Source organism: Panthera onca, chromosome C1 (assembly GCF_046562875.1).
Source record: "Panthera onca isolate mPanOnc1 chromosome C1, mPanOnc1 haplotype 2, whole genome shotgun sequence".
Classification (NCBI taxonomy): domain Eukaryota; kingdom Metazoa; phylum Chordata; class Mammalia; order Carnivora; family Felidae; genus Panthera; species Panthera onca.
This window is the reverse complement of record NC_138346.1, coordinates 127,132,467-127,204,555: the sequence shown is the minus strand read 5'-3', so window position 1 is coordinate 127,204,555 and position 72,089 is coordinate 127,132,467. Positions and strand designations below refer to the sequence as shown.

General features: G+C 41.4%; 2 pseudogenes; both read right to left on the bottom strand.

Annotated features, from left to right (window-relative positions):
- Positions 1–28,337: 28,337 nt before the first annotated feature.
- On the bottom strand, positions 28,338–29,388 carry LOC144617031 (ribosome biogenesis protein NSA2 homolog pseudogene; annotated as a pseudogene).
- Positions 29,389–70,416: 41,028 nt separating this feature from the next.
- LOC132673431 (MICOS complex subunit MIC26 pseudogene) lies at positions 70,417–71,023 on the bottom strand (annotated as a pseudogene).
- Between the last annotated feature and the right edge of the window lie 1,066 nt (positions 71,024–72,089).

Here is a 72,089-nt window from a genome sequence, read left to right as displayed (position 1 = left end):
TCTCTGTCTGGTCAAGTCCCAGTGGCCCAGGGCAGGAATAGGCTGAGAACCAGAGAAAACTTTCTCTTGTATTAGTTTGGAGAAAACGAAGCTCCCTGATTCCTCTGGAAACACAGTGAATCAGGAATGGCTTGTCTTCTGTGAACCACCATCTCATAAATAACGAAATGGAGGCCAGAGGTTAATTAACTTTTTAGTTAATTTAGAGGTCACATAGATGGGAAATTTTACCTGGTTTCAAAGACACTGCCTTATTTATTTATTTATTTATTTATTTATTTATTTATTTTTTAAGAGACAGCGTGTGAGCGGGGGAGGGGCAGAGAGAGAGAGAGAGAGAGAGAGAGAGAGGAAGAACGAGATACAGAATCCGAAGCAGGCTCCAGGCTCTGAGCTGTCAGCACAGAGCCTGATGCGGGGCTAGAACCCACCAGCCATGAGATCATGACTTGAGCTAAAGTCAGGCGTGTAACCAACTGAGCCACCCAAGTGCCCCTTTTCCCATTTATTTGAACTCCCCCTTGCCTTGTACACTCATTCTGGGTTGTATAATGATAGTTCTCCACAGAGCTTGCACATAGCTCTGTATTTTACATCTTGTTTTATACTTGCATACTTGCATATACTTTATACTTGCATATACTTTTATACTGGCATCCTTGAGAGTAGGGTCACATCTTAGTCAAGTGAAATAAAAATTATATGGGGCTCTGAGATACATATACATATTAGAACTATTCATTTATTTTATAGTCACTTAACAAATGGCTACCACGTGCCAGGTACTTGAAACACAGTGGTAAAATATTTAGTCCCTGTCCTCAGGAAGCTCATGGTCTATTACAAAACCTCTCATGGAAGAGTGGTCACTGAGCCTGTGTCTTTTCTCATCTTCCTCTGTTGACCTAACTGATTAATCTTTACCTAGTTAGCCCACTTATAATCCAGGTATCTAATCTATTCTTTGGCCTCAGGGATAAATTAAATTCTACTGTGTTGATAGGATTCATCTGCATTAGCCCCCTAGAAATGTGATTTGTAAAGTAGAACAGAAAAAATAAACCATGGCATGGAAAGGCAATTTTTGAGGCAGGCAGATGGATTTTAAACAGCAGGCATAGGGCCAGGAAGCTAGGCTGTAGGTAAGCAAGAATGTCAGTCCTGACATTGGCAATGGTCACTAAGTACATAGTTCCTACAGCTTGGGGTCCAGGTCAGTAGGCCACACAATATAAAAATTATTCAGTGCTTAAGGTACATGACTATTCAGCTTAGTGAGGAAAGAACACCAATACAACAAATTTTAGGTTAAACCTACTGGTGCAATCTTAAATTCAGTCCCCAAATCATGGTCAACTTCTGAAGCTGGAGAAGCCTGTGCTGTGTGCCTCTGTCCTTGGTGCTGAAACAAAATCCAAAAATTGGGGGCCATGCCCTTGAAGGACTGGTTGTCCATAAGATATGTTGCTGGATGGAGGGAGGTGGGGCGGGGGCGGTGAGGAGATGGTGACACATGGCTCTCCACACCATTTTCATTGGGAATAGGATGGTCAATACTAAAATGCTACAGATATGTGCCTGTTTGACGTAGGTGTTGAGAGTAGCTTGGGAAGGCAGCCTTAACTCCTCTAGGCCCCTTTATGCCTCTGAAAAAGTATATGCATATCTCAAGACTGGCATTTATTACATATTCTGGAACTATAAAAATCAGGCCTGACTTTAAAGCCATGCTCTATTTTCTCTTCCTTGCACCTTGCAGCTGCCATTATGTTTTGACTGTAATTTACATTTGGAAAAGTTCGGTTGACATGTTTATGGATCTTTCCTATCACATAATGAATTCTATTAGGGTTAATTCATCTTATCCCAATACTTAGTAAATTATTGGCACTAGTGGACGCTCAATAAATTCCTTTGGAAATAAAAGTGAACAGTTACCACTTGATTATCTGTGGAAACGATCTAGAGATCCCTATTGACTGGGGAGGATTCCATTTTCCTTTACACCGTCTCTTCAGTAAGAAATAATGTACAATGTTAAATCACAATAAAACTTTACCAAATACTCAACGTCATCACTGCTTTATTGCCTAGTTGAGGGCTGTGGGTGGAGTGAGAAGCCAAAACTCAAGAAATTTAGCCAATGGGTCAAGATAATGATGTTAATATTTCACATTTGTGTTTTTCTTTAAAAATTTTTTTTTAACATTTATTCATTCTTGAGACAGAGAGAGACAGAGCATGAACGGGGGAGGGTCAGAGAGAGAGGGAGACAAAGAATGCGAAACGGGCTTCAGGCTCTGAGCTGTAAGCACAGAGTCCGATGTGGGGCTTGAACTCACGAGCCATGAGATCATGAGCTGAGCCGAAGTCGGACGCTCAACCGACTGAGCCACCCAGGTGCCCCATGTTTTTCTTTACATTCTTATGAAGTGCCATCATATCTAACTCCAGTTGATCATCACAACATGAGTACGAAGTAGACAACCTAGGCATTATAATTACTATAAACATGCAAGACTGAGGATTAGGGGCATTAAATGTTTTAGCCAGCAAAACAATGTAAGTTTCACCTTATCTTGAAAAGAAGTATGAAGTCTCTTGACCTCCAACCAGATTTCTTTCCATTGCTTGATAGACGGACAAGGAAAAGTTATGACAAAAGCCTGAGAATCTTAGCTGCTTCACTTGGCAGACCTTATAGGGTCAGTGGAGGTTTGGGAATCTTTGGGAATCCGGTAAGAATCATTCCATTTCAGTTACAGAGATACCCTTCCTCTCATGGGCACTCACAGAAATAGCATCTTTTGTGCCTTTAGTCTATTTGGAAGGCTTAGTTTATTCTAGATAAGTCTTACCTCCGACCTTAAATCCAGGCCATTTTATATATATTTTTAAGTATTAGTTATCTGCCTGGGTCATTCTTAAAATTCAAGCCAATTGCTGTAGACTCTTCCAATACTGGCCAAAAAATAAACAGATCTGATCTATCTTGACTACCTAACACTCTTTTATTTGTTCAACATTTAATGGTATTTTTCCCTGTTAGGTGCACTTGGTTTATTGTAGAGAAGCTGTAAGGGGACCCCAAAATGATTAAGTCCTAAAGGGACTTACAGAATTGTTGGGAGACATGCTATAAACCTGTGAAATGTTGAGTATTAATAAGAATAATTTAAGACAGGAGTAGAGGAGCTATCACAAGGCAGCACCTGATTGATTGCCAAGTAAGTGGTGCAGACAAGAACGCTATGGTTTTGAGATATTATACATTGATTTCGGGAGATTGAATTGGACTGGGTATAGCTCCAGGGGTAAATTGTTATAGAGAAGGCACTAACAAAAATTTTCCACCAAAATGCAATAAGGGAGATTCCCTTGAAAGGCAGGCTTTGGAGAAAAGAGGGAAGAGAAAAGAAAAGATGCTAGTATATCCTGAATCCCATGAAGTAAGAGGAAGCTTTTATTGTTATGAGACAGAAGTAAACTATACTTGTAGTCTCTCCATCATTAAGTAGGAAAAATCAAGAGATACAAACACTTATTTATTTAAAAATATTTATTGAGTCTATTTTGTTCTCTTTTCTAGGGCCAGGGATACAATGGTGACCCCAATAGCCATGGCCCTTACTCTCTTGGAGCTTACAGGATAGAAGTGGGGATCCAGAAAGTGCTATGGGAGCACAAAGGAGAAACAGCCGAGCTGCCTTGAGGCTGGCTTCCTAGAGGAATAATATTTTAGTTGAGACCTAAAGTTCAGGCAGAAAACAGCTAATTAAGGCAGCTTAGGAGCATAAGAAAGATTGTTCCAAGCAGAAAAAACAGCATGCATGATGACCCAAAGTGAAAGAGCATATGTTCTATTTTGCAAAGGAGAAGTGTAGTTTACTGGAGCCCAGGGTTTGAGGCAAGAAGTCCTAAGAGTTGAGTCTGGAGAAATAAGCAGGAGCCAGACTGTGAAGGATCTTGGGCTTTGGAGATAAAATCAAGGCCTGGGGAAAAGAGGAGAAAGGGTTCTATCTGGAGAATAGCATGAGATTTGCCCTTATGAGAGGTCTCTCTGGATGCAACGAAGAGTAGATTGTAAGGAGCCTAATTAGGAGGCTCTGACAGTCATTCAGGCAAGAGATGATGGTGCTGAACCAGAGCAATAGCTGTGGGAATGAAGAGCAGTGGGTAGGTCTGACAGATATTTAGGAGTCAGACTCTGCAAGACTGATGCTGGGTTGAATGTGGAGGGTGAGACAGGGAAGTGTCAAGGATGCTCCTAGATTTCTGGTTCTTGTGGTATTGCAATTGCATTCTCCTTGTTATTGATTCATTGAATGAATGAATCTGGGCATGGACTCCCTAAATGGTTTATTTGGCTAGGGGATCTAAGGTGAGTGCACACCTTTTCACCTCAATCCCCACCACTGCTCTCATCTCTGTGTGCTATATCTCATTTCTCTCCTGAGATCCTACTTAAGTCCCAGGAAAACTCAAATTGGGTGTGTAAGGTGGTAGAGGGGGAAGACCAACTAAAGGATTAAAGATGATCATTTTATTCAACTTGCTTTGTTTGTTTGTTTGTTCCCAGAGGACACATTTCTTTTTCCCTGCCTTTAGTCTGATCCTCAGTATGAATGATCTTTTTTTTTTTAGATGTGTTTGCTGCTCACACTGACAAACCAGTGCTACTTGGAGAAATAAACCGGCAATTCTCTGCTTGATGGATGGGAGGGAGGACCCGACCTCCATTCAACAGCTAACAAAACACTGTTTCTTCCCTTTCTAAGTGCATCCAGGATCATTTTCCTAACAGATTGGAGGAGGGAACCACGGAAAGCTAGAGCTGGCTCTGGGTGGGGGAATCCCCTCCTGTTACTTAGCTGAAAAACCTGTCAGGGGCAAAACAAATATCATAGCAGAAATGTCAGTCCCCAAGCTAATAGTGTTGTGTACATGAGAGGGAAGCCGGGGCTGGGGTGGGGGGGGGGGGGTTGCGGAGAGAGGTATCTGACAGATGGCTCTGCTTCCAGGGGACAGAGAGGGCACCTGGACACCAGCACAGGAGCCAGGGAAATTATGTAGGTAATTAGGCAGAGCTCAGCTCAGGCTCAGGTAGGTAAGAGTGGGAGGGAGCTTTGGCAGACATCTTTTTAGACAGCACCTCCAACCTGCTTCAATTATTTTTAAAAAAAAGCCTGGATGGTTCCTCCAACTCTTTCCTTTCTGCATTAGAAACCAGGAGATAGAGCTTTAAGTGTGCAGTGCAAATGGCAGGACTGCTTGCTGGAGACATCAAGTGTGTGTGTCTCTGAGACCGACTAACATTCATTCCAAGAGAGCTTTCCCCACATGCTGAAGTGAGGTGTGACAAAAGCGTGACAGAGACCCTTGTTTCCATCAGCTTTTCAAAAGATTCCCAAGAAGTTGGATCCTGTTTGGCAGCAGTTTCTTGCCGGCTGTGGTGGTGAAAATAGCGAGGGCTCCCCCTGTGTGAGCTGCTTTTCATCTTGGTGGCACTGTTTGAAGCACCGCATCATTAACCAGGCTGGAAATGATTTGCAAGGATTCCTTTGCTCAAGCAGATGATACACAGACGCTTCTGTAGGTGCTCAGAGGACAGCCCTTGGGGGTTTTGTGTCTTATGGGAAGGCTCAGACCACCCTCCTGTGGTTGCCAGTGTTCCCAGAGGCAAGGGGCGGGGTAGAGGCCCTCGGTATCTCCTGGGTCCCTTCGTATGTCACAAAAGTGATAGGGCAAAGGCACATCATGGCCTAGACTCCGGGGTTCCACCAGGCAGTAGAGCTTCAGGTAGAATAACAAAGATCATTCTCTCTTCCACTTTTGAGTCCCATTTTGGGCTAACTTGATAAGGTTTAAGACTTTACCTTTTTGGATACAAAATTAACATACAGAAATCAGTTGCATTTTTATACACCAATAATGAAGTAACAGTAAGACAAATAAAGAAACTGATCCCATTCACAATTGCACCAAGAATCATAAAATACCTAGGAATAAACCTGACCAAAGATGTAAAAGATCTGTATGCTGAAAACGATAGAAAACTTATGAAGGAAATTGAATAAGATACAAATAAATGGAAAAACATTCGTGCTCATGCATTGGAAGAATAAATATTGTTAAACTGTCAATACTACCCAGAGCAATCTACACATTCAATGCAATCCAAATCACAATTGCACCGGCATTCTTCTTAAGGCTGAAAAAACAATTCTAAAATTTGTATGGAGCCACAAAAGGCCCCGGATAGCCAAAGTAATGTTGAAAAAGAAAACCAAAGCAGCAGGTATCACAATCCCAGACTTTAGCCTCTACTACAAAGCTGTAATCATCAAGAGAGTATGGTACTGGCACAAAAACAGACACATAGACCAACAGAATAGAATAGAGACTCCAGAATTGGACCCACAATTGTATGGCCAACTAATCTTTGACAAAGCAGGAAAGAATATCCAATGGAAAAAAGACAGTCTCTTTAACAAATGGTGCTGGGAGAACTGGACAGCAACATGCAGAAGAATGAAACTAGACCCCTTTCTTACACCATTCACAAAAATAAACTCAAAATGGATAAAGGACCTGAATGTGAGATAGGAAACCATCAAAACCCTAGAGAGGAAAGCAGGAAAAATCCTCTCTGACCTCAGCTGCAGCAATTTCTTACTTGACACATCTGCAAAGGCAAGGGAATTAAAAGCAAAAATGAACGATTGGGACCTCATGAAGATAAAAACCTTCTGCACTGCAAAGGAAACAATCAACAGAACTAAAAGGCAACCGATGCAGTGGGAAAAGATATTTGCAAATGACATATCGGATAAAGGGATAGTATCAAAATCTATAAAGACCTCACCAGACTCCACACCGAAAAAAGATAATCCAGTGCAGAAATGGGCAGAAGGCATGAATAGACACTTTTCTAAAGAAGACATCCAGATGGCCAACAGACACGTGAAAAGATGCTCAACGTCACTCCTCATCAGGGAAATACAAATCAAAACCATACTGAGATACCACCTCATGCTGGTCAGAGTGGCTAAAATGAACAATTCAGGAGACTATAGATGCTGGTGAGGATGTGGACAAACGGGAACCCTCTTACACTGTTGGTGGGAATCCAAACTGGTGCAGCTGCTCTTGAAAACAGTGTGGAGGTTCCTCATAAAATTAAAAATAGATCTACCCTATGACCCAGCAATAGCACTGCTAGGAATTTACCCAAGGGATACAGGAGGGCTGATGCATAGGGGCACCTGTACCCCAATGTTTATAGCAGCACTTTCAGCAATAGCCAAATTATGGAAAGAGCCTAAATGTCCATCAACTGATGATGGATAAAGAAGATGTGGTTTATATACACAAAGGAATACTACCTGGCCACGAGAAAGAATGAAATCTGGCCATTTGCAGCAATGTGGATGGAACTGGAGGGTACTATGCTAAGTGAAATAAAGTCAGCCAGAGAAGGACAGATACCATATGCTTTCACTCATATGTGGATCCTGAGAAACTTAACAGAAGACCATGGAGGGGGGGAAGGGAGAAAAATGTTACAGAGAGGGAGGGAAGGAAACCATAAGAGACTCTTAAATACTGAGAACAAACTGAGGGTTGATGGGGGTGGGGGAGAGGGGAAAGTGGGTGATGGACATTGAGGAGGGCACTTTTGGGATGAGCACTTGGTGGTGTATGGAAACCAATTTGACAATAAATTATATAAAAAAAACCCAGGACAACTTTACTTTTTTCTCACATCAGAAACTGAGCCCAGGTCTGTGTGAAGGGAACCTCATTAAGTACAGACAGAGTCTAGATGTTCTTATTATACAGATTTCCAAACCCCAACACCAATATTCTCAAACTTTGGTTTATATCCCAGTCATTTGGAACATTTGCTTTTATTTATTTTTAAAATATTTTTTTAATGTTTATTTATTTGAGAGAGAGAGAGAGAGAGAAGGGGCAGAGGGAGGAGACACAGAATCCGAAGCAGGCTTCAGGCTCTGAGCTGTCAGCACAGAGCCCAACGTGAGGCTTGAACCCATGAACCATGAGATCATGACCTGGGCCGAAGTCGGATGCTTAACCGACTGAGTCACCCAGGCGCCCCTGGAACATTTGCTTTTAATAGGTTTTCAGGGGTGCCTGGGTGGCTCAGTAGGTTAAGCTTCAGACTTTGGCTCAGGCCATGACCTCACAGTTCGTGAGTTCACAGTTCGTGAGTTCACAATTCATGAGTTTGAGCCCTACGTGGGGTTCTGTGCTGACAGCTCAGAGCCTGGAGCTTGCTTTGGATTCTGTGTCTACCCCTCTCTCTGCCCCTTCTCCATGCGTGCTCTCTCTCTCTCTCTCTCAAAAATAAATAAACATTAAAAAAATTTTTTTTTTTTTTAAAAAAAGGTACATTTTCAGGGTTGGCTTCAGTCTCTGAATCTGAATCTCTAGGTCTGGAACAGACTACCTGCACCTTTAACAAGCCCTTTGGGAGCATGAAATACACATGGATGTCTGAGAATCAATGTATTTAAACAGCCGTTCCTGAGAATTCTGCATTCCTCAAGCATACCAGAGGCCTCAAAGCGTGGGTGTGTGCCAGCACAGAGGTGTTTGAGGACTCCAGTGGAGGCGGGTGGGAGCCTCGGGTCCAAAACAAAGGGCACCGCCAGGCTCTGCCAGGTCTGTGCTGGAGATGCAGAGAACTGTCAGGTCATCTCAGCCAGCCAGGAGTGCAAGCTCTGATTCTGAAATGTCAGAGCTGCTCAGGAAGCCTCTCTGGAGAGCTGCTTGCTCCCAAAGAATGAGATAATAATTGCACTGAAAATTCCAGAGAAGCAGAGGCTTGTAGAACACATTGGAAATGTTAATCACTTTCTCAGAATGCCTTTGATTAACATTCTCTCCAGCCCTTCCTAGGTGCGTCCTAAGCTTCCCTCATTCCAGCTGACAGGTAATTAGTGCTCTGGCTACGGATGGAGGCACAGGCTGCTCAGATCGATGAACAGAATGCATGTCAAGACACTACAAAGACTGCAAACAGAAGGGACCGCTCCTATTTCCCACGCGGTTCACACTCCTGACACCTAGGACCACCCAGAGGCCTGAGGACACCACATTGCTCACAACAATGCTCCTGCTGTCCTCCCCTGCCCAGAATGCCCTTCTATGTCCTCTCTGCCCATGAACTCCCACTCTTTTCTCAAGGCTGAACGCTAATGAAACTGCTCTGGTCTCTCTGGTCCCCTTGGCAGAATTAAGCAGCCTGTGCCCACCTCTAACAAGGCCACCTGAAAAAAAAAAAAGGCTGCATCATCTCTGGCAGGTGCTAGCTGCTTTATAACTATTCTCTCTTCATCTCATTTTTTAAATGTGTGTGTCGATCTCCCCTTCAGGATAAGGAATGAACTTGTTCTTCTTTGTATTTTCAATAACTATGCAGAGCCCAGACTAGTAGGTGTTCAGTAAATGTTTGTTAAATGAAAACAGTAAGTATCAGTCAGAGACTGGAAGATAATCAGGGGGAAAGACACGACTTGTCATGCCATCCGGAGTATTTCTAGAATGCTGGATTTATCTAAGATTTGATCCAAGAACCATATGGAAGGAGCTGTTCTAATTTCAATGCACGAGCCACTAAGAAAATCCTGGCTAACATACCTAGTTCTAATGCCGTACAATCTTAGTCGTCAAAGGTGGTGCTTTACGCTGTATTGGTGTATGGTTCAGACAATTTGCCTCTTCATGCCTCAGTTTTTCCATCTGCAATGTGGGACAGAGCAGATCATGACTATAATGAGTAACCTGCCTCCCCTCCTTCTCTAATACAGCTTTAGAAAAAGACAGCTGTCACTGGGGGCGGGTGTGTATAGCTCTTAGGAAAACAGACCCATTTGTTACGTGTAGCAAGAAGCATGAAGGGCAGGCTTTGAGATGCAGGAAAAGAGAGCAAAAGAGAATCAGAATTGCTTTTTTCCCCCCTCGTCTTTCTCTGACACCACACTCTGCATTAACTTACCCTGCCTTGTGAATAGGAGAACAGTATCCATTGCCCTGCTAGCATATTACAGACAACCTCCTACTTAAAGTGGGATCCTCAGACCAACACATCCACACCCTCCGGGAATCTCTTAAAAATGCAGACTCTCAGGCCCCCCCCAGATCTACTGACTCAGAATTGGAATTTTAATAAGATCCATAGGTGACTCATGCATTTCAATTTGAGAAGCTCAGGCATAGAACAGTCCTTAAAAACATTTGTGAACGTATAATGAGAAGCAGGGAAGAATATTTGCACAGGACACTTAAAAAGTTATTTTGCCTGTCAAGATATAGTGAAATGGAATAAATTTTCTCATGAAAATAACTAGAAAACCACTGTGATGAGGTTATGGGAGAAAGGGAGGAAGGCTTTTATCCAACTGCAGCATTACTCAGGGAGTTGACAGAGAAGAGGAAAACGGTGTGCAAGCTCAGACCAACGCAGTGCACCTGATCTAGACAGCAAGAGAGGAACCTTGACAGACCTTGCAGGGCGTTGACAGTTTTGTTAGCCCTGCCCTGTCAGATCTCCCACGGGGTCTGTCTCCAGACCTGCCCAATCACTCACCCACCACAGCAAGACTCCGCTGAGCAAGACTCCGCTGGTGGGGAGCTAGTTCTGTTTTGCGATGAATTCTGTTTTCATTTCGTTGGAGTATTCAACTGAATCCTCTCCCCCACCACCAAGGGTTGAGAATGGGTTGGGGAATCTCTCTGGGATACAAAGTGTGTGTGTGTGTGTGTGTGTGTGTGTGTGTGTGTGCGCGCGCGCGTGCGCGCGCGCGCGCGCACATGAGCTGTGTGTTAATGCACATGCGCACGTCTTCAGTTGAGGTATTTACATATAATACAATGCACAGATCTTAAGTGTTCAGTTTGATGAGTTCTGATAATTGTTTGCACGCACTTATGTATTTACCAAACAAGATACAGGTGCCCCTTTGCAGTCAATCTTCTATCTCCCCACCCACCCAGAGGCTCACAGATGAGTTATGTTTGCTCTTGGACTTCATAAATGAAATCATACAGTATGATCGTGAAGCATGTACTCTTTTGTACCTCACTTCTTTCACTCAACATGTTCTTGAGATCTGTCCATGCTATTGCACATGCCAGTAGTGCATCCCTTTTTATAGTTAAATAGTAGTCCACTGTATGAAGATAATTCAATTTGCTTATCCATTCCCCTGTCAACGCACATTATGGCTGCTTGTAATTTTTGGCTCTTATAAGACTGCTCTGAACATTCTCATGGAAAGCATTTGTGGGCATTTTTTGTGTTTTTTTATTTCTTGGGGATAAAAACCTATGAGTATAATACTTGGGTTATAGGTAGAGTCATGTTTAAAGCCAGTTATCCAAAGTGGTTGTAACACTTAAGCTTCTCTCATGAGCAATGCACAATTCTAGCTGTGTCACATCTTCACTTCCTGAGTTGGTGTTATCAATCTTTTTGATTCTTCGCCATTCTAGTGGATGTGAAATGGTACCTCTTTGTGGTTTTAATTTATATTTATCTGATGATTCATGATGTTGAGCACTTTTTCATGTGCTTCTTGGACATTTAAATGTCTTCTCTGTGAAGTGTCTGTTCAAATCTGTTGCTTGTTTAAAAAAATTTGTTACCTTTTCTTGTTGATTTGTAGTAATTCTTTACATATTTTGGATATAAGTCCTTGGTCAGATATATGCATTGCAAATATTTTTTCTCCAGTCTGTGGATTGCCTATTCATTTTCTTAGTAGTGATTTTGGATGAGCAGAAATTTTAATGTTTATCAAGTACATTGAGTTTTAAAATATTTATGAAATATGTTTTTCTTATATATCTAGTGCTTTTTGGGTCCACAGTAATCTTTGCCTTCCTCAAGCTATAGAAGAATACAAAGGTATTCTCCTATGCTTTCTCCTTGAAGTTTATGGTTCTAGCTTTTATATTTAGGTCTATAACCCATCCCAACTTATGTTTGTGTGAAATATGAAACAGAAGTTCAGGTTTGTTTTATTCCACATAGATATCATTGTTCCATTACCACTTGCTGACAAAAAAAATTTTTTCCCCCATAGAATCAACTTTGGGCTTTGGTCAAAAGTCAATTGCCTCTGTTTGGGTGGCACTGTTTTCGGACTCTGTATTCTGTTCTGTTGGATCTGTCTATCCTTATTCCAACACCACAAAACTTGCTTACTACATTTTGATTGTAGTTCTTGAAATCAAGTAGCATAAATCTTCCAGCTTTCCTCCATTTTTTAAAGATCGTTTTAACTATTCTTGACCCTTCATGTTTCTACAAAACTCTTAGAATCAGCTCAACAGGTTTCTTTTTAAAAGTCTGCGACATTGTGATTGGTATTTCATTGCATCTATAGATTAATTTGGGAAGAAAGTTTATCTTAGTATTGAGTCCTGAAGTCATGGATATGACATGTATCTCCATTTATTTGTCTTTTTCATATTGGAAATGTTTATAGTTTTCAGTGTATGCAACTTGCACATTTTTCATCAGACTTATTCCTAAATAGTTTATCTTTTTAATACTATTTTCAGTGGTATCTATATTGGTTGATATATGAATGGCAACTGTATCAATTGATTTTTACATATTGAACTTAATTTATATTTGAATATTGAACCAACTTTGTGTTTCTAGGATAAACTCACTTAGGTAGCATGATCTTTTCTTTTTTTTTTTTAATTTATTTTTTAATTTTTTAATTTTTATTTATTTATTTTAGCGTGATCTTTTCATAGATTTCTGGATGTTATTTGCTAACATGTTGTTAATATTTGCATCTATGTTGATGAAGGACTAAAGGTCTGAAGTCTGGTTTTTTAATAACATCTTTGTCTTTGATCAAGATTGTGCTGGCCTCATAAGATGAGGTAGAAAGTATTCCTAATTAGCTTCTATATTTTCTGAGCTTTTGTAAATATTAGTATCATTTCTTCCTTATTTGATTGAATTTATTGTTGAACTGTCTGGGACTGGAGTTTCTTTTGTGGGAAGACTTTTGCATAGGAATTTAATTTCTTTTCATTATCATATAGATATAGGGTTTTAGATTTTCTGTATTGTATCAGTTTTGGCAATTTGTGTCATTCAAGAAATGTATTCACTTCATCTAAACTGCCAAATATATTGGCATGAAGTTTTTCATAATGTTGCCATGATTTTTTCTTTTTAATGTGTAATATCTTTAGTGTTGCCCTCTCCTTCCCTTCTGATATTGGAATTTATATTTGCTCTTTTTGGTTCTTGATCAGTATGTGGGGTATACTACTGCTGCATAATAACTTGCCCCTAACATCAGCAGCTTAAAAGCATCACTTTAATTTACTAATGATTTTGTGGGTCAGAAATTCGAGAAGACTTCAACTGAAAGTTCTTGCTTGGAGTCTTCAGTGTCGTTGAATTCATCTGTCAGCTAGGGCTTCGTCATCTAAGACTCCACTAGGTTGGATGTCCAAGATGGCTTCCTCCGGGGCTGGCAGTGGTGCTGGCTACTGGGGGCCGGGCTGGGATTGCTGATGAAGTGCCTCCATGTGGTCCCTCCAGCATGATTCCTTCTGAGCAATCACCCCAAGAGAATCAGGTGGAAGCTGCTTGGCCTTTTTCTGAAGAAGCTCGGAACTAAAGTAGTGCTACTTCTATCAACCTCTACTGGTTACAAACAAAGTTACCAAGGCTACCTCAGATTGAGGGAAGGGAACATGGATTACAGCTCTTGATGGGAAGGGTATAAATTTTCAAGCACATTTTATAATCTTCACAATCAGTGTAGGGAGATTTTTTTATCAATTTTATTAATCCTTTCAAATAATCAACATTTGATTCTGTTGATTTTATTTGCTGTTTGTCCATTTAAAAAAATTAATTGATTTCTGTTCTTATTTTTATTATTTATTTTCTTCTACTTATTTTTGATTTAATTTGTTCTTGTTTTTCCAGGTTATTAAAATGGCAGTAAGCTTAGATCACTGATTTTTAGGACTTTCTTTGTTGCTAACAAAGAAATTCAAAACAATAAATTTCCCTCTATGCACAGCTTTGCCTACATCCCGCAGCTTTTAATATGTTGTGAAATTATCGTCATTTGGTTAGAAGTATTTTCTTATTTCCCTTGTGATTACTTCATTGGCCCTTGATTATTATTGCTTAATTTCTAAATATTTGGACCTTTTCTAGATTGTCTTATGATTAAATTAAATTTAGCCATGGATAAGAACATATTCTGTATCAGTTTGATCTTTTGAAATTTATTTTAAAAATATGGTCTATAAATATTCCACATGCACTTCAAAATGATGAGTATTATGTGGTTTTGGGGTATAGTATAACATTCTATAAAAGTCAATTAGATCCAGTTGGCTGATAGCGATCAAGTCTTTTATATCCTCACTTATTTTGTCTACTTGATTCTATCAATAACTGTGTGATGAGTGTTAACATATCCAACTAGGATTGTGGATTTGTTTATTTCTCCCTTGAATTCTCTCAACTTTTGCTTCATTTATTTTGAGGTTTTGATACTGGGAGCTGCTTACGTGTTTTTCAAGGAATTGGAAGATGTCAGCAGGACGATGGAGGACTGCTTGGAATGTGATGTGTTTGCCTGTGACCCTAAACAGCCTCCACCAGACAAAGCAAAGAAAGAACGTTATGTGCAAAAGCTGACTGCACTTCAGTGAAGGGACTAGTTGGTTTTTTTCTTTGTTTGCTTTAATGAGACATTTGTCTCCCAAAGACATAAACTCTAAAGCCTCAACAAGGAACTAAGACAACACCCAGACCCTGTCCCATGAACGTGCTTCTAAGACACTGATGAACAGCAACTAATTCTCTCACACCTTATTAGACATTATAGTCTTGGGGTTTCATTTATATATAATCAAATCAGAAAGATACATGGTTTTGCTGCAAGTCAGAGGGGCATTAATTGAAACTTCTGGGGCCACAGGTATTCCTTCCAAAGAGCCAGGTGTGGTATGGTTGATGAACCATAGGATCTCCTGTGAGTGCAGAGCCCTGTGCTTGCCCCTGAGAGAGACCTAAAAAGAAACAGGAATTCAGACCCTGCCCTTAAACAGTTTATATTCAGGCTGAGTAATGAAGGATAATGAACAACAGTTTCCTACTTGTGCATGACACATTAAAGTTTATATATATGAACTGTACACACACACACATACACACACACACACACACACACACACACACACACACACACTGGAATATTACACAGCCATAAAAAAGAATGAAATTTTGCCATGTGCAATAACATGGATGTATCTAGAGGGTATAATGCTAAGTAAAATAAGTCAGAGAAAAAAAAGTACCATATGACTTCACTTATACTTGGAATTTAAGAAACAAAACAAACACAAACAAACAAAAAAACCCAAAGTTTCTTAAATATAGAGGACAAACTGGTGGTTGCCAAAAAGGATGGGTAAAATAGATAAAGCACTTATCCTGTTGAGCACTGAGAAATATATAGGATTACTGAATCTTTATACTGTACACTTGAAACTAATATAACATGGCATGTTAATTATACCTGAAATAATAAATACACAAATAAACAAATAAAGTTTACTATAGTATAATACTATACTATACACTATATATATAGGATAATACTATAGTATTATAATACTATAATAATACTATACACCATAGTATATATACTATATACTATAGTATAGTATATAGTATAGTATACTATAGTATATAGTATAGTATACTATAGTATATAGTATATAGTATAGTATACTATAGTATATACTATATACTATAGTATAGTATATAGTATAGTATAATATAGCATAGTGTATATATATATACATATATATATATACACTATATATATACTATACATACTATATACTATAGTATACTATATACTATAGTATAATAAAGTTTACTATAGTATAATACTATACTATATACTATATATATAGTATAATACTATAGTATTATAATACTATAACAACACTATATACTATAGTATACTATATATATACTATATATATAATATACTATATATATATACTATATACATATACTATAGTGTATATACTATATATATATACTATAGTATAATAAAGTTTACTATAGACTTCTGTATGTATCAGTGTCTTTACTGCTCTTAACTACTCTGAATAGTAGGTGGTACAGTGCTTTTATTCCAGGTATGCAAAAAGGCTTAATATGAGGCCATGCCCCAACCCCGGCTCCATCAGAAGCATTACAAATCTGTACTCTGTTGTCTGTTATACAGTCTCTACCCTAAGGCCATAGAAAGAGCCAGTTCTAGGTCCCAGGAAGCATAGGAATAAGGCCTGATCACACCTTTCCCTTTGCTGGAGCATAGTGGCTAAGAGAACAGACTTGAAGCCAGACTGTCGGGGTTTGAATCCTAACTCTGCACCAAGCAGCTGTGGGATCTTGGAAAATAACTTCACTTTTTCGTGCTTCCATTACCTCTCAAATCATAGATTAACCGATTACTGACAGAATGAAATCAAATCTATGGAAGCATCTGTGATGATGATCTCTGTCTCCAAAGCTGCTCCAAGGGGTGAGTTCAGATTTATAAAGTACTTAGAATAGAATTTTAAAAATACATTTCCTGGGGCGCCTGGGTGGCTCAGTCGGTTAAGCGTCTGACTTTGGCTCAGGTCATGATCTCGTGGTTTACGCGTTTGAGCCCCGCGTCAGGCACTGTGCTGACAGCTCGGAACCTGTAGCCTGCTTCAGATTCTGTGTGTGTGTCTCTCTCTCTGCCCCTCCCCTGCTCACACTTTGTCTCTCTCTCTCTCAAAAATAAATAAAAAATTAAAAAATTTAAAAAAAAATACATTTCCCAATATCCTCGTTATATTAAAATTGGAATGCAAATGGGAAGCTCATTCAAATTATTATTATTATTTATTATGTGAGTCAGGTAGCTATATCAGGCATTCGTTTTACCAATGTCTTAAGCTAAATGTCTGTCAGTCTAAAGCTTTACCACCCCTTGATTTCGAAGTTTTAGTAGGACCTAGTATGTTCTACAAAATTTATACTCACCCCCTTAGTTCTTGCAATTGTGTATTAGGTGCAATTATGTATTAAGTGCTTAATGGACTTGAATTTAGACCAAGTCCATTACATACAGAATATTATTCAACCTCCACAACACATCTTCAAAGACTCCAATTTTTATGGAATGTAAGAGTGAATTTGCCATCACTGTTTCTGCTTTTGGATCCCCTTAAAACAAGGACTGACCCTCCACTCTCAATCAAGCTTCTTGGTCAGACTAACTGGGTCAGCCAGGCAACTGGTGTCTCTGGAAATGTCGGATACTCTGATCTTTCAGCTGTCTGGATCTGACTGAAAAGGCAGTTTCAAGCCATGGGCAGATAATAGTGCATAGGAGGTAGAAACAGAGGATTTGCAATCAAACAGACCTGAGTTGGAGTCCTGACTCTACCCTTTACTATCTATGTGGCCTTGAGAAAATTCTCTACCTTTTAGTCATCCTTCCTCTCATTCATTCAACAAGTATTTATGAACATCTGTATAATTCCAGGCTCTGTTCTAGGCTCTAAGTACATATCAGGGAATAAAAAATAAAATCTGCCCACGTGAGCCTCACACCCTGGAGGCTTTGTGACTCAAAAAACTTTTTTTTTCATTTAAAATGAGGAAAGACAGTAGAGCCTTGTTTATAGCATTGCTATGAGACTGACTGAGATAATGCAGGGAAAGTGCTTAGCATAGCATATTTAAAAAATAACACGTTTAAGGGGCACCTGGGTGGCTCAGTCTGTTGGGCGTCTGACTTCAGCTCAGGTCATGATCTCACAGTCTGTGAGTTCAGGCCCCGCGTCGGGCTCTGTGCTGACAGCTCAGAGCCTGGAGCCTGCTTCAGATTCTGTCTCTCTCTTTCTCTGTCCCTACCCTGCTCACGCTCTGTCTCTCTCTCTCTCCCAAAAATAAATAAGCATTAAAATAATTTAAAAAATAACATATTAAAAAAATTTAAACATATTTAAATCATATATTTAAAAATATAGTTAAAAAATAACAACATCAGGGAAAATGTGAACACCTTCCTGAATCTGATATTTTTCAGACATATCTTGAGAGGTGCCTTCCAGAATAGTGGTGATTTCTAGAATATCTGGTCTGAAGGTTGCTCTTCCTTGGTCCCTTTTGTAAAGACAGCATCCTGACAAAAAGATGGATATACATCCAAGACCATTTTTTTCCCAGCCAGGACCATTTTTATAGCAATTTAAAAATACTTATGATAGGGGCACCTGGGTGGCTCAGTCAGTTGAGCATCTGACTTTGGCTCAGGTCATGATCTCGCAGTCTGTGAGTTTGAGCCCCGCGTCGGGCTCTGTGCTGACAGCTCGGAGCCTGGAGCCTGCTTCGGATTCTGTGTCTCCCTCTCTCTCTGCCCCTCCCCCACTCATGCCCTGTCTCTCTGTCAAAAATAAATAAACATTTAAAAATTTAAAAAATACTTATGATACTGTATAGAATAAACTGAGAAGAAATTTCACTTACAGTTTTAATCAAGGAAGGCAGAATTGTAGGCTGTTTAGTTGTTTGCCTTTCATTGTTCATCTCAATACTTCAGATAGATATTCTTGACAAGACTGAAGGCCAGCATTTCTCCTTTAAGCTTATTCTAAACCTAAATATTATTGCCCTGAATCTGATCATACACATAACAGTAATAGAGGGATTAAGTGGATAAAGAAGATTAAGATGGAATGAACCTCTCGACAATTCAGAATAAAAACTACATTTGTAAATGTGCGCTCTGCCTTCTCTCCTATGACAGTGCATAGACGCTGCCTCTGTCCTGTAAAAAAGCCTCAGAAGAATCTTAGATCTGGTTCCATCTCTTCTTTCTGCACTAGAACCATCTCCTTAGTCACCTGTCTCTCCCTACTAGATTATAAGCTTCTTAGAGGCAGGGACCTTGTTTTACATTTTTCTATCTTTTGCTCATGTCACGAAGCTGGGCACACAGTTGGTTTTCACCGTGTGTTTGTTGAATTGAATTTAAAAGGCATTGATTTCCTCTCAAATCATAGATACCAGATTACTGACAGGCTAAAATCAAATTTGTCTAATTCTGTCATCTTGTGGTTTATAAAGAGTTCTAAAAACCTCAGAATAATGATGACAGAGTCATTTAAACACACTTTGAATGGAATTCAGCTAAAGCCATTTAAGGCTTAGGTTTAAATCTTTTTACAAACAACATGTCATTTCAAAACAAATTTATCATCACTTCCAGTGAAGAAACATTATTATTAAAATCAGAAGTAGGATCTTCCTCATACAATGCCAATAATGAATGGTTTAACATACACTCTTAATACCTACCACCTCTTTTGAGCTTATTTACTTAAACAACTTGGCATAAATGTCAGATAATCTGGTTGCACATCCTCCGATTTGTTACAACAAACCAGACAAATGTTCTCTTCTATTTGAGGACACGATTTTATCATTTTCAATGGAGTGTGAATGTATAAAGAGACTGTAGAAGCTGCTGCAGTTTTTGGTTAGCGATTTCAGGGATATGAATGAACAGAGAGTTAATAAAAAAGGGAGGGTAGAGATAGGGCGGAGGTGGCGGCATAGGAGGATTCTGGGCTCACCTTGTCCTGCTGATCACTTAGATTCCACCCACACCTGCCTAAATAACCCAGAAAACTGCCAGAAGACTAGCAGAATGGACTCTCTGGAGTCAAGAGGAGACAAAAGGCCCACAGAAGAGGGTAGGAAGGGCGGAGAGGTAGTGCGCACTAAGCGGACTAGCGGGAGGGAGCTGGGCGGTGGAGGGGCAGCCAGCCCACCAGGCAAGGCAGAGCCCCCGAGTCTGGCTTGCAAATGCGGAGGAGCCGGACGGAGTGTGTTCTGACAGCCAGCGGGACTTATCATCTGGAATGTTATAAGTCAACAGCTCTGCTCCGAGAGTGGGAGGGCGAGAGGACACTGGGAGGGAGAGGTGTTGAGCCCTGGAAGACAGAGCTCAGCTCGGCAGGGAACAAAGGCGCTGGCCAGTGCCATCTCCCTCTCCCATCCCCCAGCCAAAATCCCAAAGGGAACCAGTTCACCGAACTTGCTTGCACCCTGCAAACACCCAACACTGTGCTTCTATGGATCCGACTGGTTGGCCTCCCTCCCAGTGCTGCAGGGCCCCTCCTGCAGGGGAGCTGAGCCTGCCCCTCCCACCCCTGTGCACCCCGTGGATCCACCCTGGCTAATACAGCAGATTCCATCAAAGCAGCACCACAAGACTGGCAGTGCGCAAGTAGCCCAGACAGGGGCCACACCACTCCACAGTGAGTGCTGCCCTGGGAGAGGGGAAGATAAGGCACACACCAGTCTGACTGTGGCTCAAGCAGTGGGCTTGGGGCAGACATCGGGTCTGACTGCGGCCCCGCCCACCAACACAAGTTACTCCAGACAGCACAGGAGAAGTGCCCTGCAATTCCGTGCCACCTCAGGGACTATCCAAAATGATGAAACGGAAGAATTCTCCTCAAAAGAAACTCCAGGAAGTAGTGACAGCTAACGAATTGATCAAAAACGATTTAGGCAATATAACAGAACAAGAATTTAGAATAATGTCATAAAATTAATCGCTGGGCTTGAAAAAAGTATAGAGGACAGCAGAGAATCTATTGCTACAGAGATCAAAAGACTAAAAAATAGTCCTGATGAAATAAAATGCTATAAATGAGGTGCCAAATAAAATGGAGGCGACCACAGCTCGGATCGAAGAGGCAGAGGAGAGAATACGTGAATTAGAAGATAAAATTATGGAAAAAGAAGAAGCTGAGAAAAACAGATAAAAAAATCCAGGAGTATGAGGGGAAAATTAGAGAACTAAATGATGCAGTGAAACACAATAATATACGTATAACAGGGATTCCAGAGGAGGAAGAGAGAGAGAAAGGTGCTGAAGGTGTGCTTGAAGAAATCATAGCTGAGAACTTCCCTGATCTGGGGAAGGAAAAAGGCATTGAAATCCAAGAGGCACAGAGAACTCCCTTCAGACATAACTTGAATCGATCTTCTGCACGACATATCATAGTGAAACTGGCAAAATACAAGGATAAAGAGAAAATTCTGAAAGCAGCTAGGGATAAACATGCTCTAACATATAAAGGGAGACCGGTAAGACTAGTAACAGACCTATCTACTGAAATCTGGCAGGCCAGAAAGGAATGGCAGGAAATCTTCAATGTGATGAAGAGAAAAAATATGCAGCCAAGAATCCTTTATCCAGCAAGTCTGTCATTCAGAATAGAAGAAAGATAAAGGTCTTCCCAAACAAAAACTGAAGGAATTCATCACCACCAAACCAGCCCTACAAGAGATCCTAAGGGGGACTCTGAGTGAAATGTTGCAAGGACCACAAAGTACCAGAGACATCACTACAAGCATGAAACCTACAGACATCACAATGACTCTAAACCCATATCTTTCTATAATAACACTGAGTGTAAATGGACTAAATGCTCCAACCAAAAGACATAGGGTATCAGAATGGATAAAAAAAAAAAGACCCACCTACTGGCTGTCTACAAGAGACTCATTTTAGACCTGAGGACACCTACAGATTGAAAGTGAGGGGATGGAGAACTATCTATCATGCTACTGGAAGTCAAAAGAAAGCTGGAGTAGCCATACTTATATCAGACAAACTAGACATTAAATTAAAGGCTGTAACAAGAGATGAAGAAGGTCATTATATAATAATTACAGGGTCTATCCATCAGGAAGAGCTAACAATTATAAATGTCTATGTGCTGAATACAGGAGCCCCCAAATATATAAAACAATTGATCACAAACATAAGCAACCTTATTGATAGAATGTGGTAATTGCAGGGGACTTTAATACTCCACTTACAGTAATGGATAGATCATCTAGACACAGGATCAATAAAGAAACAAGGGCCCTGAATGATACATTGGAACAGATAGTCTTGACAGATATATTTAGAACTCTGCATCCCAAAGCAACAGAATCTACTTTCTTCTCGAGTGCACAGGGAACATTCTCCAAGATTGATCACATACTGGGTCACAAAACAGCCCTTCATAAGTATAAAAGAATTGAGATCATACCATGCACACTTTCAGACCACAATGCTATGAAGCTTGAAATCAACCACAAGAAAAAGTCTGGAAAACCTCCAAAAGCATGGAGGTTAAAGAACACCCTACTAAAGAACGAATGGGTCAACCAGGCAATTAGAGAAGAAATTTTTAAAAAATATGGAAACAAATGGAAATGAAAATACAACAATCCAAACGCTTTGGGATGCAGCAAATGCAGTCCTGAGAGGAAAATACATTGCAATCCAGGCCTATCTCAAGAAACAAGAAAAATCCCAAATACAAAATCTAACAGCACACCTAAAGGAAATAGAAGCAGAACAGCAAAGACAGCCTAAACCCAGCAGAAGAAGAGAAATAATAAAGATCAGAGCAGAAATAAACAATATAGAATCTAAAAAAACTGTAGAGCAGATCAATGAAACCAAGAGTTGTTTTTTTTGAAAAAAACAAAATTGATAAACCTCTAGCCAGGCTTCTCAAAAAGAAAACGGAGATGACCCAAATAGATAAAATCATGAATGAAAATGGAATGATTACAACCAATCCCTCAGAAATATAAGCAATTATCAAGGAATACTATGAAAAATTATATGCCAACAAACTGGACAGCCTGGAAGAAATGGACAAATCCCTAAGTACCCACACCCTTCCAAAACTCAAACAGGAAGAAATAGAAAACTTGAACAGACCCATAACCAGTGAAGAAATTGAATCTGTTATCAAAAATCTCCCAACAAATAAGAGTCCAGGACCAGATGGCTTCCCAGGGGAGTTCTACCAGACATTTAAAGCAGAGATAATACCTATCCTTCTCAAGCTGTTTCAAAAAATAGAAAGGGAAGGAAAACTTCCAGACTCATTCCACGAAGCCAGCATTACTTTGATTCCTAAACTAGACAGAGACCCAGCAAAAAAAGAGAACTACAGGCCAATATCCCTGATGAATATGGATGCAAAAATTCTCAATAAGATACTAGCAACTCGAATTCAACAGAATATAAAAAGAATTATTCACCATGATCAAGTGGGATTCATTCCTGGGTTGCAGGTCTGGTTCAACATTTGCAAATCAATCAATGTGATGCATCACATTAATAAAAGAAAAGGTAAGAACCATATGATCATGTCGATTGATGCAGAAAAAGCATTTGACAAAATCCAGCACCCTTTCTTAATAAAAACCCTCGAGAAAGTCGGGATAGAAGAAACATACTTAAAGGTCATAAAAGCCATTTATGAAAAACCCACAGCTAATATCATCCTCAATGGGGAAAAAGTTAGAGCTTTCCCCCTGAGATCAGGAACACGACAGGGATGTCCACTCTCACCGCTGTTGTTTAACATCGTGTTGGAAGTGCTAGCATCAGCAATCAGACAACAAAAGGAAATCAAAAGCATCAAAATTGGCAAAGATGAAGTCAAGCTTTCACTTTTTGCAGATGACATGATATTATACATGGAAAACCCGATAGACTCCACCAAAAGTCTGCTAGAACTGATACATGAATTCAGCAAAGTCGCAGGATAAAAAAATCAATGTACAGCAATCAGTTGCATTCTTTTTTTTTATTAAAAAAATTTTTTTAATGTTTTATTTATGTTTGAGACAGAGAGAGATAAATCATGAACAGGGGAGGGGCAGAGACAGAGAGGGAGACATAGAATCCGAAACAGGCTCCAGGCTCTGAGCTGTCAGCACAGAGCCTGATGCGGGGCTTGAACTCACAGACCACGAGATCTTGACCTGAGCCAAAGTCGGACGCTCAACCGACTAAGCCACCCAGGCGCCCCTCAGTTGCATTCTTATACACTAATAATGAAACAACAGAAAGACAAATAAAGAAACTGATCCCATTCACAATTGCACCAAGAAGCATAAAACACCTAGGAATAAACCTAACCAAAGATGTACAAGATCTGTATGCTGAAAACTATAGAAAGCATATGAAGGAAATTGAAGAAGATATAAAGAAATGGAAAAGCATTCCATGCTCGTGGATTGGAAGAATAAATATTGTTAAAATGTCAATACTACCTACACATTCAATGTAATCCCAATCAAAATTGCACCAGCATTCTTCTCGAAGCTAGAACAAGCAATCCTAAAATTTGTATGGAACCACAAAAGACCCTGAATAGCCAAAGTAATTTTGAAGAAGAAGACCAAAGCGGGAGGCATCACAATACCAGACTTTAGCCTCTACTACAAAGCTGTAATCATCAAGACAGCATGGTATTGGCACAAAAACAGACACACAGATCAATGGAATAGAATAGAAACCCCAGAATTAGACCCACAAAAATATGGCCAACTAATCTTTGACAAAGCAGGAAAGAATACCCAATGGAAAAAAAGACAGTCTCTTTAACAAATGGTGCTGAGAGAACTGGACAGCAACTTGCAGAAGGATGAAACTAGACCATTTTCTTACACCATTTAGAAAAATAAACTCAAAATGGATAAAGGACCTGAATGTGAGACAGGAAACCATCAAAACCCTAGAGGAGAAAGCAGGAAAAAACCTCTCTGACCTCAGCCACAGTGATTTCTTACTTTACAATCCCCAAAGGCAAGGGAATTAAAAGCAAAAATGAATGATTGGGACCTCATGAAGATAAAAACCTTCTGCACTGCAAAGGAAACAACCAACAAAACTAAAAGGCAACCAACGGAATGGGAAAAGATATTTGCAAATGACATATCAGACAAAGGGCTAGTATCCAAAATCTATAAAGAGCTCACCAAACTCCACACCCAAAAAACAAATAATCTAGTGAAGAAATGGGCAGAAAACATGAATAGACACTTCTCTAAAGAAGACATCCGGATGGCCAACAGGCACATGAAAAGATGCTCAATGTCGCTCCTCATCAGGGAAATACAAATCAAAACCACACTCAGATATCACCTCACGCCAGTCAGAGTGGCTAAAATGAACAAATCAGGAGACTATAGATGCTGGAGAGGATGTGGAGAAATGGGAATCCTCTTGCACTGTTGGTGGGAATGCGAACTGGTGCAGCCGGTCTGGAAAACAGTGTGGAGGTTCCTCAAAAAATTAAAAATAGACCTACCCTATGACCCAGCAATAGCACTGCTAGGAATTACCCAAGAGATACAGGAGTGCTGACGTATAGGGGCACTTGTACCTCAATGTTTATAGCAGCACTCTCAACAATAGCCAAATTATGGAAAGAGCCTAAATGTCCATCAACTGACAAATGGATAAAGAAATTGTGGTTTATATATACAAAGGAATACTATGTGGCAATGAGAAAGAATGAAATATGGCCTTTTGTAGCAACGTGGATGGAACTGGAGAGTGTGATGCTAAGTGAAATAAGTCATGGAGAGAAAGACAGATACCATATGTTTTCACCCTTATGTGGATCCTGAGAGTCTTAACAGAAGACCATGGGGGAGGGGAAGGAAGAAAAAAAAGGTTAGAGAGGGAGGGAGCCAAACCATAAGAGACTCTTAAAAACTGAGAACAAACTGAGTGTTGATGGTGGGGGGTGGGTTATGGGCATTGAGGAGGGCACCTGCTGGGTTGAGCACTGGGTGTTGTATGGAAACCAATTTGACAATAAATTTCATATTTAAAAAAATAATTAAAAAATGGAGGAAATATCCTCCATGTAGAGCTGTATTATTTAATAAATTATATAATATTCATAAAAAAGGGAGGGTAAAAGTTTATTCTGGAAAACTTGGGAGGAGGGTATAGGGTAAAGAACTGGGGGATAAGAGTCACTCAATGGTATTTATTGAGCACCTACTAGTGCTAGCTACCATCTAGGTCCTGTGGACACAGAGGTAAACCTTGTTCTTGTGAAGTTAACATTGAAGTCAGGGGAACATTCATTTAAAGAAGTTCTAATCATGTTGAACCTCAAAAAGAAGGGTCTTTACCCCTTAGCTCCCTGGATGTTCACAGTCCCTTTCTACCTAAAAGCTCCCCAGATTTGGAGAGATTAGGAGGGACAAACAGTCGATCACCAAATGGGTGCTGTTATATAACCTTCCCTGGGGCATGCAGTGCCTGCTTGTCATTACATTTACTGGAGAAACTACTCTAGTGACCCTTCCCTAGACAGGAAGATGTCCCAATGTGACTGTGTCTACTTATACTGAGAACTGGCTGGCAGTTTCCCAGCTAAAATTGCCGCATAAATCATCACAATAATTATAACAGATAAATTAAATAATGCTGTGTGTCACCAGGCATCTCCATAACACATCTATCTCAAAAGGATTACAGTGAAAATTTAAGAACATAATGTCTAATGCGTTGCTTGGCATGAGGTCACTATTACACACACACACACACACACACACACACACACGGACACATGCACAGTTCCTTCCTTAGCCACTATGAGAAGTTCATGGCCCCTGCCTCTGAGAAAGAATACAAATCAGGCTCCCTAATCATTCAGCATAGGCCGTCGGCCCCACCTCCTGCACATCTGGTATATACAGCATGTGAATCCCTCTTTAATCAACAACTCAGAATAATGGCATTTCCGACCCTCATCAGATAATTCAACCAGGAATTGATTGCAATGCAGCTCTTGCCAAATGCTTGCGGGGGACAGCAGATATTTGAGAGAAACTGCCTAATGGATACGTTAGCTACTTGCATTCTTCTAAGCTTTTTCTTTGAAATAAGAAATCATCAGAACACTTATCTGGACTACATTATTGCAGTTCTTCATAAAACCCTTTGAATTAAAATGTGAAGCTCCTTTATCTGCTTTTTAGAGAATGTATATTAAAAATATCTGCCTAGCAGGGGACCCAGCTCACAGTAAGTAGGTCCTTCACAAGCATTTGAATATTGAAAGGGTGAATCTGTTTGAACAAGAACTGGGGTCCCCCCCCTTCACTACAGCCAAAAGAGAAAATAACATCCGTTAGGATTTCCTTTTTATTCCTTCTCTCTCTAGGGAACTGCTCTCCATCCTTCACATGTTTGCCTGGATATCACCTTCCTTCTGGTGCCGCCCCCCTTTGCAGGCAGGGCTCTAAGTTCTTCCTGCCCTGCTCTGCCTCTATTATAGCCCCTGTCTCATGCTTTTGCAATTATTTGCACTACTGTCTTCTTCTCCCTGGACCGTGAGCCACTTCAGGACACAACTGTGCCTTTTTCATCTTTGTAACCACAGTGTATGGCACAGGCCCGGTCCACAGCAGGTTAATAAATGTTTGAATGCCAAAGAATAAATAAAGCAATGCAGTGTCCCTCATATAAATACCAACCAAACACTTCTTCCTTGAATTCAGTAACAGGAAAACTTAATATTCTCAATACATTTTTATTGAGTTCCTGCTTTATGCAGAACTCTTTCCTGATGTGACAGAGATCTCTGTTGTCCCTACCACAAAGGAGTCCTACATAAAGTGAGGGAGAAAACATATCTACAGGCCTATTCAAGGTAATCTGGATTCAATGTTCTAATAGCAGTACAGGGAAATGCTCAGGGGAGCCTGGGGATGGAAGAGATTAATTCCAACACGAAGATAGAGGAGGCTTGTTGCTTGAGGTTGACTTTGAATGGACAGAATTTTAACAGACAGATGTGGGGATGGGAAGCAGTCTTTACTTATCTGCGACTCTGAGATTTCTGAGTGCATGAACTGTGTTTTCATCTTTGTATCTACAAATGCCTCCAATGGACCTGGAATATAGTAACTTTTCAGTAGATACATGTTGAAAATCGAGTTTATGAGTCTAGAGGTAAATGAAAGACTGGAAAGGATGGTTGAAACCAAACTGGTAAGGACATCGTTCTGTTCGTTATGAGTAGACATAGAATGGTCTTGAGTTGGGGAGGTATGTGATCAGATCAGGTTATCTGTAAAGGATGAATTAGAGGGGAAAGACATTGGAGACCAGGAAAGCAGCTAGAGGATATTTAAAAGTCAATGAAAAAGTAGATTAAGCAGTGGATGTGGAAGGCACAAGGAAGGGGTGGGGGTCTCTAAGTTGTTTTTTTGTGAAACTTCTCTATTTTAATTTTTTTTTTTACAAGAGAATAAATAGTTCTCTTGATGACTGCAGACATGCAAAGCTGCCTGGTAGTATTCACAAACATCCCAGTAATGGCGGTTCTCCTGATTGGTGTGCAGTCTTCAATAATCATAAAGAGTTACTTGCATGAAACTGCTGTTGAACCAGCAAGACTGCATTTATGCATCCATCATTTTCAGGACTGTTGGCAACCCAGGCATATTTTCCCCAAAGAACCTTGCTTCCTTGTGTCACAATGTCCAAATCACTCACATTCACCTCAGTGACTGGACCTTTGGTAATAACACCCAAAATTGTAAGTGGGAAAGAGGGATTTCTTCTTTACAACAAGAATTGGCAGGCAAAAGGTGGCTTCCAGTTCACGTTGTATCATGGGTCTTTTTGAAACGTAAGCCCCTGGGCCTAATGAATCTTTCATATTTAGGTGGTTTCCAAGGAAAGCCATCTCCAATAAAGCGGTCTTTAGTAGCCATCCTCTTCCGTGCTTTTTTTCTTTCTCTTTCCTGTTCAAATAACTTTTAACACCTCTGTTTCTCCCTGGTCATGAACTCTGGGTAGAGGGACTTCCCATTTTTCTACTTTCTCTTTCCATTTTTTGTTTAATCTTTTAAAAAAAATTTTTAATGTTTATTTGTTTATTTATTTATTTGGAGAAAGAGACATAGTGCAAGTGGGAAAGGAGCAGAGAAAGAGGGAGACACAGAGTCCAAAGCAGGCTCCAGGCTCTGAGCTGTCAGCACAGAGCCCAATGCGGGGCTCGAACTCACAAACTGTGAGATCATGTCCTGAGCCAAAGTTGGACACTTAACTGACTGAGCCACCCAGATGCCCCATTTTCTCGTTTAATCTTATTGGAAAGCACTTCATCTTGGACTGTGCCTCCCTCTCCAGAAGATACGCAGGTACTGCTTCTTTTGAAGTCTTTTCATCATTCTTTTGTTTAGGGTTTCCCTCTTCATGTATCCTGAGTCTTTTTCATTTGTGATTCCTCGGCATGGTGCTGTTTATGGCAAAGCTTGGTTTTTCGACGAATCATCTTTTTTGCCTTGTTTAAACATTCATGAGCTTTTTCGACCTTCTTTCTGTATCTTTTTCTCATGATAATCCAAAGAATATCCATAGATTTATGGTGTAACGCAATATATTTGTTGTATGGCATGGTGACAGGTGTAAGACTCCCAAGTACAGCTGCCAGGCCAGGAAGAAGCTCTCAATTTTCAGGTGTCAGAGACCCAGGAGCTGACTCCACACAGCCAACGGCAGGAAAGGGCAGGATCTTTTGGTTTTAAGTTGACACTTCTGCTTACTTCTCTTAAAAAAAAATCACTGAAGCTCTAAGAAGGACTCGAATAAAATATGCATTCCATCACTGGTGAAACTTGGAAAACATACATAATCCCAAACCTCAATATATAAAGACAAAAACTACATGGGATGTTGGGAACTGATGTAACAGAGCAGAGAAAGCTTAAAATGAATACAGTTAAGTGTCTTTGGATGGGCGTATTAGTGAGAAGCAATTCTATTCACTTTGAAAACCCAAAAAAGATGAAAATCCCAGGAGTACCAGGTGCATGAAAGTGTGCCATAGTTGAACGGGGGAATAGGCTGGAAGTCTGTAAAAGGATCAGTTAGACCTCCAGACCCCAACTCTGCCCATCCAGGTGACTATCCCTCCCTCACGTTGGTGGGAAAGAAGAGATTTATTCTTTTTTAAAAAAATTTTTAATGTTTATTTACTTTTGAAAGAGAGACAGACAGAGCACGAGTAGGGGAGGGCAGAGAGAGAGGGAGACACTGAATCTGAAGCAGGCTCCAGGCTCTGAGTGGTCAGCACAGAGCCTGATGTAGGACTCGAACTCACAAACTCTGAGATCATGACCTGATGCAAAGTCAGATGCTTAACCGACCGAGCCACCCAAGCACCCTGGAAGAGATTTATTCTTGAGAACAACTGAACGAGAGCGCCTCTGAATTCAGAGATACCAGGCATAGCAGAAGGCTTGGCTGAGGTGGTCAACTGAAAAGACAGGAAATACATGAGAGGCTGCATCCTGAATAGTGAGACACACAGTCCCCTACCCTACCCCTAGATACCAGCTGCCACACTTACACCCTCATGAGAGGAGAGTGGATTGTCCTTCTCTGGAGAATCTCAAATTGCCCCAGCAGAAGGAGGAGGAAAAGAGACAGACACACACACATGCATACACACACACGTATATTTCCCCAAGGAAAAAACATCCAGTCCATAGGTTGAACTCCAGCAGTCATTAAGCCTTGCTTAATCACAGAAGACTTCCCATCAGTCTTCCAATCATTTTAGTCTTAAAAATGAACAGAAGTTAAGTGGTCTAGATTTTCAGAAATGTCCACAGCATAAAAATCAGAGAGAAAAGAAAAAAACAAGGAGCAGAAGAAAACGAACTTTAAAGAAAGCAATAATTAGCATCCTCAGAGAAACAAGGATGCTATAAAAAAGAAACAGTAAGAAAATAAGAAAAAGCTCTTGCAAATTAGCAATATAACTAAAATTAAAAATTCAAAAGGATTGGAAGATTAAGTTGGAAAAATCCCACTGAAAGTAGGACACAGAGATAAAGATATGAATAATAATAATATAAAAAAGACAGGGAAATTGGAGGATTCTACCTCTGATAGCAAACCAGCAGAGTTGTAGAAAGACAGAACAGAGGAAATGGATAAAACAAAGACATAATTTGATGATATTTTGGAAAACCAAAGTACAAAAGTATCTAGATTAAAAGTCCAAAAAGTGTTCCTCCCAAAACAAACCTTTTAAAAGGCTGCACCAAGACACATCCTCATGAAATTTCAATATACCAGGGGTAAAGAATTAATAGAAAAATATTCCAGACAAAAAAACGGGTTATATACAGAAGTTTAGAATTAGAAGCTCCCCTGAAAGCTAGAGGACAGGGGAGAACTACATTCAGTATTATGAAGAAAAATTATTTCCACTCTAGGAATATACAGTTAGTCAAACTATCATGATGTGTGATGTTAGAATAAAGATATTTCAGAATTACAAAAATCTCAACAAACCTAACTCCATTGTATAATATCTACACAGAAACTACTAGGCAATATGCTCTACCAAACGAGGAAAGAGGAAGCATGAGGTCCAAGAAGGAAAGAAGTGAAAGGAATGCCCAGGTTAGTGAATAGAAGTCTCAGGACAAGAGCTGTGTAGCTGACCTAAACAGTAAACAGTTTATAGAACAGGGAGATTTAAAGTTCAGAAGACAACTCTCTGGTGGAGGGGGGGAGGGGCAGGAGAGAGAGAGAGAGTGTGTGTGTAAATGATACCAAACTGCATTTGAGAAGTTGCTGGAAGAAATGGGGAGATTGAGCCAGTCATTAGTAGACTGAATACTAAGAAAATGGGGAAAAAATGAAGGCAACTATGAACCATGTGAAAACTAAAGCTGAACAAGGAAATGGGAAAAAAAGAAGGCAACTATTAACCATATGAAAAACCAAAGCTGAACAAGGAAGCAGCCATAATAGTATACTATGTGACACAGCAGTAAATAGCTTTTACATGGTTCTAATTAGGGAGCTATGGAATACTGATTGAAATGAAATTGTGAGATAACTACACAGATAAAAAGATGAAAGAGGAGAAATCATATAGCGTGGTTGGGGGAGTCTGAGAGAGCTAAGTAATCATTCATTGTCAGAGGACCTCAATACATAATAACTGGTATTCGAGAATCAAGAAAAAGCAGTACAATCTTATTATTTAGAGTCATAAAGGTAAATGCTAGAAGAAATGACTAAAAGACGACTGGTTACAACTTGAATAGACTACTATGTATGGTGGTTGTGCATTTCACAACTCACAGTGTTTAAATGGTACCCCCAAAGTTGAGTTTTGCACAACCAGCACAGCCTTATGCTGCAGTTCTGCCTCTTAGGAGAGGACCAAGCACTGGGGCAGGTTGATGTGAGAAGGGGACTGCTCTATCGAGTTAGAAACATCTTAGCCATATTTGCCTTTTAAAATTATGTGTTTGCGGGGCTCCTGGGTGGCTCAGTCAGCTAAGCGTCTGACTTCGGCTCAGGTCATGATCTCACTGTCTGTGAGTTTGAACCCCGCGTTGAGCTCTGTGCTTACAGCTCAGAGCCTGGAGCCTGCTTTGGATTCTTTGTCTCCTCCCTCTCTCTCTGCTCCTCCCCTACTCGCACTCTGTCTCTCTCTCTCTCCAAGATAAATAAATGTTAAAAAAAAAATTGTTTTTAAATAAATAAAATTATGTGTTTGATTTTTTAAAAGCTAAAATAAAAAAGAGAGGAGAGTACAGATTTGAGACATACTTCTGAAATAGCTCATTGGGATTTGGCAGCCTCTGAGGGATACACAAACGAACGAGAGACAGTAAAGATTGTGGAGAATAATCAGTTAAATAGGGAGGAGAGAAAAGAAAGGAACTTAGTGTCATAGACATCAGAGGAAAGAGTTACCAGAGGAGGGAATGGCCAACAGCGCCACATGCTGGTGAGGGGAAATTACCGGCTCTGGCATCAGAAGTCCTGGGCAGGAGTCTCATCAATCAGCTCCACCCCAGTCCAAGTGGCTATTTCCCCCACTTATGAGGTATGAGGTGCTTTGAGGATACCAACCTCACATCACCCTTTTTGCTGCTGCTTTGATGAAATACAGAGTGACAAGAAGGCTGGAGTAAGAAATCCTTTCAAGCCCCCAGTTTTGCATCTTGGCAATACCCTCCTTGAACTAATCAAAGTATTACCTGGGGAAAAGGGCAGCGCTGTTGAAAATTAATTTTACTTTCAAAGTTATATTAATTATTTCCAAGGCCCTGGGGAAGAAGTTTTCCTTTTAAATTTGACCCCTCCTTGATGTTGGGATTTCTGAGGCTCCTGGAGAATCCCCTGGAAACTCTCTGGCCCTGAGGAGTAGCTACAAGGGACCAGGCAGCCAAAATCTCCTTCCCGCTAAAGGACTCCAGCGGCAAGATGAGCATCCCCTTCACCACCCCTCCCCCAGGACCAGACACAGAACAGGGGCATGAGAGTGGTACTGTCTCAACCCAGTCCCGGCCTGGTTTTCAGAGAAGAGACTGGATCTGGAGCCTGGAGGCACTAAGCCTGGAGCCCGAACCCACGAAGGAGCGAGAAATATCTGGGAGGAGGAAGAATCTGGAGTGGAGTGCTGTTCCAAGGTCACCAGAATCCCTATCCTCTTCGCAGGCCCCCTTACAGTGACCAGACCCTATAAAGCCACACGGGGCTGTTAAGGAAGTCGCGACCTGACTGGATTCTGGGATCCGTCAGCCCCAAGGGAACGCCCCCTACTTCATTTCCTGTTTGGCTTCATAGAATTCAAGACCAACATAAAAAAAAGAAAGAAAGAAAACCGTTTCAGAGAGCATACTCTATGCCAGGGATTATTTTCGGCACTTTATTTACATGAACTTTTGTACGGATGAGGAAAATAAGGTGCAAAGAGGTTAAACAACTTGTCTAATGGTACAGACAGGCCAAATATTAGAGGCAGGCCCCCCGGAACACTAGACTCTTTAGCATGTCCCCAGGATCCTCAGCCACCAGTTCAGTAGAGGCTCCTCCCCTCCTCAAAAACCTGCAGTGACTCCCACTGACTTTTGAGTATCCAAGGTTCTTCACCATACTTTCCTACCTTTCTAATGTCATCTACACTATATCTAGCTATACCCCAGATGTACCTGCTACACGGAGCTTGTCACTCTTCTGAACCGCCCTGGAATCTCACACCTTTGGGTTTTGGCTAATGCCATTCTTTCATCCTACAGTGAAAAGTAGGAGAGTGATGGCAAATAGATGGAATGTGGAATTAAATTGATCTATATCTATCTAGTCTCTTTCCAGCTGTAACAGAGTGCTAGCTGTCTTCTGGATATCCACTCTCCTTATATTTAGAAATAACAGAACTTGACTTTTGGATGGACACATTATTATCTAAAAGACTGTGTGATCATGTGACTATCTTTTAGCCAATGATAGCTAGGTGAAAATGTGCAGAGTTAGAAATAGTTAGAAATAGTTGTCCCTTCTTCCTCCTTCCTGCTCTTTGGAGTGTAGGTGTGATATCTGGAACTCCAGCAGCCATCTTGCACCACATACCAGAGATGATGGAGCAGAGAGCCTAAAAAGTCCTAGGCCTATGGTGACCATGTAATGGTCATGTCAGCCCTGAGTTACCTGCGTTTGGACTTCTATCTCATTTAAGCTTGCATATTTCAGGTGTTTGTTATTGGTAGTTCATCCTAACCTTATGATATACTAGCTTGCAACACTGGGGATATTCCTTACCTTTCTTGGTCTAAACCTCAGCAGTGAAACGGAGAGAATTATACCACTTGGTAATGGTCGAAAATAAATGACATAACATGAAAAAATGCTATATGTGCTGGCAAGCTGGGGAGAGATAATTTTTGGGAAGGGGAGCATTTCAGGGTTGAGAAAGTCATGCCACACCTGTTCCTACCTACTTCCCTGAGTCAAGCCCTCTGAGTTATACTTCACCCAGTCCCTGGGTGGCTTCATACTTGAGTAAGGAGGCAGTGGACCAGGTGGCCTTTGGGGCCCATCCAAAATTTAAATGAAGAAGAAGTCTCTCTACATTGACTGTTGTCCATGTTCATGGACAGTCCTGGTGGATTAGGGCTCCCTTTCTTTAGATACCACATGAAGACCATGCCATTTCTCTTTACAAACATTCCAGCCACCATACATCTGTATACATTGTCTCTCTTTCTCCTCCTCTGCTTCTCTCTCTCCCTTTCTCTATGTCTTCTCTTTGCCCCTATCTCTGCTGCTCTCTCCCTGTGGGACTGAGAGGGATGTAAGAGACAGTCAAGAAATGAAGCAGAGCAAGGCTCTGTGGGATGGTGTGCTGAAGAACTTCTAAATAGGCTAAACCTGAACCCCAAACACACCTCTTTTGGGGTTTAACCACAGCAGATCACTTGCTCGTTTTAAAGGTTCCAAGCACTTTCAATCAATGTCTCATGACAGCTTCTTCCTTTGACTGAAGTGCCCCCTTTTCTTGGTTTGCTTGACAAACTTCTGCTCTTTCCTTAAAGATTCAGCTTAAATGTCACCTTCTCTAAGAAGCATTTTTCTGGCCCAGTTAGACAATAAACCATATGGAGGCAAGATTGGCATCTTGTCATGAAAGCGAATAGCCTTCCTAGATGTGTGTCTGAAGAGAAGTCTGCTCTAAGTTAGCTAGAAGATGAGCCAAGGGAACATCTGTAGGGATGGCCACAACGCCCCCATGTTAACAAGAAGCCATCTGGGGTCCCAGTGAGTTGCCAACTGAATGATCATGGACTCGGTGCCATTGAGCATGGCCATGATAAATTTAGCAGAGAGGAAGAAAAATAAAGCAGGTGAAACTCTGGCCCTAGCCTTAACAATTCTCAACAGGACATTCAGAGAACCTTTAACGTCACTCAGTGTGCCCTTCTTGATGCGTCCTTCAAGAAAAACTGATTACAGTGGTCCTCCCTTACCCGCGGGCATATGTCCCAAGACCCCTAGTGGGTGCCTGAACCTGCAGGTGGTACCAAACCCTACATACACTGTGTTTTTTCTTATATTTACATACCTGTGATAAAGTTTAATGTATAAATTAGGCACAATAAGAAATCACCCACAAGAAAATGGAATAATTATAACAATATACTGTAATGAAAGTTGTGTGAATGTGGTCCCTCTCTCTCTCTTTCTAAAAGTATCTTATTGTCCTGTACTCACCCTTCTTCTCGTGATGATGTGAGATGGAAAATGCCTGCATGATGAGATGAAGTGAGGTAGATGACGTAGGTGTTGTGATGTGATGTTAAGCTACTACTGGCCCTCTGATGTGTAGTCAGAGGAGGAGGATGTGCTTCCTGACTGCAGTTCACTGCAGGTAGCTGAAACTGTGGAAAGCAAAACCGCAGGCAAGGGGGGGAACTCCTGTAAAACATATGTGCCTCGGGAGCTGAAGAATTAATTTGTTAAGCAGTCGCAGCTAAATGCCCGAGGATGGCTGCACAAACCAGTGACTTTGGTTGTAGCACAGGTGACCTTCTTTTAGCCTTTAATTAGATGCCCGAGATCATCATCTATAAAAAGTATGCCTAACTCATGATATTAATGCCATTTAAAATGTCTTCACTGTGGTAAAAACCTGCATAATATAAAATGTACCACCTTCACCATTTCCAAGTGTTGGTTTCTGTAGTGTTAAGTACATTCACGCTGTTGTGCAAACATCACCACTCTCCATCTCCAGAACTCTTTTTATCTTGCAAACCTGAAATCTATACCCATTAAATAATAACTTCCCATTCCCTGCTCCCCCCAGCCCCTGGCAACTGCCGTTCTACTTTTTGTCTCTATGAATCTGATCACCTGGTGCCCCATACAAGTGGTAGCACACAGTGTTTGTCTTTTTGAGACTGCCTTATTTCACTTGGCATAATGTCCTCAAGATTCATACATATTGTAGCATGTGTCAGAATTTTTAAGCCTGAGTAATATTCCCTCATCTATGTATACCACATTTTGTTTCTCCACTCATCCTTTGATGGACACTTGGGTTGCTTCTGTGTTTCAGCTTATTGTGATTAATGTTGTTATGAACATGGCGTACCAGTAACTTTCAGGCTCTGCTTTCGATCTTTCTAGAATATATGCCCAGAAGTGGAATTTCTAGATCATATGGTAATTCTAATTACCCCACCAACATAGCACAGGGCTTGAATTTCTTCAAATCCTTGCCAACATTTGTTCGCCCTTCCTCCCTCCCTTTATCTGTTCCTCCCTTCTTCCCTTCCTTCCTCCCTCCCTCCCTCTGTTCCTTCCGTCCTTCCTTCCTTCTTTCCTTCCTTCCTTCTTTCCTTCCTTCCTTCCTTCCTTCTTTTCTCCCTCCCTTCTTTCCTTCCTTCCTTCCTTCCTTCCTTCCTTCCTTCCTTCCTTCCTTTTTCCCTCCCTCCCTCCCTTCCTCCCTCCCTCCCTTCCTTTCATTTTGATAGCAGTCATCCTAATAGGTATGAGGTAGTATGATTTTGATTTGCATTTCCCTAGAAACTAGTGATGTTGGGCATCTTTTTGACATTGTAACATATATAAGAAAGCATTATCTTTCTATTTTCTTTGTTGTAAATAGGGATGTGTGGGTATCATGCCAGTGTTATCAAATCGTTGGTATGCAATATTTTAAAAGCCCAAAATGCATTTCAGTTTATCTGACTCCATTTGGATGATGCTATTAGATCTATCAAAATCACATTCTAACTCCTCCAACTCTTAGAGAAGTGAAAGGCTTGTTTTGCAAAAGCATCAATAACCAGGGTCAATGTCAAGATCATGTAACTTTTCTCATAACCAATTCCTGTCCAAGGAAGATATAAGAGGCACACTTAGATGCTCTTCTGTGGCTTTGAGTTTTTTCTTTTTGTTTTTGTTTTTTGTGGGTTTTTTTTTTTTTTTTTTGGCAAAGAGAAGTCTAAGATAAATTCATTTGAAAAATTCCTGGATGGCCTTTTGAGATTTCTGCTTTACATATTTTTTTCCCTGTCAAGCAAGGCACCAGGAGGGTAAGTACTATATTTGCTAGAACACAGTGTGAATAAAATAGTTTTAAGGTAATGGCAACCTATTCAGAGCAGATCAGAGAAGAAACCTCTCCTCTGAGGCATCCAAGTTTTAAAAGATTCTTTGACAGTAATAGCTCAAATGGAGCTAGAAAAAACACCTGGTGCATTTATTGCCAGTCCCCTGACCTCCCCAGCACAATCATAAGTACAGAGGGGCAACAAGGGAAGCTATGTAAAGATAAGTGAGGGGTAACATGTATACTTTTTACTCAGACAAGAGCAAACAAACAAACAAAAAAGGCTTAATCACAATATACACTATTGATAGAAATATAAGTTCCCCTGAGATTTATTCCACGATCTACCATTTAGTACTGCTGTCTTTAAAGGAAAGTAAGTTTGGCAAGGATTTTTGTTTGTTCGTTTTAGATTAATAAGTCTATCTCTGAAAGAACTGTCCATGGGAATCCATTCATTCTCTAAAAACTTGAAATATGGACTTTCTGGAATCACTGCCGATCCTGGTGTTTAGGTCTCTTGAGATGCTATTTGAGCTGGGGAATAAATTACGTGTTATCATCAGTAGAAGTCTGTTTGAGTAGATGGGGCAGTATCAACAGGAAGACAGAGGATCTGTATCTTCCCAGGGACATGAATCAAGGCCAGATGAAAGGAATTCTGTTCACCATGCTGCGGAGCACAGCTTGACTGAGATAAGGGTGGCTCATCCATGATCACTCCTATCAAAATCTTCCCGCCCTCCCTTTTTTCTTGACAGTCACAAAAATTAAATGGCCCACACCCATGAAAAAAAGAGTGTTCTAAGATGAAAGGTTCGTACAGGCATGTTATTTTGTGGGCAAGAAGGGGTTGACCTTCGAAAGCATGCTTTAGACTACACTCTGGATCCACTGGGGGAGTCCATACACTAAAAATACAGCATCTGCCCTTTTCAGTATCCCTTGAGTAGTTCCAATTGCTCTACTTGACTCAAGCATTTAAAATCCTTCAGCAAAGGACTTTAAAGCCCTCAGAAAACCTAATATACCAGAGGGCTTCCCAGAGGACCTCAATTGGCCACGTTGCAAATGAGGACTTTTAGTTCATAAGGAGCAACACACACATACATTACCACCACTGCTGCCACCACCCTAGCCTTCCTATAAAGTAGTACAGCACAGGGATGGGGGTGTCCACAGGGCAAATACTTAGCAGTCAGAGCCAGAGGTTGACATTCTGGCCACACTGCCTCTTAGCTGTGTCTCTGGGCATGTTCCTAAAACTCTGTAAACCTCAATTCCCTCATCTGTAAAATGGCAATAGAAAGGATATATGTTAACTATTTTCTTATGAAGATTAAATGTGATTATTCACACAAAGCATCTAGAACTAGGACTGGTACACGCTAACTTTCTAATAATTGTTACCTGTTATTATCATTATCAATTTATTATTATATGATTTACCTCTTTCTCCCAGTAAACAATCATAACCCACATCTGCCTGGCCCTATTCCTTTGGTCTAAGGTAGAGTCTTTCCAACCAGTTCCTGGAAATGGGGTATCCTCAAGGTGCCAACATGGTCCCCTGAGTCAAGGTAAGACTTCCTGGGGACCCAGCCAAGGAGAAATTCCTCGGGAACTTCCTAGAGTGAGAAGGTAATTCAATAGCTGGGAAGTGTCTCTCCCTAAAACTATGAGGGCAGCCCCTCAGTCAGGTTGAGCAGTAATGGTCTCAGACCAGAGGAGGATTTATAATGAAGTTATAAAATTTAGCTATGGGGCCTCTCACTTACATAGGACCCTTCCAAGGTCCTGGGAAATGCCTGCTAATTTTACACTAATAATTTTTTATTATTTTTCTGAAAGGGGTCCCCCAAATTATAAAATCTTTAGGCTTTACCAAACCTGAATCCACCCCTACATAGGACTTATTAAGGGAAGACAACACATTTTTGAGGGGACCTATCAATGGATCCAACATAACCCGGATAAAAGCCATTTATAAGAGAAGTTGGGGTGCTGGTATTTTGGCCTAGGCTTATGGTTCTCCACTTTGGAGGGGCAGAATGTAAACGTGTCAGAATGATCAGATTTGCTTTCTCAAATTACATACACTTGGTGGGGAGGGGGCTTCTTAAGTTTTCTCTCCAGATAATTTTCATACACTGACAAGTTGGCTGGCCATCAGTGGACTGGATTGGCGGGGGCTACCTCCCTAGGATATGGGAACCTGGATGGATGCTGTAGTACACACTCAGATCCCCCACCACACCCCACCCCACCCCAGGATCTTCACCTGTTGACAGTACAAACCAAGTCCCCCCACTCCCAGCATTTCCCTCATGAGAAGAAACTTCCTGCCCAAGATTTCACCTCCAGGTACACATGGAGTTCCAGTGAATGAAGGCTCAGTCCCCAGACTCAACTGCATTCTAGTTCAACTTCTCTTTCTCTCCTCTGTCCTGCTCTGACTGCCCTCCCCCATAACCCCCCTGAATGAAAATCTTTGCCTCAGAGTCTGTTTCCCAGGGAACCTGACCCATGACAGACCTCAACCTCATTTGCCTCCCCTGTACCCTTCCCAACACCCCTTACACAGCATCCGAGAAGAAAAGCATGGACAGCTATCAGAAATATGACCAAGTTGTGATGAGCGCAGCATAGATATATGAGGTCAGCCATATGAACCCCTAGGTAAAACAGATTAAATTATAGGAGTAAAAAGGATTAGGTGGAGATGCCTTTAAACTAAAATAAAGCAAAAAGCTTACAGATGAAAGAAACACACGTTAGACTGGATGAGATAGACAAGGTTCAAAATAAAAGATAAAAGACTAAAAGCTGAGATTCTTGCAAAGTAAAAACAAATAAGAGACGAAGATTTCAATGAGAAGCTAAAAACTCAGCATATGAAAAGCTCAAAACACACACAGGGAAGACTGAACGATTAAGAATAAAATTCAAGAGCTAAAAGATACAAGAAAAAGAGAGTTTAGGATGGTTTAAAAATAAAAGCAGGCTCCTCAAAAGGTTAAACATAGAAAATAGCATGTGATCCGGAAATCCCACTACCAGGCATACACCCAAAAGAATTGAAAGCAGGGTCACGGACGGATACTTGTGCACCCATGTTCACAACAGCACTATTCACAACAGCCCCCAAATGGAAACAACACAACCGTGGATAAACAAAACGTGGGATGTGCGTACAATGGAATACTATTCAGCCTTCAAACGAAAGGAAATTCTGACACATGCTCCCACATAGATGAACCCTGACGACATTAGGTTGAGTGAAAAAAGCTTACTACGAAATGACCTACTATGTGACTCCAGTTATATGAGGTACCTAGGGTAGTTAAATTCGCAGAGACAGGAAGTAGAATGGTGGTTACCAGGGGCTGGAGGGCAGGGCATGGGGAGTTGTTCAGTGATGGTGGAGTTTCAGTTTGGAATGACAAAGAAGTTTCAGAGGTGGGCAATGGTGACGGCTGCACATCAATGTGAATGTTGTACTTAATACCGCTGAATTATACACTTGAAAATTATTAAAATGGGAAGTTAGTTTTATGTATATTTTGCCACAACAAAACAATTTCTCCGGGCACCTGGGTGGCTCAGTCGGTTGAGCGTCTGACTCTTGATTTTGGCTCGGGTCATGATCTCATGGTTTGTGATTTCAAGCTCCGTGTCAGGCTCTGTTCTGACAGCACAGAGTCTGCTTGGAATTCTCTCTCTCCCCCTCTCTCTGCCACTCCCCCACTCATGCTCATTCATGCTCTCTCTCCCTCTCTCTCTCTCTCTCAAAATAAATAAGTAAACTTAAAAAAATGCTCCCCCCAAATAAAAGCAAAAAGTTTATAAATCAGAGAAACATATAGTTAGCTAAAAAGGAAGAGAAAGCGAGATCCTGGCTAAGCGGGCAAGCACGGGCTTGGAGCAGGGCTCTGTGAGAGCGGCAGGCGCAGTGCCCTTCCCGGAAGAGCTGGGGTGCCACGCAATGCCCCCGCTCTTACCCCACACCACACCCGTGTTCTGGACATGAGATGGATCTTCCAGCAACAGGGAACATGCAATCTCCCGAAAACTTCTCAGGCACTCGCCATACTGCATGTGGAGAAGAGGAAGCGTGCCTCAGAGTAGGGAGAAACTCCTCAGAACAGAAACAGGGAGGGGAGACTCAAAGCCGAGATGGATACTTGGGACACTTGGAATTCACCCACATATTCCGACCGGCACTTTTGGGGCAGTGGTTATTTTAAGCTGTGTCTGAAGGAAGTCTTTCCCGTGAGTTGGAAGGGAAGTCTTGGCAGCTATCCCTGGGGTTTCCCGACAATTGTCCCCTCTTTCCTGACATTCTTCCAAGCCAGTAGTTCCAGCACTGAGACTCCGTCTCACCAGGAGACTTGGGCTATGAAAATACCCCCAAGGAGGAAACTGCTTTTCCGGGTATGGAGGAAGTGGAAAGGCAAGAGTGACCTGGGTTGTACCTGGTTCTGTTCCCACGTGAACAGCTGCCAAGGCTTCCCTCCCAGCCGCAGCCAATGCCAATGTTACTCTTCACCCCCCAAAACTCTAGATTTTCCAGGTCATCCTAAAGTAATTCCATTTATAATGTTCCCTTAAGATTCAGCGATTTATTTGTCCACTTGGTTGGTCTTTCATTCTACAAATATCTCTGCCAGAAATATTTATGGAGTGCCTAATATGTAACACTATGCTAGTGTCGTGGTAGGAATCTTAGCGGGATTGATTCAAGCACAAACACTGTCATTTTAGAGGTGAGGATATAAGCCTAGAATTGCTTTCTCCAATACGATAGCCACTAGCCACATGTGGCTATTTCAATTTAAATTAATTAAGACTGAAAAGTCAGTTTCCGAGTCATATGAGTCATGTTTCAGTTCCTCAATAGACTCATGACTGTTGACTACCGTATTGGACAATGCAGGTCTAGGACATTTCCAAAGGTTCGTCTGGATTCTAATGGTCTAGAGAGTTGGGTGAATTGCCATGGCTCATGTGGCTATTCAATAGTTCAAATCAAACTCTGTGAACAGACATCATTTTCCACTTACATTTTTCCCAAAATAAAAATGAGACAGAATTGTTCTGGTTGTAAAAACAAAAATACTTGGAAGAAAACAGAACAAATCTATATCTATATCTATATCTATATCTATATCTATATCTATCTATCTATAGATATATCTATGGATACATCCATATCTATATCTAAGGGTATCTAGGTAGTTGATTTCAGTTAGAGTGAAATAACCAGCTGTTTGAATGCTTTTATTTATAAAACAAGTCATTAAAAGCATTGAAAATGCGGCTTCAATGATTACCAGGGAGTCATGTCCCTGTTCTGATTATGGAAGCCCTGCTCTGACCATGGTAGATGCAGACCACACGGATCCATTTCTGCTGGAGCCTGGTGGATCCACAGGCTGCTGGACCATTGAGAACTTCCGTGGAGGGCAGTGACTGGGGACAGAGGTTTGAGTCCTGCCTCCAGCATTTGAACAAGTTTCATAATTTCTCTGAGAATCCGAATCCTTACCTCTGAAATGAGTGTAATACTACCAACCTGGGAAGGCCATTTTGAAGATCGAATGGGATGATTTTTATGGAAGCGCCTCAAACACTTTAAAACACTAATCAGATATTCTTGTTAAAGTGCCATTCCTGTCACCTTGGGGCTGGACACACTCACCCCTCTTCTTGCTGCTTCATAATTGAACCCTGCCACACCATTTCTCAGACTTTGTGGGTGATGTTTCCATCTGTGCAGAGAGTTTGATGCATGGCTCTGACAACAGAAGTAGAAAAGGCCCCATTTTGTATTATTGTTAGTGTTGTTATTTTTGAGTATCAAAAGCAACATTATTGGCAAACAAAATAACCCATCAGCTGAGATTACTTCAAGGGGCCAGATGACTAGCTTACTGCTGTCTCTGACTAACCATCTGCATCTACTAGGGAAAGACTGGATTATCTTTTTCCTTATGACAGCTATTGATTTGTTCCTATAGTGGGGGGGGGGGGGCATGCTGAGAGGCAGTCATGGTGTTTGGCCAGATTTTCTGAAGGAAGATTCTCTGAGTAGAGATGGGGCCATCAGACATAAACAAATATGTGAACTAGTAACAAGTGCCCCTAACTCCGTACAATGGATTACAATGATTGGCCTGAAAGGATGTGTCATAAAACAGAATGGTAGTGTGGCCCCCACGCTGTTCATACAGAGGACAGCCTTTATTATTTGTTCCTTTTGGAGTCTGTGTCATAACAAGAATAGTCACAAGAATAACAATCGCCACTGCCATGTATTGAGCACTTAACAATGTGCCCTTCGAGTACATTATCTCATTTAATTTCATAGAATAACATTTAATTTTACAGAATACAGAGGTAGGAGCTATCATTATTGTCATATTTACAGATTAATAAACTGAGTCTTTGAAATAATGCATTTTTTGCATTTGAAATCAATGCAAGTGCATCGATTAGGCACTTGTACCTTTTCTCGGTTAAAAAAAAAAAATAACCGAAGACATGTTACTGTCAAACACAACTTCTGGTCACCACAAGACATCTAGTGTTGCCAGTCAATACAATTCTAGTCAAAGCAGAAAAACCTGACGTGTGGTTAGCTTATAGATCTTTATGGTAGGCAAACATAACCATTTCAACCAAGCTTTTTGAAATAATAAAAAAGCCCCTGTGAGATCATCTAGAGGTCTGTGTTCACTGGGCCAGGGACCATTGGGACCCGAAAGGGATGACTGATCTGACCAAAATTCATCATCAGGATTCCCTGGCATCATCATAAGGCTGCAGAACACTCAAAACCTTTTTTCCAGCTTGAAAGCAAATTTGTTGAATCTTCAGACTGCATTACATATTAGACAATGCTTATTTTCCCCTCTCTAATGTTAGAATTTATTTAAGGCAAGTATTGGCATCAGCTAGAACAATTCCAGGGCTCTGTCTTGGGTCCTGTCCTCTGCTCTGTTTACCCTGAGTAATTTCATGACACCCTCAGGCTTTGAAATCCATCTATGGGCCAATGATTCCCAAATCCACCTCTCTCTCCAAGCCTGACATCTTCCCCAAGCTCCGGATGGCTTGGACTCTGTCTAGCAGGTATCTCGAGGTGACAAGTTCAAACAGAGCTCTTGACCTCCCCTTGTCCCCAAATCTACTCCTTTGTCATCTTCCCTACTTCAACAAATGGTGGCGACCTCCAACAAGGAACTCAAGTCAACACCTCATCATGCCTGAGTTCACTCTTTCCCCGTCACATCCAATATCACTTCCAAATACATCCCACAAGTCTGTCCCCTCTTCCATCTTCCCTCCTCCTCCTCCCTGTTCCAAATCAAGCCAGCATCATCTCCCTGGACGGGCCCAAGAGCTTCCTCTTATCTGTGCTTCTACCCCCGGGCACTTCGAATCAATGGGTGGTAGATAGCTATTTGGTCTTTGCCTTCCAATTAAAAATGCGAGGAAGTGAACAGAAATGACAGAAGGACGGGTCTAAAGTAGACTTAAATATAAAAATAATTTCTTGTCAAAACAGCGTATTCTTATGTGTGTTGGGGGGGTGGTATTGACTGGGAAGAAGCATGAGGGAAACTTCTGGGCTGCTAGAAATGTTCTATATCTTGATCTGGGTGGTGGTTGTGTGGGTGCATACATACATGCATATGTTATACCTCAGTTTTTAAAAGTTAAAAAAAAAAAAAAAGAAAGAAAGAAAAAGGAAAGAACTTCTTGCCAAGATTCTAAAGACAGTTTGGCAGCACATAAAGGGATGTTGTGGAATCTACTTTCCTGGCTTTCTTTCAGAATGGGACGGAGTCCTAGCAGCCTGGGGGTGTTCAGCGCCTAGAATTAAAGAGATGTAATCAGAAATCACATTTGTTCCGCTTAATTCTACCCTTGGCCCTGCGCTAGGTGCATCATGATGAATATTTAATGTGTCGCTTAGCATTTCGTCACAGAAGAGTATTTAAGGACATGATGAATAATTAAGATGCTGAGTGGAGAAATGTCTGAGAGTATCCTGCCTGGGCCATTCTCACTGTGGAACCAAGTTGGGGTCGGAAGCAGCCATCTGCTTCTCAGGCCTTTCCTGGATATGCCAAAATGTCACCGTATCCCTCAGCTTCAGAAAGAAGCCAGCCCAAAGCAAACCAGGCTCTGGTGATAAAAGAATGTCTCAGAAACGTGCATTTAGGGAGGAACCCAGCAACACAGCCTGTGCCACTGCAAAGAAGCCAAATCGACTAATGGCTTTCCTTCTCTGTACCTACTGGCCAACGAAGGGACAAACTGACCAAATGGCTGGCATGCGGCTGAGTAGACACGACAGAGGGGTGCTGTCATCCACATGCAGGTGCTGTGCTTGCCAGATCAGGTGGGGCCGGTGTGCAGGGGGTGGGAGCTGGGCGTGTGGCATGAGTGCACCAGTTACTGCAGGCCCCTGCTGAATCCCCTGCTTCCTAGGTGTGTGGCTTTGGGCACACTGGTGAATCTCTCTGTGCCTGAAGTACCACAGGCAACAGAACCAATCTCATCAGGCGGTTTTAATGCTTTTCGATGTTAAGACGTGGAATGAAAACAGTCCTGGAATAAGACGTGAGTTTTACAGATACGGAAACTACGGGTTAAGTTAAATAATCTTCTGCTAGGAATAGGTCACAACCTTGAGTCCATCTGATCCTAAGCCTGTGTTCTTTTATTTTTGAGAGAGAGAGAGAGACAGAGACAGAGTGCAAGCTGGGGAGGGGCAGAGAGAGCGGGAGCCCCAGAATCCGAAGCAGGCTCCAGGCTCTGAACTGTCAGCACAGAGCCCCACGCAGGGCTCAAACTCATGAACTGTGAGATCACGACCTGAGCCAAAGTCAGATGCTTGACCGACTGAGCCACCCAGGTGCCCCACCCAAGCCTGTGTCCTTAACCATGACTCTGCGTCCCCTCCACGAAGGCACTGATTCCTGACAGAGGCATACTGGGCAACAGGAGGCAGGGGCAGGCTGACACTCTGTCTGTGGGGAACAAAGTGAGGCCTCCTGACACCCATCATAGCGCCTCATGTGATCCAGGCTTGAGGGCATACGAATGTCATCTGGAGAGCTAAATTCTTATCCTGGCCCTGTCACTTCCCAGCTGTGTAACCTTGAGCAGGTCGCTCACCTCCTGGCCTCAGATGCCTCACCCGTGTAGCACGGAGCTGGATCCCCTGACCCGGACATTCCCCGGTTCAGACTCCCTGCAGGCTGTGCTGCCCGTAGCTGGGACTCTGGCCCAAGAGGTGACTGTGCTGGGGGTGCGGAGGCTGAAGGCTGCTGCTGTGTGGGTATGTTTGAAGGCACCTCCAATGACAAATGTGTCTGAGCAATCGTTCTGCTGTCCTCGCCAACATTGATTTTTCCAAGTACAGGATCAATGCACTGCTGAGATGGAGAGGGCAAAGTACGCGGTGTTCTTCCCTGAGACCACAGAGGGCAGGCCCTTGCACAGCGGTCTGCTTCGGGAGCCTGACTTTGTGGCTTTCCCTGGGGCTCCTGCAGGCCTGGCAGAGAGGGGTGTGGGGGGAAGAATTAGAAAGCCCTGTTTTCTCCGGCTTGGAGTCCAGGAATGCATGCCACCTGACTTCCAGCCTCAGCCTCTCTACTTCCTGCCTCTGGAACCCCAAGTCAGTTCGTCTCAGGGCCTCGGCTTCCTAATCTATCAAAGAAGACAACCGTATCTAAGGCGAGTTTGGGGTAGTAAGGGGTACATGGAAGCTCCTTGCGCACTGTCAACTTCATGAGATGGGTGTGGTCTTCCCTTCTGTGGGAAGGTCCCAGTGCTCAACAGAAACCATTCACAAATACCTCCAGAGTGTTATGCTAAGTGAAATAAGTCATACAGAGAAAGATACCATATGTTTTCACTCTTATGTGGATCCTGAGAAACTCAACAGAAGACAAAAAAAAAAAAAAAGAAGTTACAGAGAGAGAAGGAAGCAAACCATAAGAGACTCTTAAAAACTGAGAATAGGGGCGCCTGGGTGGCTCAGTCTGTTAAGCGTCCAACATCAGCTCAGGTCATGATCTCACGGTCGGTGAGTTCGAGCCCCACGTCAGGTTCTGTGCTGACAGCTCAGAGCCTGGAGCCTGCTTCGGATTCTGTGTGTCTCTCTCTGCCCCTCCCCTGCTCATGTTCTGTCTCTCTCTGTCTCAAAAATAAATAAAAACATTTAAAAAAATTTAAAAAACTGAGAATAAACTGAGGGTTGATAGGGGAGGGAGGGGAAAGTAGGTGATGGGCATTGAGGAGGGCACCTGTTGGGATGAGCACCGGGTGTTGTGTGGAAACCAATTTGACAATAAATTTATATTAAAAAAATATACAAACACCTCCAGCCTCTGGGACGGAAACCAAAAGCTTCGGTTTCTCAGGAGTACAGTTCTGCCACAGCGGCGGGAATATCTAAGAGTATAGCCATGACTTTCTACTTACCACCCAAAACAGAGTCTGGGTGAGGAGCATGTACATCCATACGAAAGACTGAACCCAGCAGGAGAGGCAGTATGATGAAGACCAGAGCACCGTGCTTGGCGTTGGCTGGGCAAAGATAAGCGGATGGCCCGGAGGGAAGGCAAACTGGTGAGACGAGGGCAATGTATTGTGGCGGGTGTGCAGGTGCTATGGGGGCACAGAGCAGGGACTTCAGCCCCAGGCGAGGTGGTGGTGTGGAGACAGCAGGGGGTTCTTCCTGGAGAGGATGATGTCAAAGCTGAGACCAGAAGGGCCGATAGCAGATAAAGGAAAACAGACGTTTTAAAAAGGGGGATTCAAAGCAGAGAGCACTGTGTGTATGCAGAGCAGGAAAGAACGGCCGCCTCGGGGAAGACAAGTAGTTGGGAATGGCTGGAGTGCAGAATCCTATAGTGAGGGACGTGGGGGAAGGAGAGAGAAGGGAACACTGAGAGAAGCAAGGGAGCAGAACAGAACACCCTTCTGACTTCCAATTTAAAAATACTGTAAACACCATGACAATCAGAGAGGTAAGTGACTTGTCTGAGATCGTACTGGGATAAAAATGTCCCTGAAGCGTGTTGAGGGTGAGGTGGGTGTGAATACGGCTAAAGCACTGCTCTCCAGACTGTCTGCCAGAGATTTTGCCATGAAATGTTGCCAAAGGCGATGATCACAAGAGGAGCTGCTTAGCAGGTGAATAACATACTAAATATGAGGTATTTGCAGAGCAGTAAGCAATATCCCAGATGTGCCTGTGTCGGAAGAAACTAATTATACTCTGGAGACAGGAAGCGTGTGTGTGTGTGTGTGTGTGTGTGTGTGTGTGTGCGTGTGTGTGTGCGCGTGCATACGCATGTGTGCCTGTGAGACAAGAGAGCAAATCAACCTAATCTGACATTTCACACTCTTGCCGGGACCTTGGCAGATAACCTCTATTCAGCCAATCTTGGTTCTTCCCTCTTCGATTCAGACCTTCCTTAGGCTTGAGCAGGAATCACTTAGAAATGGGATAGACAAATCCCACATTAAAAAAACAAAAACAAAAAGAAAAACAAAACCAGGGGCACCTGGGTGGCTCAGTCGCTAGAGTCTGACTTCGGCTCAGGTCATGATCTCATGGTTCACGAGTCCTAACCCCTGCATCGGGCTCTCAGCTGTCAGCGCAGAGCCTGCTTTGGATTCCCTGCTCCCCTCTCTTTCTGCCCCTCCCCTGCTCGTGCTCTCTCCCCCAAAATAAATACACATTAAACAAAACAAAACAAACACTCCCCTCTTCAGCAGTGCTGCCCTTCAAGAGGAACAGTCATTTTCAAACAGTGAGGAAGGAAAACCCAGAGCAGTTTAGTAATTTCCGCAGAAAAAGCAGAAGGGCAAGGGGAAGCTGGGGCTGGAACCCAGTTCCTTGCTTCCTGACCCAAGACGTGCTGTGCCTGCCTGGGGCGATGCTTATCTTATACCACCTGTGCCAGAGGTGATGGGGAAACCGGAAAGTTGTGTCACACGTGGGGCCACTCTGGGCCTTTTCTGCACGGCCATGGATAACCCCATCTATTAAATCCCTACAGAGACACTGGTCACCTTCCACCCCAAGCCCCACCCTGACCTTTGTTTTCATGACGAACATGCCCTAAAAGGTAAGGTGAGGAGGGTCAGGGACATGGGGCGCTATTTTAGGAATTAGGCCACTTTATGCCAGATAACAAGGGGCTGCCCAAATGTATGACAACGAAATCTGCCCCGATGAGGGCCCTCAACTGGAGCCAAGGCTTTCAGGGGTGTAAGATATGAGATGCAGCAGCAACAGAGATGAGCAAACTAGCCCCTCCTCCTGACTTACCTTCCATTCCCTTCATGCTCATTATCCAGGGGACCAGGGAGTGACATTCTCCGGCCTGAGGGGCCTGCGTGGGTGGAATGTCTGTGTCATAGAGTGATCGCCAAGATCCTGGGCCAAACCCCAGGGAAACTGAATTGCGAAGAGCTGCAGCCAGGCATTCTGGAGGATTCTCCCCAGCACACTTGGACGGGGGCTTACTGGTTGCTGACTTTAGATTTCCTGTGGTGGCGCTCTGCCCTCTAGTGGTGGACCTGTGGAAATTACCATGTTACCTTGGCAGCCTCCTTCCCAGAGCACCTGGGACTTGAGCCTCAAACCTGAGCTGGGTTCTCTTGAAAGCCTCCAGAAAAGGGCCCTGTTCCCATTGGCTTCCTGAAGACAGGCAAGAGAGAAGGAGCATGCATGGGGACGGTGAGGAAGGAATGCTGAAGTGCGCACCTGGTCACACAGCTCTGCTGTTGTATAAACAATGGCAGGCTTTCTATACAGAAATAGTCTCCCTAACTCCTGTGGTGCCACAGAGCGACAGTGAATGTTCCTAGCTCATGGTGCTACTATGGCTTTTGTTTCTACCTCCTCTCATCCCCTTGGTCCTCTAGGTTTCTCCTCTTCTGTCTCCTAGGACCAGAACTTGCCAAGACAGTGTCAGAGAAAGGCACTGGTGGACTGGAAGAACATGATCGTTGGCCACACTTGTGGGAGGAATGCTCCAGGTTGATCAGGTAGATTTCATGCTATGTGGACCCTCTTATAGTGAATAAAAACCATAACAGCAAATTCTTCTATAGGGCCTACTTACTCTGTGCCTGGAAATTTTTTTTAGGTTATTGTCGCACGTTTACACATTTAAATGCTCACAACAGCCTTGTGAGGTGGGTGCTGCTGTACAGGTGAGGAAACAGGCTCAGAGAGGTTAAATAGTCAGGTAGAAGCAGCAGAGCTGAGGTTCGAACCTAGGGCATCTATTAATTCCCCTCCTATCCTGCTTCTATTACTTCTCCTGACTCAGAGTAGGAGATCGGTGGAGGCTGAGGGCCTGGATGCAGAGAGCTAGAAACTGGAACCCCCTGAGGGAGCAGCAGGATTCCTGGATCCCACCAGGGGAAAAAGTCAAGGCTGGGTGTCTTCTCTGAAACAGATTCTGCACTGCAAGTGTCATCTGAGTGGACCTCCCTGGGGGCCTGTCTTCAACTAAGACTGGAATCAATGGCTTCTACAAGATGAATCAAGGGCTCACAAATTTTAACTTGGAAACTCTTAAGCTCCTTGAGGACAGGAATCATTTCAATGGTGACTAGTGTCTCACCGTGCTTTGCACTTGGCAGGTCCACTGTACATGCCTGTGGGGTGTAGAATGCAGAACTATAATGACTAACACTTAATAAGCACTTAACAATATGCCCGGGAGTCTTCCAAGGGCGTGACGCGGATGATCTCATGTAACACTCAGTACATCCTTATGCATTATCATTGTCATAATTACCATCCTCATTTCACAGATAAGGAAACTGAGGCACTGCAGGTTAAATAACTGTCCTACAGTTGGTCACGCGAAGGATGAAGTGAGGATCTTAATCCAAGTACTGTATCTCCAGCGTCTAGTCCCCTAACGACCATGCTTGCTGTCTTTCTGGGTCAGAAGGAAGAGAAGGATTAAGATAATAGGAATAAAAAAGTCCTCAGGACGCCCACTCTGAAGCCAACAGTTCTTCCTTGGAGGAACAATGAGGGGAGTCAGGGATTCAAAGTACATTTTCTGGGGAGAAAGGCAACAACAGCAGATAAGCTTTACATGCGGGCCAACTGTTGACTGAGTGCTTTTAAACCTTGAAGCTCCCTAATCAGGTAAGCACTACCATCATTGCCATTTTGCAGAGGAAACTGAGGCATAGAGAGGTTAAGTAACTCGCCCAAGGTCACCCAGCCAGGAGGTGGTGGAACTGGAATTTGGTGGAACTCAGCTCTGGGTTCCTGGCCACTGTGCTGTGCTGCCTAGAGCTTTTGTAAGTATCAATAGGGGGCCCGGACATCCTGCAAATATCTAGACCCATCGCTCAAGAGAAGTTAAGCCATTTCTGCTTCTCTTGCCATATAAAAACTGACGTTTTCCTGAGTATTCATAGAAGATGAGAGAGAAGAAAACACAAGGATACAGATTAAGGAGTTTGATCTAATGGCTAATTATTCTGTTCCACAAAAAGTTCACCTGTGAGAGGGGAAGGACAGGTTTTTGTGGCCTGGGTGGCCCCCTGACCATTCTCTGCTCCTTTTTGTCTGAGCATGACCCAGGACTGCTAATGCTGGGCTGATCTCATGGAGCACAATGTCTCACAGAATCAAAGATTCTCAGAACAAAAACAAACGTGAAGGCCAACTATTTATACGTGCTCTGTCTTATTCCCCAAATAATTTAAGGTGGCTTAGCTATCATTCCAGACCCGTCTGGTACAGCATTATTTGTCTGCCTTCACCTTCTCCAAACTTGTCCCTTCTTCCACCTTCTCCCAGAAACCTCTTTGCACTCTCATTGCTTCCAGACCTGCTCCTACGGGTGCAGATAGAACATTATTTGCCCCACATCCCATTTGTTAAAAATCCCACTTTCTTCCTTTTGTCAGTTCGTTTGCCTTAAACCTGATCTCTTTCATCCAGGGCTAACAAACTGGACTCCTGGGCATAACTTTGAGAATACGACCTATCTAATTAGCAGCTCCTGGTGAAGGAAATTCTGCAAAGACAAGAGGAAGGGAAGGCCTACTGGTGCAGATGTGAAAGAAAGTGGAATTTCAAGCGGTAAAGCCATTTAGGAAAAAAATTTTAAATAAAGTTGGGGACTAAAAACCTTGAAATAATATTGAACCTACTGTTTTGTCCAGTAGGGGTACTTGTGTTAACACTTAAAATTTGCAACCCTTCTGTTCCCTTTCCTGTTAGAATACTAACCAGTAACAAATATAAGTTGGTCTTCCATTGTGTGCACCCCAAAGGAGATATTTCTGTGACGGCCTCCTTCAGAAATGAGTGCTGTGTCCGATAAAATGTAACCTAAAATCTGCTTTTATATGCTGTTCAATAATTGGTATCTCCTGGATAATATTCAAATGGGTATCTCTGATTTCTGAAGATCTAAATTGGTTCCATCATTTTATAAGGAAAATTTTCAAACCTACAGAAAAGTTGAAATAATTTTCACGGTGAACATTTGCATATCCACCACCTAGATTCTATTAATAACAATATTTGCTTTGCCACATCTATTCACATGTCTATTTATTTAACAGTCTTTCTTATTCTTTATGCATTTCATGGTAAGTTGCTGATGCTGATAGATTGATAGGTAAGTAGGTAGGTAGACAGATAGATCTGACACACAGATCTGATAGAAATATAATTTATTTTACCTTCTTTTAGAAGAATCATACATGGAATTTAAGAAACAAAATAGATGAACAAAGGGGAAGGGAAGGAAAAACAAAAGATAAAAACAGAGAGGGAGGCAAACCGTAGGAGACTCTTAAGTACAGAGAACAAACTGAGGGTTGCTGGAGGGGTGTTGGGTGGGGAGATGGGCTAGATTAGTGATGGGCATTAAGGAGGACACTTGTTGGGATGAACAATGGGTGTTGTATGTAAGTGATGAATCACTAAATTCTACTCCTGAAACTACTACACTATTTGTTAACTAACTTGAATTTAAATAAAATCTTAGAAGAAGAAAAAGTCCCTATAAACAAAGTGAAGACTCTTGTGGATACATTATCTTATTAATTATGCATATGAGTAATTATTGCTATTTAGTACACAAGACGTTCCTACTTTTTCTGTGAAATGGAAGCAAGCCTATCTGCCAAGAGATAGGAAACAGATACGATGTTTGAGGGTTAGGGAGAGAAGTAAATATTTTGAATAGCCACTGAAAATATGAGTAAAAGCTGACTTCTGCTAGTTAAGAGAATTGCCAAGCCATGCAGTGGAGAACTGACACCATATTTTTGAAGTGGCACCAATCTGCATGTTTGCGTTATGTTCTCCATCAGTCCAAATGGGAGTAGAATGGCCAGATGGTCAGATTAATCCATGTTGGGCACATGTCACAGGAAGACTATGAGACAAGAGGGTTGAGGATGCTACAGAGAGAGGGTTCATAGTGACACAGAGGGTGTCTCCCAGCTGGAGAGGGACAAAAGTAAAAATTGCAGGGCACTGTTAGATCCTGAGGACAAGCAGGAGGCAAAGGCACAGTGATCGGATGTCGTGATCAGACTGTAGGCATGACGACAGTAAGAGGGTGAGAGAACTAGGTGTTCGTTAGGCTTAGTTATCACTATTCATCATTTCAGAGATGGATCATGATAAAGAATAAGATGTGGTCGGGAATACAGTGGCCAAAGGAAAAATGGATGTCAAGAAATTAGGATGTTTTGACATTGAAGTTTTCATAAAATATGTTAAAATTACATTGATGAGTCAACTGCCAAAGTTGTGTATGTGGGATTGATCTCATTGTGGCTGAGACAGAAGGAGAGGTCTCCTGGAAGAGTTCTAGGGAGATTTCCTCCCTGATGAGGGATGTGGTGAAACCTTCCCTCTCCATTTCTGCTTTTGTGTATAGTTGCTCAAGGGATTTTTTTTAAATGTGCGGGGCTACTGAAGCAGTCTTGCAACCACTGAGAAAGCCAAGACTTGCTGAGAAGGTATCTTAGAGCTCTGGTGTGGGTGTGGCTGAACTGCTGAAGAAACCCTACCTCTGTCCTACGGGGATAGCGTCACTAATCATCCAGAACCTTCCTACCCCACGCTTATGGACCAGAGAGGGAAGGTTGGTACAAAGAGCACAGATGAGGGTGGGGGGATCTTTTCCAGACATTTATATGCCCCCAACCTGGAACATCTTGGTCTAAGAAGAGAGCAGGGTTGACAGCTTTTAACAATTGATTATCTTAGAACACACTGGTAAATGGCAGGGGAGGGGATTAGATAATTAATTATAATGAGTTCCAGGAATCACTGTTTAAAAGTTTCATGCTTTTCTCTTTGTTTAAATTGACCTGAAAGCCTGAGGGGCTTCATTAAAAATCAAAAGTTTTAAACACCAAGGGAATGTAGATTTGTTTAGACTTACCTGGTTTTACTGAGAAAGTGGTCCAATAATTATGTATATATAATTAAGATTTAGGAATCAACTTCTCTTCTACACACTACTTGAGTGATTAAACGTAATCCTCTATGGGCAGGTTCTTGAAATTACAAAAATATGTGTCCTGAGGGACTGTGAATGATGGAGCAGTTCCAATTAAGGACCTTCCTTCTCTGAAGAAACAGGACACCTTCAGGAATTACAAAACAGACATGTGGTGGAAAACCTGGTGATTGATCCTTCTGATACTGATGCCAGATGGCAATGAAGTCACTACATCATGAGTCTCAGGGCTGGTCTCCAGCTCTCCAAGATGTGCATCACTCACTATGGCCAACAGCTTAGTTGATGGCTAGAATGGAATGTGGCTAAACAGGTTTTGGTTTATTTATGTTTTCATACTTTATTTTCATACTTTTCATACAAATTAGCTAACATATAGTGTATACAGTGTGCTCTTGGCTTTGGGAGTGATTCCCATAATTCATCGTTTATGCACAACACTCAGTGCTCATCCTAATAAATGCCCTCCTCAGTGCCCATCACCCATTTTCCCTGCCCCTCTGTCCTACCCCCGCCCCCCCGTCGCCCCTCAGTTTGTTCTCTGTATTTAAAAGTATTTTACAGTTTTTGCTTAGATCCCTGATGCTAAGAGTCAAAATGACCCAACATCAGATTGGTGCTACTGAAGCACAGCTGTTCTCAGAAAGTTTTCCCTGATCCATCCCTTCTGCTTCCTCATCTTCTAGAACAATCCATGATCCATCTCGTCTGTAATGCATGTGGACAGTAACAATATTTTCATGTTTATAAATAATAATAATAATAATAATAATAATAATAATAATAATAATAGTAATAATAATAATGCCTCACATTTTGAGCACTTAGCTCACATTAGGGACACTATTGAGCATTTTGCATACCTTAGATAATTTAATCCACCCAATAGCTCCATGAGGTATGTACTTGTTATTCCCATTTTACAGATGAAGAAACAGAGTTAGCAGGTCAACTTACTGACTTAAGGTCCTTCAATTCATATGTGGTAGAGTCAGAATTTGAACCTCCTACTATGATTCCCAAGTCCATACTCCTCACCACTATGTAATGTCAATTCCTTCTTATTACAGCAAAGAATACTTGTGACTGGAGTAAGTAACCTCTCTCTAAATTTATTTCCAAACTCACAGTACTCTTTTGTTCTAAAACCCCACAAAGACTGATAAGACAAAGGAGTATCTCTTCCATCATAGCCTCCCAAAAGTTAAAGAGGCAAGGCGGGTACATTTCAAAAACTCAGAACAACCTTCTTTGTATCCATAGGAATCACACAGTGCCCAGCATATAGAAAGTACATAATAAATAAATAAATATTTAATGAGCCCAGTTATACAATAGTGACTACCCTACATTCTTTTTTTAAAGTTTTAATTTAAATTCCACTTAGTTAACATACAGCATAATATCAGCTGCAGGTGTAAAATATAGTGTTTGAACACTTCCATACATCACCCAGTGTTCATCACAAGTGCCCTCCTTAATCCCCATCACCTACTTCACTCATCCTTCCACCCATCTCCCCTCTGGTAACAGTCAGATTGTTCTCGATAGTTAAGAGTCTGTTCCTTGGTTTTCTTCTCTCTCTCTCTCTTCCTTTCCTCATTTGTTTTGTTTCTTAAATTCCACATGTGAGTGAAATCGTATGGGATTTGCCTTTCTGACTGATTTTGCTTAGCACAATACTCTGTAGCTCTAGCCATACTGTTGTAAATTGGCAAGATTTCATTTTTTTATTGCTGAATAATATTCAATTGTATATATATATATACTACATCTTCCTTATCCATTCATCAGTTGATGGATACTTGAGCTGTTTCCATAATTTGGCTATTGTAGATAATGCTGCTATAAACACTGGGGTGCATGTATCCCTTTGAATTAGTATTTTTGTATTCTTAGATAAATACCTACTAGTGCAATTGCTGGATCGTGGGGTAGTTCTATTTTTTTTTTCAATATATGAAGTTTATTGTCAAATTGGTTTCCATACAACACCCAGTGCTCATCCCAAAAGGTGCCCTCCTCAATACCCATCACCCACCCTCTCCTCCCTCCCACCCCCATCAACCCTCAGTTTGTTCTCAGTTTTTAAGAGTCTCTTATGGTTTGGTTCTCTTCCACTCTAACCTCTTTTTTTTTTTTTTTTTTTTTGCCTTCCCCTCCCTCATGGGTTTCTGTTAAGTTTCTCAGGATCCACATAAGAGTGAAACCATATGGTATCTGTCTTTGTATGGCTTATTTCACTTAGCATCACACTCTCCAGTTCCATCCACGTTGCTATGAAAGGCCATATTTCATTCTTTCTCATTGCCACGTAGTATTCCATTGTGTATATAAACCACAATTTCTTTATCCATTCATCAGTTGATGGACATTTAGGCTCTTTCCATAATTTGGCTACTGTTGAGAGTGCTGCTATAAACATTGGGGTACAAGTGCCCCTATGCATCAGTGGGTAGTTCTATTTTTAACCTTTTGAGGAACTTCCGTTCTTTTTTCCGTAGTAGCTGTACCAGTCTGCATTTGCACCAAGAGTGTACGAGGATTCCCCTTTCTCCGCATCCTCTCCAGCACCTGTTTTTTCTTGCGTTATTGATTTTAGCCATTCTGACAGGTGTGAGGTGATATCTCATGGTAGTTTTGATTTGGATTTCCCTGATGATGAGTAATGTTGAACATCTTTTCATGTCTCTGTTGGCCATCTGGATGTCTTCTTTGAAAATGTCTGTTTGTGTCTTCTGACCATTTGTAATTACATCATTTATTTTTTAGGTGTTGAGTTTTATAAGTTCTTTATATATTTTGGATACCAACCCTTAATAGGATATGTCATTTGCAGGTATCTTCTCTCTTTCTGTAGGTTGCCTTTCAGTTTTGTTGATTGTTTCCTTCATGAAAAGCTTCAGAGATTTTCATTCTGATTAAGTCCCAAAGTTTATTTTTGCTTTTGTTTCCCTTGATTCAGGAAACATATCTAGAAAGAAGTTGCTATGGCCCATATCACAAAGGTTACTGCTTGTGTTCTCTAGGATTTTGGTGGTTTCCTGCCTCACATTTAGGTCTTTCATCCATTTTGAATTTATTTTTGTGTATGGTGTAAAAAAGGGGTTCTGTTTCATTCTTTTGCATGTTGCTGTCCAGTTTCCCCAACACCATTTGTTGAAGAGACAGTCTTTTTCCCATTGGATATCCTTCCCTGTTTTGTCAAAGATTAACTGACCACATAGATGTGGGTTCATTTCTGGCTTTTCTATTATGTTCCATTAATCTATGTGTCTGTTTTTATGCCTGTTTGGATCACTGCAGCTTTGTAATATGACTTGAAGTGTGGGATTGTGATGCCTCCAGCTTTGCTTTTCTTTTTCAAGACTGCTTTGGCTATTTAGGGTCTTTTGTGGTTCCATACAAATTGTATAATTGTTCCAGCTCTGTGAAAAATGCTGTTGGTAGTGTGATAGGGATTGTGTTAAATGTGTAGGTTACTTTGGCTAGTATAGACATTCTAATAACATTTGTTCTTCCAATCCATAAGAATGGAATGTTTTTCCATTTCATTGTGTCATTTTCCATTTCTTTCATTAGTATTTTATAGTCTTCAGAGTACAGATCTTTTACCTCTTTAGCTAGGCTTATTCCTAGGTATCCCATAGTTTTTGATGCGATTGTAAATGCGATCAATTCCTTAATTTCTCCTCCTGCTGCTTCGTTATTGGTGTATAGAAATGCAACGGATTTCTGTACACTGGTTTTGTATCCTGTGACTTTACTGAATTTGTGTATTGGTTCTGGCAGTTTTCTGGTGGAATCTTGCAGGTTTTTCTCTATAAAGTGTTATGTCATCTGCAAACAGTGAAAGTTTGACTTCTTCCTTGCTGATTTGGATGCCTTTTCTTTTCGTTGTGTGACTGCTGTGGCTAGGACTTCCAGTAGTATGTTGAATAAAAATGGTGAGAGTGGACACCTGGATCTTGTTCCTGATTTTAGGGGAAAGCTCTCAGTTTTTCCCCATTGAGGGTGATGTTAGCTGTGGGTTTTTCATAGATGGCCTTTATTATGTTGAGGTATGTTCACTCTAACCTGACTTTGTTGAGGGACTTTATCATGAATGGATGTCTTACTTTGTCACAAGATTTTTCTGCATCTATTAAGAGTATCATATGGTCTTATCCTCTCTTTATTTATGTGGTGTATCATGTTGATTAATTTGCAATTATCAAACATCCCTTACAAAGCACGAATATATCCCACTTGCCCATGGTGAATGATTCTTTTCATGTACTACTGGATTCGGTTTCTAGTATTTTATTGAGAATTTTTACATCCACGTTCTTCAGGGATATTGGTCTGTAGTTCTCTTTTTAGTGGAGTCTTTATCTAGTTGTGGTATCAGGGTAATGGTGGCCTCATACAATGAATTTGAAAGTTTTCCTTCCATTTGTATTTTTTGGAATAGTTTGAGAAGAGTAGGTATTAACTCCTCTTTATTTTTTTTTAAAATATAATTTATTGTCAAATTGGTTTCCATACAACACCCAGTCCTCATCCCAACAAGTGCCCTCCTCCATGCCCATCACCCACTTTCCCCTCTCCCCCACCCCCATCAACCCTCAGTTTGTTCTTAGTTTTTAAGAGTCCCTTACGGTTGCCTCCCTCCCTCTCTGTAACTTTTTTTCCCCCTTCCCTTCCAGCATGGTCTTCTGTTAAATTTCTCAAGATCCACATATGAACTCCTCTTTAAACGTTTGGTAGAATTCACCCGTGAAGCCGTCTGGCCTGGAATTTTGTTTATTGGAATATTTTTGATTACTGACTCAATTTCTTTGCTTGTTATCAGTCTGTTCAAGTTTTCTCTATTTTATGATTTCAGTGTTGGTAGCTTATATGTTTCTAGGAATGTGTCCATTTCTTCCAGGTCGCCCCATTTGTTGCCATATAGATATTCATAATATTCTCTTATAACTATTTGTATTTCTGTGATGTTGGTTGTTATTTCTCCTCTCTCATTTGTGATTTTATTTATTTGGGTCTTTGCTTTTTTCCTTTTGATAAGCTCCTGGTTTCATTGATATGTTCTATTGGGTTTTATTTTGGTTCTATATCATTTATTTCCTCTATTATTTCCTTCCTTCTGCTGGCTTTAAGCTTCATTTCTTGTTCTTTTTCTAACTCCTTTAGGTATAAGGTTAGGTGGTTTGTTTGAGATTTTTTCTTGCTTCTTGAGGTAGACCTATCTAGGTACTTCCCTCTTAGGAAGCATATAGACTTTTGTATGCAACTTTTGTTGCATCCCAAAGGTGTTGGACCATCGTGTTTTCCTTTTCATTTAATTTTTTATTTCTTCTTTGATACCCTGATTGATCCATTCATTGTTTAGCAGCATGTTGTTTAATCTGCATGCATTTGTGGTATTTTCTTTTTAATGTTTATTTATTATTGAGAGACAGAGAGACACAGAGCACGAGCAGGGGTGGGGTAGAGAGGGGGGGAGACATAGAATCTGAAGCAGGCTCCAGGCTCTGAGCTGTCAGCACAGAGCCCAACGCGGGGCTCGAACTCACAAACTGTGAGATCATGACCTGAGCCGAAGTCAGTCGCTTAATCAACTGAGCCACCCAGGCGTCCCTGCATGTATTTGTGGTCTTTCCAAAGTTTTTCTTGTGGTTGACTTCTAGTTTCATAGCGTGTGGTCAGAAAAGGTGCATGGTATGACTTTGATCTTTTTGTTTTTTATGAGGCCTGATTTGTGACCCAAACGTGATCTATTTTTGAGAATGTCTCATGTGCACTTAAAAGGAATGTGTATTCTGCTGCTTTAGGATGGAATGCTTTAATTCAAATTCTGAATGTATCTGTTACATCCATCTGGTCCAGTGTGTCATTCAATGCCATTGTTTCCTTGTTGATTTTCAGCTTAGATGATCTGTCCATTGTTGTAAGTGGGGTGTTGAAATCCCCTACTATTATGGTATTATTATCAATGAGTTCCTTTATGTTTGTTAACTGACATATATTTGGGTGCTCCGTGTTGGGTGCATAAATATTTACAATTGTTATATATTCTGTTTGGATATATTTTTTAGTATGATATAGTGCCCTTCTTCATGACTTCTTATAGTCTTTGTTTTTAAAATCTAGTTTGTCCGATGTAAGTATTGTTACTCCAGTTTTTTTTTGACATCCATTTTCATGATAAATATTTCTCCATCCCCTCACTTTCAATCTGCAGGTGTCTCTAAGTCTAGAATGAGTCTCTCGTAGGCAGCATACAGATGGATCTTGTTTTTTTTTTTTAATCCAGTCTGACACCCTATGTCTTTTGACTGGAGTATTTAGTCCAGTCAAAGTAATTATTCAGACTAATTATTGATAGCAATGTATTTATTGCCATTTTATTACTTGTTTTATCAGTTTGTGGAGATTTTCTCTGATCCCTTCTTGTCTTTGTCACTTTTGGTCTTCCCTTTCCACTCAGAGTCCCTTTTAATATTTCTTGCAGGGCTGGTTTAGTGGTCATGAACTTCTATAGTTTTTGTTTGTCTGGGAAACTCTTGATCTTGCCTTCTATTCTGAATGATAGCCTTGCTGGATAGAGTGTTCTTGGCTACAGATTTTTCCCACTCAGCACTTTGAATATATCATGTCACTCCCTTCTGGCTTGCCTAGTTTCTGTTGAGAGTTCTGCAGCTAGCCTTGTTCTTTTGTCTTGCTGTTTTTAGGGTTTTTTCTTTATCATGGTATTTTGTAAATTTAATTACTGTATGTATAGGTGTTGGCCTGCTTTTGTGTATTTTTATGGGAGTTCTTTGTGCCTCCTGGATCTGGAAGTCTATTTCCTTCCCCAGTTTAGGAAAGTTTTCAGCTATTATTTCCTCAAATAAATTTTCTGCCCCCTTTTCTCTCTCTCCTTCTGGGACTCCTATAATATGAATGTTATTAGGTTTGATGGAGTCCCTGAGTTCCCTGAGTCTACTCTCCTGTTCCATACTTCTCTCCCTCTTTTGTTCAGCTTCATTACTGTCCATTACTTTGTTGTCTAGGTCACTAATTCATTCTTCTGCTTCCTCTAGCCTGCTGTTCACTACATCAGGTGTGTTTCCAATCTTGTTTATTGCACGCTTCATCTCTGAGTGATTCTTTTTAACTATTTGTGTCTGTGGTAAGGGTCTCACTTATGCCTTCCATTCTTTTCTCAAGCCCAGTGAGTATCTATATGATTGTTGCATTACATTCTCCATCAGGCATGTCATTTTTGTCTGTTTTACTTAGATCTCTGGCCATGACCTTGTCATGTTCTATCCTTTGGGATGAATTCCTCCATTTTTGCCTTTTGTCTCTGTCTTCTTCTCTGTGTTAGAGAAGCCAGTTATATTGCCCGCTCCTGAAAGTAATGGCTTTATAAAAAGAGGCCACGTAGTGCCCAGGGCTGGTGCTTCAAGGAACATCTCCAATGTGTGCTGCATGTGCTATGCTGCTGTGTTCTGGCTGGTCTACCCTCAGGCCAGTCATCTGCAGAGAATCTTCTAGCCTGGTGTGGGCAGTGTGTGGTCCCTGGCCTGCGTGTGGCAAGTTTTAACCATGTGTGCTCTTGTCTGCTTATGAAATGATACCCAATACCATCTCCACCGGAACTGAGACCCTGCAGAACTCTCTGGTCAGGGAATGTGGTGTGGTCACGGGCTTGTGCCGGTCTCCTTGGGGAGGGGCCTACCACCTTGGGACCAAGGCAAGCTTGAATGAGAAGGGCAATCCCACCACAGCAAAGGGGGAGGGGTCTTTGTATATGCAAGTTAGGCGGCCAGTGTCAGGGCTGAGCTGGTTCCCTCAGGTGGCTCTGTGTTTTTGCTGAGGAGCAGGGAAAGGAAATGGCTCTGGCTGGCTCTTTTCTTCCCAAAGAGTTGTGTCTCCTTGAACTCTGCCTCTCAGGGATGCACTCCAAGAAGAGCAGAATAATCTCCCCCAGTGTGCCCCAGGCTGTCTTCAGATCACTGTTACCACGCTGTCTGTCTCCGGGTTGTTGCCTGCCTTCTCTACAAAAGAAGTGCAGTGCCCTCCAGGCTCTATCCCAGACAAGCTTCTCAACCTTTAAAGTCCAGGTTTTAAGCCTGGCTGGTTGCAAGAACTCATGAAATTCAGCCCCTCTTGTATGCAAGCCAATGGATAAACATTCTCCTTGTGCGTTCCCCTGTGGACTCCTCTCTCACTTGCCCGTTCTGTGACCCTGGCTCCTTCCTCTCCATACTACCTGTGATCCGCTTCTCCCCTAAACACATCTCCACACTTCCTACTTTCTTTGATTTGCCTTTTTCTCTCCCTTTAGTTGTGGAGTTTGTTCTGTCAGTCTTCAGGCCAATTTCTGGGGTACTTAGTATGATTTGGTAGTTATCCAGTTGTGTTTCCTGGGATGAGATGAGCCTAGGGTACTGATAGTCCACTGCCATTTTCTTGAACCCTACCTTACGTTCTTAAGAGGAAAATATTTAGCTGGGAGCTTGAGAAACCTTCAAAAGTGCCTTAAAAATTCTATTTCTTAAGTGCCTTAAAAATTTGTTTCTTCTAAAATATTGAGAAATCCAGAAGTAAGCATTCTGAGATAATATCATGGATCACAGACAGCACAAGAACCCAGGCTTCTTTGTATCTTTTCAATCCACTAAACTTAGCATAAGATGTTCTCCTTATTGCAGCGTGGCTTGGGCCATTATAGTTTTCAAAAAGATTTCCTGGAGAATTTAGATTTCTCTCTTGTTAATTATGATTAGCCAACTTACTTTACAAAAGGAAACTAAATGGCCCTCTGGTTCCCAAAAGATTTTTAATCTTTTATAAGTCTAGTTAATGTAAAACTCTATTCTTGCTTACCTTGGCCTTCTTTAGTGTGATTGAAATATAACATCATCATTAGGGCAGTTGTTGCCCAAATACATGAGAAGTTCAGCTTCCTCTTCTCCAGCAGTATTTTTCTCACAGTGCCCTCAGAGAATGGAAAGTAACTATAGAAGAAAAAAGAAAAAGAATGAAAGGAATGGAGAAAGAAAGAAAATAGCTATTTATCAAGATTGTTATTAAAGTCAGAAACATGCTAAGATCACATGTATCCAGGGGTTTTAAACAAACTCCCTAATGACATCTAGAATAGTCTCAGATTAAAAACATCATATCTGAATGCTGTGTTTGGACAAAGGCAAGTGGAATAAAATCCTGCAACAATTTCCCTACTCCCCAAGATTCTGGTTGATGTTTACCAACATCTTCCTTTGGTTTAATCTCCTCTGCCTCTGACTTTTAGTTTACAAAAGTGACCCCTATTTCAAAGAAAAGCTTGTAACTATAAAGTTGATTACATAGCTCCAACAGAAAAAGATGGCAAAAAAAGGTCAAGAATGCTCTAATAATGTTGTTTTAATTAGATATAGCCAACCACATAAATCTCACATTCTTAGGATAAAAGCTGTTTTCCACAGAGCCAAAACAAGCTGCGGGTCCAGTGAGCTGTCCCAGGTACTGAACTTCTACCTTTAATTCTCTTCGATTCAGTAAAGCAAAAGCTTCTGTCTTTGTGCCTAACTTAGTTATGCTATGACTACAGTATTGAGTTCTATTAAAAAGATAAAACTCTTAAAATAAAACTCTAGCCACTACAAAAAAGCTTTAAGTCCTTTTTTTTTAATTTTATTTTTTATTTTTTAAAATTTACATCCAAATTAGTTAGCATATAGTGAAACAATGATTTCAGGAGTAGATTCCTTAATGCCCCTTACCCATTTAGCCCATCCCCCATCCCACAACCCCTCCAACAACCCTCAGTTTGTTAAGTATATTTATTTATTTTGGGGGGGGAGGGGCAGAAAGACAGGGAGAGAGAGAATCTCAAGCATGCTCTGCACTGTCACCGCAGAGCCTCATGAGGGGTTCGATCTCACCAACCATGAGATCATGACCTGAGCCAAAATCAAGAGTTGAACATTTAACCAACTGAGCCAGCCAGGCCCTCCCAATTTTTTTTTTAAAAAGAGATTAAATTTATATTGGATGTATATTTAGAAACAAAAACAAGTCTGTCATTATTCATAGATCGTATCATTTTCTATGTAGGAATTCCAAAAGAATCAATAGTTAATTATTACAACTAAAAAATGAGCTCAGCAAAATTTCTGTATACAATAAATAGGCAAAATCAACTTTGTGCTTATATATGTGCTGCAAACAAAATACTAATATATTATAGTTGAAACTTCAAAAAACATATAGTACCTAGGAACAAATCTTTAAAAATGTACAAGATCCCTATGGAAAAAAAAACTATAATAAATTAGTGACTGAAATTAGTAAAGACCTAAATAAATGGCAAGAGATCATATTCATGATTCATAAAACTCAAAGTCCCAATTCCTTGTGTGTGTGTGTGTGTGTGTGTGTGTGTGTGTGTGTGAATGTGCACACATATATGTGGACCATAACAACCTGATTATAAAATTTGTACAAAAATGGTCAAGAATAGCTAGGACTGTATTTAAAGAGACAGGCAGGAGGACTTGCTCTATTGAATATATGCCAATAAGGTATAAAAGCTACTGATAAGGTGCTGATATTGGCTAACACATAAAGAAATAGACTCATAGGGGCGCCTGGGTGGCTCAGTCGATTGAGCGTCCGACTTCAGCTCAGGTCACGATCTCACGGTTTGTGAGTTCGAGCCCCGCGTCAGGCTCTGGGCTGATGGCTCAGAGCCTGGAGCCTGCTTCCGATTCTGTGTCTCCCTCTCTCTCTGCCCCTCCCCCATTCATGCTCTGTCTCTCTCTGTCTCAAAAATAAATAAACATTAAAAAAAAAAAGAAATAGATTCATAGAACAAGAGAGAAAACACAGAAATACACACACACACACACACACACACACACACACACATTTGCATTAAGACAAAGAATGTGGGGGTACCTGGGTGGCTCAGTAGGTTGAGCATCCAACTCTTGATTTCAGCCCAGGTCATGATCCCAGAGTTGTGGGATTGAGCCCCACATCAGGTTCTGCACTGGGCATGGAGCCTGCTTTAGATTCTCTTTCTCTCCCTCTGCCCATCTCCCCCACTTGCACGCCCTCTCTCTCTTAAAAAAAAAAAAAAAGACAAAGAATGTGGAAGTAGAAAAATGACAATGTAGAAGAACCCAGCTTCCATGATCCCCCTCAAAGAACCACAATTGGACAGCTATCCATTAAAAAAAAAAAAAAAAAAAAAAAAAAAAAAAAAAAAAAAAAAAAAAAACCAACTAATCATTTCTGGAAGACCTCCAGAGTCCACCTAAGAAGTTTAAGCAACACAGTGAAACAAACAAACAAAAAACTTGAAAGAGAAAGCAGACATCTTCATTTTGTCTTCATCATCCCATCCCACAAGCCAGCACTGTTCAGCACCAACAACTAACTTCCCAGCTAGAAAGAGTTCTCCCCAGGAAAGCAATACTGAAGCGAGTGACCAGCTTCCCCAGTCTCTCAGGGCACTGTGCAAAGGTCCCACTCTGTTTTCACCCCAGCCAGACTGGCAAAGCTGAGACACAGAGAGTTGGTTAGGAAGAAGAAAGAAAAGCAGAAGCTATTATTAACAGATGCACAGTGAGAATAATTGCAGTTCAGAAAGACCTGCTCTGCAGACAAACTCAGCACATTTTGCCACCAACAAAGCCAATGGCCAGCACAACCACCACAGACCCAGGTTTTTCCAGTTTTCTGTCCCATAAATATTCATGTTTGCTAAAGCCAGCCATATGAGTCTCTCTTTGCTCCCTTCCACTTCCTTGTTGGATCCCCAGAAGCACGCCAACAGTCATCCAAGCCCTCTATGGCTGTAAGAGTGGAAGATGACACTCTAGATTCCCCCCACTGACCCTCACTGCCATGCTCATGTTCATGCTTATGCTCATGCTCACAGCCCCTCCAGCTGTGCACCTCCACACGCTTGCCTATCACCCACCTCCACTATAGCACACATGCCCCAGGGAAAAGTGTACAGCCACAGGTGAGCACACCAACAACCAAGGACTTCACAGCTGCTTGTGAGCCCAGATCAGTTCTGACTTCTGTCTCCAGCCAGCATTACTGTGCCCACCTGTTGCAAGTCCCTCCAGTTATGCATCTGGATGCCCCCAGTCCAGCACCCCCCATCATCAACCTCCATTGCAATACACGCACCCAGATGGAAAGCGTACAGCCACAGGAGCACATGCGAGTAGCCAGGGCCTCTACAGCTACCAGTAAGTCCATAGTTGACCTCGGCTCTTGCCACTTGCTTTGGCCTCCATCACCACGTGTGTCTCTGCAAATGGCTCCTGCCACTACATAGGAACCAGAAGCTGGCCCCTGCAGCCAAGTGTGTGCACACCGCTGGCTCTAGCCACCACTGCTGCTTACCCTGGTCCCTAGCTACTGGATTTGGAGATGCTGCTGAGGACCCCCAACGGCCCTTACAGCTACTGCAGCCCTCCTGTAGTGTTAGCCAAGGACCATACAATTGTCAATGCTGTGAAGTCCACTGGCCTGAACCGAAGATTATCATGTCCCCCAGAACCCAGTGCCACCACATATCCACACACTTGGCACCCTGTACCCTAGATCCATGATCCAGCATGCCCTCACACATGAGTGAAGGTTTCCTTTAAAGTCTGGAAGTCCATAAAGTCTGAAAGAGGTGACTGCTTTTTCAAATGTACAAGCACACATGCAAGACTATAGGGATCATGAAGAATCAGGGAAACATGACTCCACCAAAGGAGTCTCCAGTAAATCTCCAGTACTGGGCCCCAAAGAAATGAAGATCCAGAAATTACCTTAAAAAAATATTCAAGTTATTTGTTCCACATATGGGCAGAGATCTACAAAAGAACAGAGATAATTTAATAACATCAGGGAAGCAATACAAGAACAAAATTAGAAGTTCAACAAAGAAATAGAAAACACAACAAAAACCAGACAGATAATGGAATAGAATAGAAAAGTAGGAAATGAACCCACAACTGTATGGTCAATTAATCTTTGACAAACAGGGAAGAATATCCAATGAGAAAAACACAGTCTCTTCAACAAAAGATGTTGGGAAAACTGGACAGCAACATGCAAACAAATAAATCTGGACCCCTTTTATACACCATACACAAAAATAAATTCAAAATAGATGAAAGGCCTAAATGTGAAGCAGGAAACCATTAAAATCCTAGAGGGGAACACAGGCAGTAACCTCTGTGACCTCAGCTGTGGCAACTTCTTACTAGGTATGTCTCCTGAGGCAAGGGAAATGAAAGCAAAAATAAACTATTGGGACGTCATCAAAATAAAAAGCTCCTAAAAAGCGAAGGAAACAATCAACAAAACTGAAAGGCAACCTACAGAATGGGAGAAGATATTTGCAAATGACATATCTGATAAACGGTTAGTATCCAAAATATATAAAGAACTTATAAAACTCAACACCCAAAAACAAATAATTTGGTAAAAATGGGCAGAAGACATGAATAGACATTTTTCTAAAGTGCACATTGAGATGGCCAACAGACACATGAAAAGATGCTCAACATCACTCATCATCAGGGAAATATAAATCAGAACTATCATGAGATATCACCTCACACCTGTCAGAATGGCGAAAATCAACAACACAAGAAGCAGATGTTAGCAAGGATGTAGAAAAAGGGGGTTCCTCTGTTGGTACAAATGCAAACTGGTGCAGCCACTGTGGAAAACAGGATGCAGGTTCTTCACAAAGATAAAACCAGAACTACCCTATGATCCAGCACTTGTACCATTATGTATTTACCCAAAGAATACAAAAATTCTAGTTCAAAGGGATACACACCCCCCCCCCAATGTTTGTAGCAGTAGTATCGATAAAAGCAAAATTATGGAAAATGCTCAAATGTCCAATGGCTGACGAATGGATAAAGAAGTAGTGTATATATACAATGGAATGTTACTAAGCCTTCAAAAAGAATGAAATCTCGCCATTTGCAATGATGTGAATGAAGCTAGAGTGTATCAAGCTAAGTGAAATAAGTCAGTGGGGAAAGACAAACACCATATGATTTTATTTACATGTGGAATTGAAGAAACAAAACAAACAATTATAAGGGAAGAAAAGAGAGGAAAACCACGAAACAGACTCTTATCTATGGGAAGAAACTGATGGTTACTAGAGAGGAGGTAGGTGGGGGGATGGGGAAAATCGGTGATGGTGATTAAGGAGTGCACTTGTGATGAGCACCAAGTGTCATATGTAAGTGTTGAATCACTGTTTTTAACACCTGACACTAATATTACATGTATGGTAACTAAGTGGAATTTAAACAAAAACTTCATATGAATATAAAAAATAACATAAAAGGCGTAGCAAAAGGAGTAAAAAGGTAGAGTTTTCACATAAAAATTTGTAAATTATCTACACACTTCTGGAAAAGATTCTACTTTACTATTAATTTTTTTAAAATGTTTATTTTTGAGACAGAGAGCATGGGGGAGGGGCAGAGACAGAGGGACACAAGGGGTCTGAAGCGGGCTCTGTGCTGACAGCAGAGAGCTGGATGTAGGGCTCAAACTCATGAAGTGTGAGACCTTGACCTGAGCCTAAGTCAGATGCTTAACCAACTGAGCCACCCAGGCACCCCCCTTTTTTTTTTTTTTATTAATTTTTAAGTATAGATTAAATAGCTATAAGCACAGAACTATAACAAACTATGGTTAAAATGTTATATATCTTCTACTTAAATGAGAATTTTTAAAAATGATAAAATTGTCTGAGATATGATAAAAGAGCTCTCATATATTATTATTAAAAATCCAATATAAGCAATATTATGTCTGTCTTATGTCTTGGGTGATGACCCAAGATAACGAGAGGCCTAGAGTTTTTCCCGAAGAAGAAAGCCAATTTACTACATTTAGTACTGACTTCTCTGCCATTTTTCTGTTAAAATACTGGTTTACTACACGGATTAAAATGGGCAGAGCATTGAGCATTCTATTTATTTCCAGGTGAATTCTTCACATATCCTGTCTTTTGAAAGTTCACCTCCACAAATTTTCTGTGACTATGTATCCTTGTAAATCCCAGTCATATAATTTCTTCCCACTGCCCTGGACAAATACAATGGCTTGTTGTGGATAATAAAAAGAGGCAGCTAATCCCATGAACCCAGGTGGATACACTGGCTTCTTTATTTTTGAACCTCTAGCCAAAAGAAGTTAAACAATGCCAGCAAAACCAATAACACCAAGTCTTGGAAAAAATCCAGGGGGTGCATTTGGGAGATATTTATACCTGTCTGGGATGTCTAACCCCCACTGAACCAAGCTCTGCATCTTGGGCTTAGTTTGTGAGTACATTTCCTGACACCACCTTGAATATGGCTTACCATAATGTCAGAGATGTGAGATGCTTTCTTCAAGATGGGTCCTTTGGCTCCTCTACATATTTAGATCGACCCTCGGAAATGGAGTAGAGTGAAAGCTCCTTAACCTTCATGGCAGTTTTGTGAAGTGAGTCCTTGTTAGGTGATGCATAGACTTTGACGGTGTGCACACTTAAGGCTGGCTGGCCCCACAGAACTCTGAATTACCTTGAACATGTTGTTGGCAGAGGTGGCTCTGGCTCACACATAGCAATAGTTCCTTTAAATGTAAATAGACTAAATTCTCCAATTAAAAGACATAGGGTTCCTGGGTGGATAAAGAACAAGACACATCTATATACTGCCTGCAAGAGGCTTACTTCAGAAGTCAGGACACACACAGACTGAAAGTGAAGGGATGGAAATAGATATTCCACACAAATGGAAACAAAACAAAAACTGGTGTAGCTATAGTCATATCAATGACATAGGCAGACAGAGAAAGACAAATACCATATGACTTCATTTATATGTGAAATATAAAAAAATAAAACAAAACAAAACTTCTAATTATAGATACAGAAAGCAGATTGGTGTTTGCTAGAGGGGAGTTGCTTGGTGGTGGGGAGGGCAAAATGGGTAGAGAATTTAATAAGTACAAACTTCCAGCTGTAAAATAAATAATGGGGATGTAGTATACAGTATGAGAAATATGATCAATAATATTGTATTAACTTTGTGAATGACAAGGCACCTGTTGTAGTGACCATTTTGCAATGTATATGACTATCAAATGACTTATGTTGCACAACTGAAATTAATATAATATCATCTGTCAATTATACTCCAATAAATGTTTTTAAAAAGAACAATGTAAGGGCAGGACAGATGCTGGGAAGTTGCTGAAGTAGTAGGACCCGATGCTCATTCCATCCCACATTGACAACTAGATATCTGAGTGAATAAACAAAAGAGCGATCTGAAGACTCTCAGAAAAAAATTCCACAACTACATGTAGAAAAGAAACCGTATTGGAGAGTTTAGGAAGAGCAGAAACAGTGGTCAGAAGTTGCCCCCAGGAGTGAGGAAGCTGCAGGCACAAAGATGGAAAACATCAAGGAACCCACACAGGGAAAATGAATCGCCATAACGTCTGGCTTTGAAAACTAGAAAGGGCTGAGCTCTGTGTTTGTATAACCTGTGGGTTTTGGAGCCTGGAGTTTTAAAAGGCTGCTGACTCAGCACCAGGAAAATCAGGAGGCCTAGTGATGGCTGGGTCCCCACTCTTAAAGAGACAACAGCC